Raw genomic sequence first — 72,089 nt, 5'->3', positions numbered from 1 at the left:
CTGGGCAATTGTACCTTAACCTAATCCTCATAGTTTGCATTAGATTTTTTTAAAAAATAGATTAGAGTTCCTTGTTTCTTGAAAAATATTGGTGAAAGATCCAATATTTTTTCAATAATATTCTAGATGAGAAAAAAAAAGCACAAAAGGTAAAATAGTACTTAAACATTGTTAATGGAATCACAGATAAATAGCCTGGAGACAAGGATTGAGAAGATGCAAGAAAGGTTTAACAAGGACCTAGAAGAAATAAAAAAGAGTCAATATATAATGAATAATGCAATAAATGAAATTAAAAACACTCTGGAGCCAACAAATAGTAGAATAACAGAGGCAGAAGATAGGATTAGTGAATTAGTAGATAGAATGGTAGAAATAAATGAATCAGAGAGGATAAAAGAAAAACGAATTAAAAGAAATGAGGACAATCTCAGAGACCTCTGGGACAATATTAAACGCTACAACATTCGAATCATAGGGGTTCCAGAAGAAGAAGACAAAAAGAAAGACCATGAGAAAATACTTGAGGAGATAATAGTTGAAAACTTCCCTAAAATGGGGAAGGAAATAATCACCCAAGTCCAAGAAACCCAGAGAGTCCCAAACAGGATAAACCCAAGGAGAAACACCCCAAGACACATATTAATCAAATTAACAAAGATCAAACACAAAGAACAAATATTAAAAGCAGCAAGGGAAAAACAACAAATAACACACAAGGGAATTCCCATAAGGATAACAGCTGATCTTTCAATAGAAACTCTTCAAGCCAGGAGGGAATGGCAAGACATACTTAAAATGATGAAAGAAAATAACCTACAGCCCAGATTATTGTACCCAGCAAGGATCTCATTCAAGTATGAAGGAGAAATCAAAAGCTTTTCAGACAAGCAAAAGCTGAGAGAATTCTGCACCACCAAACCAGCTCTCCAACAAATACTAAAGGATATTCTCTAGACAGGAAACACAAAAATGGTGTATAAACTCGAACCCAAAACAATAAAGTAAATGGCAAAAAAATAAAATAAAATAAAATAAAATAAAAATGAAAAAAAAAAAAAAATAGTACTTAAACATTGTTTAAGTAGCATTTGCCCCCAGTAAAAGACATTGGGAGACACAGAGCGTCTCATAGACAGACTTGGTGAACCCTTAGGAATTTTGTGCTTGAGAAAAACAAAAGTAAACTCAACAAGGATTTACAGTTTGACTAAGATCAGATCAGATCAGATCAGTCACTCAGTCGTGTCCGACTCTTTGCGACCCCATGAATCACAGCACGCCCAGGCTTCCCTGTCCATCACCAACTCCCAGAGTTTGACTAAAGCTTGATCTAATTTCCATCCTCTTCACCAGTCAACAGGAGAGGTGTATTTTCTTGGTGCTGGTTTTCTAAAAATCTTTCCAAAATATTGGAAAAGATTTTCTAAAAATCTTTCCAAAAATATTGGAAAAAATATCCAAAAATATTGGTGAAATCCAAGATTTCCAATAAAATAGTTGGTTCAATGATTCCAAAGTTATTTTCAGGCATGACCCTTTCCAAATTTTAACTTAACATTTCTAACCAACTTTCAGACATAAATATAATACAAACCAGAAAATTCTATGATAAGACCTCCCTTATGGTGGTGTAAGCTACTTGAAGGCAGGCACTGTATGCAGTTGATCTTTGCATTGCATGTAGAATCTAATACAGTACCTTAAACTGAATCACTGAGCTGGGATAAGTAGAGAATAAAACTACTGTCTTCCAAGAAGAAATTTAGGACCATAAAGTACATTGAGGTTGTGCGACAAAACACAATCTCACGAGTATAATTTTTCTTCCACATTTAAAGCAAGTGTGTGTCCCTCAGCTTCGTGATCTCTGAATAAGAAGTATGTGCCTTTAAAAGAGCCTGAGGCTTCTCATTCAACGCTGCAAACTTTTTTCTTAGTCTATTCTCCCCAGAATCAGTAAGTTTTCCATCTAACCTGCCAGAGAATCGGTGTCTCCCACTCTGCAGTGATTGTCCTGACAAGGTCAATTAGTGTGTTAAAAAATGATGCAGTCACTTGGCTGCTGCTTTTTCTTTTACTCCTGTTTCTCAGCAGAATGCTCCCGGCATCAATTCATGTGGAAGCTGCATTGCACCAGGGGGGAAAAAAATTGTCTATGTTGATGCCAAAGGGAAGTGTCCCTCAAGCAGAGAGAAAGAGAGAGAGAGAGAGCTTACAGGTGCTCCGGGAGGTAGGGCTGCTCCAGGCAGATCAGGGTGACTACACGATGTGCTCGATGCCTGGGACTTTCCCCTTTGCAGTTTAAATGCCTGAGGAGATTGCTCGGGTTCCGAGCTGCAAGTCTAGAGTCAAGAGAAATCAGTGCAAATGGGGGAAAAAAATCCTCTCAGGGAAAGACTTTTAGAAAACCAGCACCAAGAAAACACACCTCTCCTGTTGACTAGTGAAGAGGATGGAAATCAGATCAAGCTTCAGTCAAACTCTAAATCCTTGTTGAGTTTACTTTTGTTTTTCTCAAGCACAAAATTCCTAAGGGTTTACCAAGTCCGTCTATGAGATGCTCTGTGTCTCCCAATGTCTTTTACTGGGGGCAAATGCTACTTAAACAATGTTTAAGTACTATTTTACCTTTTGTGCTTTTCTTTCCTCATCTAGAATAGAAGTTGTGATTTTTAAAACCAGGTTTCAATTATGGTTAGTGGCGCATTTTTCATTCCTGTGAAATGGTCAAGGTTGCCCTTCAAGTCTGCATTTAAGGATATGAATCAAAGAGAAAAAGGATTATTCAGGACGATCAAATTTGCCATTGTAAGATGGGGGTGGGTGCTTATGAGAGAGAATTAACGAGACGGAAAATAAAATCAGATTGAGACTCTCTTTCCTAGAGCACTTCTATTCCAAGTGGTCTATTCTCATCACGTAGATCTTCTCTTCTTTAAGACATAGCTGGTCCAGAGAGAGTGTGGGGAAAGAGGATTATCAGGGAATCTTGTCTCTGCTATAGGAGTCCCACTATGGATGGCCTGTAAGCCAGCTCTGCTCTGAGCACTGCGGGCAAGCCTGCCTACTCCTTCCTGTGCGTGGAGATCCAGATGGTCAATGGACAGAAGGACAGTCAGCATCACCTGTCTCTAGGTCGGGCTTCAAGCTTAAGGGCCAATGGGGCTTTCATGCCACAGGACTTAGCCGAGGTGGAAGCAGCCATATGAAGCAGATTTCACAGGATATAGGCCTGGGACACCAGCCACATAATAACACCACATATTAGAGGCCTATGAGGAGAAAGATTAAACTTCTCTTAACTCTGGGAAACAGCACAAGGAAAAAATTAGGTCCTCCAAATAGCTTTCAATATTGATCGAAAGGCTGACCTGACAAAGAACCGCCTAAAATCTTGTTTGCTGTTGCTTCTCTCCAGGGTCCTGGGGTAATTTGTAATTCAAACTTGGAAAGAATCCTAAGCTATTTCCTTTAGATTTATTCTTTCCACATGTGAAACGAAATAATTAAAACACCTCATCAACTTTTAGAGCTTGCGTGTAAAAAAAAAAAAGACAAGGAATTGCTGATTGAATCCATATTCCACCCAATCTTCTACTAATTTAATTTAATGTCAAAAAATTATTTACTATAATGAACAATAATTTTGCATACAAATGGATATTTGTGAGTGGATTTTTAAGTTATATTTGTTAGTAAATCATAATAAACCTATCACCCCCATTCTTATTACTCAAGATCAATTTCACAATACTTGAGGGTAAGAGATCTCATGCATATTTGAGTTCACTTAAGGGATAATATTTCTGTTAGGCTGTAGGATGCTGGAAATACTGTGTACAGTACTCAAATACTTTCATGTGCACACTTGCAATGGTCATTAGGCTAAATTAACAAATTCCTTCTGATTATGGCAATTGGGGCAATTCCAGTTAACTTGTTTCTTATATGGCATATGCCACATTTATCAAAGTAAAATAGTTGAATCATATGAAATTCCATGCTAGGATGTATCTAATGGTCTATTTAAAGAATCCTGTCTCTGATATGGGCAATAGGCGATGTCTTCTAGGAGATCATGGTTGACCTGCATGATACCAATTATAAAAAGTTTTTGTTTTTTTTTAAGTGTACCAAATGTCTTTAACTTCTCTTTAAAAATCCAAGAATAGCCTCACATTCAGTTCAGTTCATTTCAGTTCAGTCACTCAGTCATGTCTGACTCTTTGTGACCCCATGAATCGCAGTATGCCAGGCCTGCCTGTCCATCACCAATTCCTGGAGTTCACCCAAACTCATGTGCATCGAGTCAGTGATGCCATCCAGCCATCTCATCCTCTGTCATCCCCTTCTCCTCCTGGCCCCAATCCCTCCCAGCATCAGGGTCTTTTCCAATGAGTCAACTCTTCACATGAGGTGGCCAAAGGATTGGAGTTTCAGCCTCAGTATCAGTCCTTCCAATGAACACCCAGGACTGATCTCCTTTAGGATGGACTGGTTGGATCTCCTTGTAGTCCAGGGGACTCTCAAGAGTCTTCTCCAACACCACAGTTCAAAAGCATCAATTCTTCGGTGCTCAGCTTTCTTCAGAGTACAACTCTCACATCCATACATGACTACTGGAAAAACCATAGCCTTGACTAGATGGACCTTTGTTGATAAAGTAATGTCTCTGCTTTTTATTTAATATCCTATCTAGGTTGGTCATAACTTTCCTTCCAAGGAGTAAGCGTCTTTTAATTTCATGGCTGCAGTCACCATCTGCAGTGATTTTGGAGCCCAAAGAAATAAAGTCTGACACAGTTTCCACTGTTTCCCCATCTATTTCCCATGAAGTGGTGGGATCGGATGCCGTGATCTTCGTTTTCTGAATGTTGAGCTTTAAGCCAACTTTTTCACTCTCCACTTTCACTTTCATCAAGAGGCTTTTGAGTTCCTCTTCACTTTCTGCCATAAGGGTGGTGTCATCTGCATATCTGAGGTTATTGATATTTCTCCCGGCAATCTTGATTCCAGCTTGTGCTTCTTCCAGACCAGTGTTTCTCATGATGTACTCTGCATATACGTTAAATAAGCAGGGTGACAATATACACTTATCCAAATCCTCTTGAGTTTATGTATATTTTCAACCTGCTTCACTTGCTAAAATTTTTCCTTCAAAAATGTCTTTAGAAAATCCACCACCTATAATCTTAACTCTAGCCAGTTAAAAAACAAGATAGCAGTGTCTGTATGTCTTATTCACCTCTGTTTCTCCAGTGCCTCACTCAATATCTGTATGTTCTCAAAAAAAAAAAAAAAAAACAAAAAACCACACACAAAAAAACACAAATGCTTGTTTTAATAAATTGCAATTTCTGGCCAGTAATCCCAAGGAAACAAACAAACAAAAGATTATGTATTATTGGGTTGGCCAAAAAGTTGGTTTGGGTTTTTCTATACAATGTTATGGAAAAACCCCAATACAAACTTTTTGGCCAACTCAAATATTTGTTTTTATCTTCGTCTTATTTAAGATCTTACCAGAAGTATGGTGAAAATCTACTCTCGGGTTTCTTTCTGTGTATCACCAGGCTCACTCACTTCAGGGACCTTCTCTGCTAACCCTCCCCCCACCTCCCCCACACACCCCACACTGCAACTGGAATTTGTGTGAAACTGTTGATGGACACTTATCACCTCTAGAGTAGAGTTTTATTTCCTCATCATGGCATGCAATCCTTTTCTCCTGATCCCTCCCTGCACCATCCCCTCCATCTGCCCACGTCAGCATTTTAACCTCATCTTTCACCAAGAGCTCTGACCCACTCAGTGTTCCAGCCACTCCCCAAGTCACCTTCCCTGTTGTGTGCTGAAGTCTGATCTGTGCTCTTCCATTTTCCCACCACACACTTCCACAACTCTGTCCTGGAATGCCTCATACCTTTCATCCATACTTCTGAATCTAACTTGGATGTTAACTCCTGAGAAGCTTTGAGATCACCTCCCCAGGATGTCCTTTTACATGCCTCAATTCCAGGGATTGTGAATCCTGGCTGTGCCTTAGAATCATTTGGAAAGCTTGTAAAAATGACTGGGTCCCCCCAAGATCAATTAAACCAATCATGGTATTTTTAGAAATTTCTCCATATGATTCTAATAGGCAGTCAGAGCCCCTACTTTCTCATAATCTTTGAATTTCTCCTCACTTCTCACAGGCAAGGACAATGCCTTATCCATCTTATCCAGTCTTCCCAGCAACTACAGTAGTTCCTGGCATATAGTGGATGTTCAAGCATTCTTTGTAGATTCAAAATGAAATACTCATGAAAGTAGAGCTACCTTGACAGAGCTTAGGGAGTCCATAAATTCAATTTATAGTGAGTCCTATAAGTAAAAACTTTTCATAGACATATTCTTCAAGGTTCCAATCTAGAGCTCAGGAAGTGTTTGATTTTATTTCTAACCTGGGTCATAATTCTAACTGAAAGCTGAAACAGTGGTGAAGGGAGCAATCGTTTCCTTTACATATGTTCTCTAAAGATAATTGTTAATTTTAAATACAAATTGGAAACCTGGTATGTCAACATGACAATGTTAAGGCTATGACTAAAGGAAAAAAAAAAAGAAACTTAGGGAAAACAGTGGTGATCAGCCCTCACAGATGTATAGAGAAGGAATCTAAGGGTAGAGCCTTTTTAATGATTCCTCCCTATTCAAGTCACAATGCAGGCCCCGCCATCTCCTTATTCCTGTCCCCATCCCATGTTTGAATCCAACTAATGCTCTCCCTACCTTGTCCCCAGTTGGTGAGGGTTACAGATGGATGGTGTGGATGTTGAGTCACTGCCTCTGTAGTATGATTCTGTAGACCCCTTAGGTGACCTCACTAAACCTCAGCTTGCTCCTTGGTTAAACATCAACAGCTTTCTTGAAGGGTTGTTAAAAGGATGAAACTGCTTTATACATACAAAGGCTTTAACTCACGCCTGAGCTGTAATCAATGCTTGCTGCTGCTAAGTCGCTTCAGTCGTGTCCGACTCTGTGCGACCCCATAGACGGCAGCCCAGCCAGGGTCCCCCGTCCCTGGGATTCTCCAGGCAAGAACACTGGAGTGGGTTGCCATTTCCTTCTCCAGTAATCAATGCTTAGATAGTAGTAACTGCTACTATTGTTTGCTTGTTCACAGCAAACACTATTTCATCACATGGCAAAATGAGCTCATGCCTCAGACTGAAGCAGAAAGAAACTACTGGCATGTCTTTTGACCAAAAAACATTTCCTTATATAAAAACACAATTTTGCTTAAGTCCAGACATTATGACCTTTTGAAATGCATTATTGACAATCTACTTAACACACAAATTTAATTTCTGATCTCCAGACATAAGAAAGGAAGCCATGTTCATTTCCATTGTAAAGATTTTAGGCATAGTATTCGAATAATTTAATCAGTTAGAAAAATAGAAATGATTTATGGGAAAAAAAAGTTTTTAAAATTGTTTTTCAAAGCAACAAATATACTTAATATTTAAACACTATTTCCTTTGTAAAATACCTGTCAAGGCCAAGGTAGCCAATGACTATTTAACCATTTTCTCCTGAGGATGGTCTCTCCTTGTGTATCTTACCAGCTTTTCCAATCAGGTTCGTCTACTCTTGGAAAAGACTGATTTGTCTTCCTTTCCTAGGCATGAAGCAAAAGTTGGTGCTCCCGCCCTTCTTGAGTCTCTGCCTCTTTACTCACTGAGGGAAAGCCTTCCTGTGGGATGCCATCATAGTGCCAGTGCATTGGCAGGCAGGTTATCTACCACTGGTGATGGCAGGTTATTCAGAGTCCTCCTGTCTAGTTTTCCATGCAGCTTCTAGTATCTCTACAAATCCCTCTTCCTGGATTGCCTTTATCTTGACTACAACATGGAGTGATGCTTTTACCTTCTGCTATCGTTCACTTGGATCCAATGTGAAGTTTCCCTGGATTGGTTTTGTGATTCTTTATGCTCATCAGTTCCTATTGAAGAACTCGCCCCCAAATGAGCACCCCAACACTGACACCATTATTTAGCCTGTGGGGTTTGCTGTCCACTGGAGTTTCTGAGGTCAGTAGGTCTGGAAAGTATGTACATGTTTTCGTTTACCCTGAACTTCCTTGGTTTAGGTATCACTTGTCCATTCACAGCTTCTTCCTCACTTTAGTATCACCAGTATTAATATACAGCAAAAGCCTTATAGTCACAGCATACTATCGATGTACCAACTATATGTCTAGGGATTTATTGTAAGAAAATAATTAAGGACATTGTCCAAGATTTCCTTTAGATGAAAGTTAGACTATCACAAAAAGTTTTATAACAACACTGGAAATAACATAAAAATCTGCCTTTTGTTAAATACTAATTATGCTAAATTAACATAATTTAACTAATTTAGCATAGTAACAGTTAAATATTGGCCCAAATACATAAGGTCTACTTTGTAGTGTACACAGTGGTATAGAATAGAATTTTATGGCTTAAAAGTTGTTTGTTAAATTAAGTGATAAACTAGGCAATAAAACAGTGTGAGTTAAAATAGCAAAACATAGATGATTGGCCACATTCAGCCTGATGTGACACAGATAGATAGGGAGATAGACAGAGAGATGCTACATCAAGGCAATAATAAACACAAAACTCAACATAGCTTTTTTCTGGGGAAAAAAGTCCAGAATTGAGAGAGTGAAGACCATAGTGGGAAAGTCAATGGAACTGGTAATGATTCTATTCTTCAGTTGCTTAATAGGTCCATTTTTCAAGTGTTTATAACCTTCATTTTTATAAGATGCATGTATTATTTTATAGGTATCAAATATCACATAATAAAACACTAAAAACTGTATATGCCATATACCTTCATTTTCAGGGCCACTGCATGCAGGTGTACCAGTTGTCCCCGGATAGGGTGGTACATCCCAGTAAGAGAATGCCTTAGGCCAAAAGAAAGGATGTCCTTTTTCTAATTTGTATAAGAGTACTCTCTACTTGCCGAAACAGGCATCTAAAGGGGCTGCACCTGCCCAGTTGGGGCCATGTTTTTAAAATTCGATTCCCAAAGAGGAATGTCTTTTTCTATTTCACACACAGGCACCACATATGTTGATGGGGACATGCACGTATGCACATGTGTGTGTTCGTTCTATATTTTTTTAAATTTGCTATCTACCGCTTTCAACATGAAAAGAAAATTTTAATACATATTTCCTGGTAAGCCATTTCCTTTCTCAAAGAGCACCTACCTTAAAAACGGACATTCAAATATGACACAAACATCAGAAAATTTCAGATCCGACCTAAACCTTTGGGTTTTGACCTTGCTGTCTCCCTCCCTCCGCCAAATCCTACTTCTGACAGAACTCCTGCATCACTGTGTTGAGACAGCAAATCTTTGCACACAAGCAGCTCATCTTTCGAAGGATGCCATGCATCACGCTTTGCACTGTGGACATTTAAGAAATGCTGCTTTTCTTAAGTGTTTGTCAGCATATTGTGGCTCTGGCACTGAAAAATGTCAGGGAAGCCAACACAAATTCTGCACATGGAAAAATGTGGAGGGAGGAAGGAGAGCACTAAGAGAAATTTTTTTTAATGAGTTGTGTGGATAATTTAATTTACAGTGTCTGGCTTATTCATATGTGAGTTTAAGTATCAAGGGGATGCAGAATCTAATAAGCCTTGTTGTTCTTTCCCCAAATAGAAATGACTTTGTTTCTTTTCCTGATTTAAAAGTAATATTTATGTGGTTAGAATTTTTATAAAATATACAAATAAATTTAAAAGCAAGTAAAACCTACCTTTGATAATTAATCCCCATAAGAAATTACTACTGTTAATATTCTGGGATGTATCCTTCCTGAACTCCTATTTATTTACATCATAATTACTGCTTATGAAGAACTTTCTATGAGTCAGCTTAAGCACTTCTTGTATGCTGTATCTTAAAATTTCTTACAATAACTCTGTAATTGTATACAAAATTTATATAAATTTTATAAATTATATAAATTTTATAAAATTTATAAAATATATAAATAACTCAATAATTGTATACAAAATTTTGTTATACAAAATCTCTTACAATAACCTACAGTATAAATAAGAATTGTATCTCATAAAAACTGAAGCCCCAAGGGTTACAGTAATGTGCTTGTGGCCATATGGTCAGACAGAGAAGAAACCAAGATCAAAAGCCCATTTGTCTGACTCCAAAATCCAATATAACTTTAATAAACTGGTATATGTGTGCATGCCTGCTAAGTTGCTTCAGTTGTGTCCAACTCTTTGTGACCTTACGAACTATAGCCTTCCAGGTTCCTCTGTCCATGGGATTCTCTAGGCAGGAATACTGGAGTGGGTTGCCATGCCCTCCTCCAGGGGATCTTCTTGGCCCAGGGATTGAATGTGTGCTCTCTCCTGCATTGGCAGGAAGGTTCTTTAGCACTAGCGTAGCTGAGAAGCCCTATACAGTATGTATTGTTGTTTAGTCACTAAGTCGTGGCCGACTCTTTGTGACCACATGGGCTATAGCCTGCCAAGCTTCTCTGTCCATGAAATTCTCCAGGCGGGTAGCCATTCCCTTCTCCAGGGGATCTTCCTGACCCAGGGATAGACCCAGGTCTCCTGCATTGCAAGTAGATTCTTTATCATCTGAGCCAGAGAAGCTCTATTACACACACACACATATATATATACTTATTTTTAAATAAAACAAAAATATAGCCGTATATAAGGTGTTGGACCGTAACTCCGAAGCTCTGTATACCTGGAGCTTCAGAATATGACCTTGTCTGGAATAAGAATCTTTGGAGATATAATTAAAGTTATCAAGATGAGATCATGCGGAAACAGGCTGGGCCCTAAACCCAATGACGAAAGGGAAAAGACACAGAGACACGGGGGAGAAGGCCATGGGAGGATGGAAGCAGACATTGGAGAGATGTATCTATAAACCAAGGAAGGCCAAGGATTGCTGGCATCCACCAGAAGCTAGGAGACAGGCATGGAACCCATCCTCCTGAGCAGCCAACCCTGATTTCAGTACTTCTGGCCTCCAAAACTATGAGAAAAGCACGTTGTTTTAGGCCACCCAGTGTGAGGTACTTCATTACAGCAGTGCTGGGAAATCAGTGCACCATACTGTCCAGATCATTTATTTGATGGTTGCTTTTTTTCACTTATCAATGCATTACAAATATCTTGAATTTACCAGCATATCACAAACATAAATGTAGATCTACCTCTCTGTTTGAAATGGCTAAGTAGAATTCTATAGTAAGGGTTTAGCAAAATACATTTAATCAATCCCATATTGATAGACTTTAGGGTATTTTCAACTTTTCACTTTTACACACAATAGTGTGACTAAATTCTTGCCTGATCCCATCATTGCATGTTTTCCCCAACCTTTTTTCCTTTGGATAAGTTTGCCAAAGTGAATTCCAGGGCCAAGTGTGTATCCCCTGTTAAGACTTTTGAGACATTATTACCAAGCCATCTTCCAGATAATTTATAATCCTACTAGCTGTGTGTACATAATGCAGCAGTGATTGAATATCTGCTCTTCAGAAACCAAGATTTTCATAAAATACTCCTCGAGAATATTGGTCAGAGTGGGCCTGGTTGGTGTCTCCCTTTCCCTCCCAGGGCTGCCATTAACCAGCACCAAAGGTGGGATTCTGAGACAGTACAAACAATAATACCACAACTTACAAGTTCAACAATTCTAAGCTGGATGAGTAGAGTCTTATATTGAAAATCTGAAGGCTCCCACTACCTGGCTAATTTATTAGTATGGCACAGCTTCTCTGTCTCTGTAGCCTTGTCCAAACTGTGGAGAATCTTATAGGAATGGTTTTAACTCTAGAATCATATTGCCTGGGCTTGACTCTTATTTTCACTGCTTCTTAGCTTTATGCCCTTAGAAAATTTATATATACTCTTTAAGCTTCTATCCCCTCACATGTAAAATGGAAATGATGACAAGCATCCTTACTGCATAAGGAATTGAGAGACACCTAGGAGATAATCCCCGTAAAGACATTTAATAAGAGTCTACACTTAGTAAGTACTCTACAGATGCAAGTATGTATCATTATTATTACTAACAGTCTTGCCATAATTTTGGCCAGTTAGTACAACTGATTTAGAGTTGATTCCCAGGAGGCCAAGGTCATGGTTTCAACCCTGGTTTACTTGGCTTGGTTCCATAGTCACAGATTGCATCCTAGCCCTAGCCAGCTGTCTCCCAGGCAGCCTGAAAAACACATAATTAAATCATCAAGCTCTATTGTCACAGCCATCCAGGAGGAGGGCTTGGAGACTCTGCTCCCACTGAGGACACTGTCTGTAAAGATGGAAGCTGGGAGTAAAAGGAGTATGAATGGAGACCAGAGTCCTCTGAACCAAGCAGAATTAGGGCAGAGCTGAGCCTATGGTTTTGTGGAAATAAGGTTGTTGTAGTTCAGTCACTAAGTCATGTCTGGCTCTTTGAAACCCATGAATTGCACCCCACCAGTCTCCCCTGTCCTTCACTATCTTCCTGAGTTTGCATAAACTCATGTCCATTAAGTCAGTGTTGTCATCCAACCATCTCATCCTCCGTCATCCCCTTCTCCTCCTTCCCTCAATCTTTCCCAGCATCAGGGTTTTTTCCAGTGAGTTATCTCTTTGCATCAGGTGGCTGAAGTATTGGAGCTTCAGCACCAACATCAGTCTTTCCAATGAATATTCAGGGTTGATTTCCTCAGGACTGACTGGTTTGATCTCCCTGCTGTCCAAGGGACTCTGAAGAGTCTTCTCTGGCACCACAAATTGAAAGCATCGATTCTTCACCACTCAGCTTCTATGTGGTCCAACTCTCACATCCATACATGACTACTGGAAAAACCTTAGCTTTGTTTATATGGACACTTGTCAGCAAAGTGATGTCTCTGCTTTTTAATATGTTGTCTAGGTTTGTCATAGCTTTTCTTCCAAGGAGCAAGCATCTTTTAATTTAATGGCTGCAACACCATCCATAGTGATTTTGGAGCCCAAGAAAATAAAATCTGTCACTGTTTCCAATTTTTCCTTGTCTATTTGCTATGAAGTGACAGGACCAGATGGCATGATCTTAGTTTTTTAAATGTTGAATTTTAAGCCAGGTTTCTCCACTCTCTTCTTTCACCCTCATCAAGAGGCTCTTTAGTTCCTCTCTGCTTTCTGCCATTAGAGTGGTATTATCTACATATCTGAGGTTATTGATATTTCTCCCAGCAATCTTGATTCCAGCTTATAACTCATCTAGCCTGACAATTCACATGATGTACTCTGCATATAAGTTAAATAAGCTGGTAGAAGGGGTCTTAGTTCTGAGAGGGAAAAGCAACAGTAATAACATGGTGGATCTTCTTCTTTTCCCTGTTATCTTCTCTGGTAGCTTTTTGAACAAGTGTAGGCTCCCTTTCTGGACAGGCCAAGACCCATCAAACTGACTTATTCCACATAAAGCTTGAGAAAAAAAAAAATTATGTATCAAATGTTGCAGCTGTAGCCAAGAGATAGTTTTGTGAAGGAAAGTTGTCTGCACTCTTTCTGACAGAACTTGCAATGGAAACTTGTCTTAATAAAACGTGTTGTCTTCATCTTTCCAGGTAAAGTGGTTAATGGCAGAGCATAGATTTCTTTGATATTGAGTTTTGCCTTATGTACACACCCCAAGAGGGAGTTAGTCAAGGCCAGCTTTGAAAGATTGAAGCCAAGTTTCCACAGATTTTTTCCGAGGAGAGAAACTTCACTGACCTCCTATATACGGACTGCAGTAGGCAGAAATTTTCCTTTTTCCAAAACAATCTTATGAGATCATTTTCTTACATATTCATCTTTGAAAAACAACATCAGCATACCTATTGCTGTAAAAAATATTGCAAATGAGCAAGATTATGAAAAACAGGGTTAGTCTTTATTTTTCATGTTCATTGAGAGCATCTATAAGAAATCACCATGCAGCCCTATTTTTGCCCTCTTGCGGGGAGTGTTTTTGAAAAATTTATAAACCATATCACTCAATATCTTCAACATGAAGGACCTACAAGATAAAGTTCTCTCTTATCTGAGTACCAAAAGAGTTTTTCTTTCTTCAAGATATAGCATGTCTTTTCCTTACAGGCAACATAAATCTTATTTTCCTTTTTGCTTAGGTGGCCTGGAAGCTAAGACCTCAATTTGTAGACTAGTTTCAGTTACTATGTAGAAATCTACAGCTATTTAGCGTTTTCACTTTTCTTATATCTCTTTTCTATTTATTCCCTTGTCTTTTGTAGTTTTTTGTTCTACTGAAAGCAATTTTAAAGGAAGCCTTAAGTCCAAAGCAGAATGAATTAGAATATAAATAAACAGTTTTATAGACAGCATTCTCTACTGTTGTGATGGTTAATTTAATGCCTCAACTTGTCTGGTCTATGGGATTCCCAGATAGCTGGTAAAACATTATTTCTGGGTGCATCTGCAAAGGTGTTTCCAGAAGAGATTAGCATTTGATTTAGTAGACTGAGTGAAGATCTGCTCTCACCAGTGAGGGTGAACCTTAGCCATTTTGTGGATTTGAGGACTGGAACATAACAAATAAGCTAGGGAAGGACTAATTTTCTCTCCTTGATTTGAGACGTGCGTCTTCTCCTCCCCTTGAACATCAGAACTCCTGGTTTTGGGGCATTCACACTCAGGCTGAAATATATCCCCAGCTTTCCTGGTTCTTCATCTTGCAGATGGCAGATCATGGCTTCCATAACCATATGAACCAATTCCTATAATAACTGTCCTGTTAAATATGTCTTTATATGTCCTATTGTTTCTGTTTCCCTGGAAAACTCTGACTAACTTATATGGCAAAACATTTAGAATTAAAAGACCTATTTTCAAGTTTCTGTTTGAAACTAGTTCTTTTACTAACCTCTAACCTTGGGACATTACTTTCTAACCTTGGGACATTACTTTGCCAACAAAAGTCTGTCTAGTCAAAGCTGTGGTTTTCCCAGTAGTCATGTATGGATGTGAGAGTTGGACTATAAAGAAAGCTGAGCACCGAAGAATTGATGCTTTTGAACTGTGGTGTTGGAGAAGACTCTTGAGAGTTCCTTGGACTGCAAGGAGATCCAACCAGTCCATCCTAAAGGAGATCAGTCCTGAATATTTATTGAAGGACTGATGCTGAAGCTGAAACTCCAATACTTTGGCCACCTGATGCGAAGAACTGACTCATTTGAAAAGACCTTGAGGCTAGGAAAGACTGAAGTCAGGAGGAGAAGGGGACAACAGAGGATGAGATGGCTGGATGGCATCACCGACTCAATGGATATGAGTTTGAGTAAATTCCAGGAGTTGGTGATGGACAAGGAGGCCTGGCGTGCTGCAGTCCCTGGTGTTGCAACGAGTCAGGCAAGACTGAGTGACTGAACTAAACTGAACCTTGGGACAGAATATTTAACTTATTTTTCTTGGTTTCTTTATCAAATGGGATAAAGCTTCCCAAGCTTATATTTCTGTCAAATGGGAGTATATAATATTAACTACTCCTAGAGTGGTATCTTTTGAACTGTGGTGTTGGAGAAGACTCTTGAGAGTCCCTTGGACTGCAAGGAGATCCAACCAGTCAATCCTAAAGGAAATCAGTCCTGAATATTCACTGGAAGGACTGATGCTGAAGCTGAAACTCCAGTACTTTGGCCACCCAATGCAAAGAACTGACTCATTGGAAAAGACCCTGATGCTGGGAAAGATTAAAGGCAGGAGGAGAAGGGGACAACAGAGGATGAGATGGTTGGATGGCATCACTGACTAGATGGACATGAGTTTGAGCAAGCTCTGGGGGTTGGTGATGGACAGGGAAGCTTGGCATGCTGCAGTCCATGGGGTCCCAGAGAGTTGGACATCACTGAGTGACTGAACTGAGAGTCGCAGCACAGTGGTACAGTAGTTACTAATATAGCATTAGCTAATATTATCACAATATAATTATAGGGATTATATTCTATTCAGATATAATAAAAATCTATGCAAATTAAAGTCATCTTGGTCTGACATCATATAGATGGACAAGGCTTTTTTGAAACTGAGAGATTCAATGGGCGTCATTTAAAGCCAATCAGAGTAAAAGGTGACTTTTAGCAATGGCTCCAACATTACTTGCATTCAGGTTATAAACAACCTACAGATCTGCTCTATGAAAAGTTGAGATATTCAGGAACAGGCATTCTTTCTTCAGGTTTGAGACTGTCAGGCTTCTACCCTTTTTCCAGCCTGACAAACTTTTCTCCCTAGGCATGCTAGGGAGACCAGGTGGTCCAAGTAGCAAAGGATTCAGCCAAAGACGATGAAGCAGAGCTGTCATTCCTGCACAGTTTTGACATATTCTTTCCCTGCTTAGAGGCCTTCAATGACCACCCAGGACCCCTAGAATAAGGTCCAAATTCCTTATCAAATCCCTTCAGGATCTTGCTCCTTTCTCTCCACATCTCCAGCTTTATCTTCCATTTCCCTTGCTTCCTGAGTTTCTACCCACACAGCTTTGTGTATCTCTGAGTCTTTACACATGATATTCTCCCAAGGATGATCTTTCTCAATTCCTCACCTAATTTTCCATATTCATCTTTCACTGGGACCTCCCATGACTCCCTTGGGCACAATGACATCATCCCTTCTCTTTACCACCTGTGCAAGCAGACCTCTGATACAGCAGATCTCTCACTAGACTGAGCTCTTGAGAGCAAGGTCGGAATTTTCTTCACCTCTATCTTTCCAGCACCTGGTTATTGCTCAATTAAAACCTGTTAAATGAAGATATTGCAAATGTGCTCATGGACAAGCAGAAGAGGCCAGTCATTAGCCAGCCAGGAGGCAGAGACAGGACTGAAGAGTTGGGGGTTGGGAGAGGGGAGCCCAGATGGCTGCAAAGCACGAAGGAAACAGGCTTCATCTGCTGGGAGAACCAGAGGATGGGATGCTCAGGCACATAGAGCAGCTTACCATGGGCACTCTGACCCTGAAAGTTCCCAGGATTCATTTCCATGTTAAGAGTCTGGGGGTTTCTATTTTCTTCCAAGCCTGACAGATCACAGGGCGCTAAGCAGGGCTGCTATGTATAGTTATGCCCTACATATCTTGGTGCAGGGGATACATAGAAGTTGAAACTGAGCCTGCCCTCTGCTTACACAAGCCATTCACCTTGTAGCTACTGTATCTGCACATTCCTCCCCCACCCCAGGGTGGGGGGTGCCTTTATCCATTTCACATGGCACAGACTGGATTATGCCCACCTGCTTCATTTGAGTTAAAGAACTAATCTACATTTCTGCTGAAGCTTTTCACTATCTAGTGTTTAAAGACCAAGGAATTTATTTTAGGAAAGATTCAGGGTGCAATGGGAGCCTAGAGAGGACATGAGATTGAGCCAAAGGCTTAGGGCTTAGCCTTGTGACTATGGGTTTGTCTCCAAAATCTGCTTTTGTGAAGGACAAACTCCTCTGTGAAGCATTCCCGCCCTCACTTGCCATTTCAGGGGCCTTGGTTTCTCCATCAGTAGACAGCCCGAGTCCTCTGGTCATTTTGATACAACATCTGCAAACTAATCACTATGTGCTCCCAATACGCTCAGAAGGCAGTAAGTGGACTGACTAGTTTACAGACAGGCTCTGCACTCAATTTCATCTAAGCCATATATCAGCTATCACATCTTGTTGCAAATCTTAACCTTGCTGTGCTTAAAAAAAGCGGTGGGGGGGCAGGGGGAGGAAAAAAACAGTGTCTCATGGCAGACTCAGACGGTAAAGCATCTGTCTAGAATGCGGGAGATCCAGGTTCAATCCCTGGGTCGGGAAGATCCCCTGGAGAAGGAAATGGCAACCCACTCCAGTACTCTTGCCTGAAAAATCCCAAGGACGGAGGAGCCTGGTAGGCTACAGTCCATGGGGTCACAAAGAGTCAGACATGACTGAGCAACTTCACTTTACTTTACTTCATGGCAGACACAAAAAATGTGCCTTTCAGATCTCAGGGACTAAAATTGACCCATGGCCCCAGCTCCACCTCTCTGAAGTCACCACCTTCAATCAAAGCCACACTTTACACGGGGTTCTCCCAACCAGTGACTGAGCAGAGCAAGACGTGGTTGTATGCTGTGCTTAGTCGCTCAGTCATGTCCGACTCTTTGTGACCCCATGGACTGTAACCCTCCAGGCTCCCCTGTCCATTGGATTCTCCAGGCAAGAATACTGGAGTTGGTTGCTATGCCCTCCTCTATGGGTTCTTCCCGACCCAGGGATTGAACCAGGGTCTTCCGCATTGAAGGTGGATGCTTTACCATTTGAGCCATCAGGGAAGCCCAAGACATGGTTGCTGCTTCTGCTGCTGCTGCTGCTGCTAAGTTGCTTCAGTCGTGTCCAACTCTGTGCGAACCCATAGATGGCAGCCCACCAGGCTCCCCCGTCCCTGGGATTCTCCAGGCAAGAACATTGGAGTGGGTTGCCATTTCCTTCTCCAATGCATGAAAGTGAGAAGTGAAAGTGAAGTCATTTAGTCGTGTCTGACTCTTAGTGACCCCATGGACTGCAGCCTACCAGGCTCCTCTGTCCATGGGATTTGCCAAGCAAGAGTACTGGAGTGGGTTGCCATTGCCTGCTCCGAGATGTGGTTGACGTAGGTCTAAAACAAGACATGGAAAACATGGATCTCCTTTGATGAGCAAATTTGATACAAGAACTCGACCAACTTTCTAAACTCCTTACAACTGTACTGCAGTTTAAAGGTGTCAACCTAACCATCTTTGCTTTCTTCTCTCCTTTGCTCAGTGTCAGATATGCTCTCTTACCCTCCCCTCTTTTCTCATTTTCTCTCAAGCACATTTCCCCTAATAAATGTCTTCCATGTTTAATTTTGTCTTGGTATCTTCTTCTTGGAGGCTCTAGGCCAACACACTATTTCATAGAGTTGCTGTGACACTTAAATGATCTGATGTACACAAAGAAACTTGCAATTGTTAGAACATAGTATAACTTCTGGTCCTCCTCATATTCACTGGCCAGACACCACCCTTTCTTAGCTGTGGGCTTCCTCATAGTTCTTTCCTCCTTATAATGGTAGTTGTCCAATACTTATCAATGGATTTTGTATCTTCTAGAACAAAGCCATCTTTAGAAGAGTCTATAGCTTCAGTATCCATTCTTCTATTTTTCATTTTTGAAGTAAAACTTTCCACCCCACTGAGTTTTTGCAGAACCCAGGGCCATCCAGTTGAGGACTACATTTTCCAGTCTTCCTTACAATGGGTGGTGATGATAGAGCTAAGTTCATAACAGTGGAATTATAAACAGAAATGATGTATGCATTTTCACCATTAATTTCTTCAGACAAAATTGCTTGCTCCCTCTTTTTCTCTTTTCCCCACATAGCTGCACTGAAATGTAGTTGCATCAGTGAGATAGGTTCAACCATGTAGGTAAGGAAAATGCCATAATAGATGTCAGAAAAATGAGATAGAAGAAATATGGGTCTCTAGATGATCTTAAGAGAAGGCAATGGCACCCCACTCCAGTACTGTTGCCTGGAAAATCCCATGGACAGAGGAGCCTGGTAGGCTGCAGTCCATGGGGTCACTAAGAGTTGGACACAACTGAGCGACTTCACTTTCACTTTTCACTTTCATGCATTGGAGAAGGAAATGGCAACCCACTCCAGTGTCCTTGCCTGGAGAATCCCAGGGATGGAGGAGCCTGGTGGGCTGCTGTCTACGGGGTTGCACAGAGTTGGACACGACTGAAGCGACTTAGCAGCAGCAGCATGTCTTAGACCACCCACCTACCTCTAACTTTTGCTTCAAAAGAAACAGATTATCTTTTTTGAGTCATTGTATTTTTAGGGATTCTTTGTTACAGCAGCTAAGCCAGTACCCTGCCTAATACACCATCTTTTTGATCTATTGCTACATTCTCTCTACTTTGGTTGACCTAGGACTGGTTGATAGTGCTTTTTCCTTAATCCATTAAAGTCTAGGCCTCAATATGGCATTTAATTACATTTGATGACTTTGAAGGACAGCAAAACTAGTTCCCTTTGGGCAAAGGATTATCTCAAGTCAGAGTTAATAGCCTTAATGGTTTAAAATGGCACTAAATGGTTCTCTACATTTGGCCAAGGCCATCTGGTCATTTGCAGATAAGCATAATAATAAGCACCCGGGCAGATCTCCACATATGGGCTGAACACAGACGTGTTCCAAATTATATACGCTATAAAATTTACTATCTTTCACTAAAACCCAAGCCACAAATGATCCCTTACTTGAATTGCAATAATGAGTCACCACTTAGACAATATGACTGAAATGAATCTGACTACAAACAAAGCTCTAAAACCACAGTGTCCAGATTCCAGTCAAGGTCAAAATACAATTTTAATTCTGGGGAGATCCTTTGAGCATGCACATCAGAAACAGCCGTGGGACTCTGCCCACACATGTCCATGGCCAATGGGTTTGTTTAAATTTGAGCCCTGACAACTGGATGAAATCATATGCTTTTGCTCTCAGAACATTTACATCCTCTCAGTGTGATCAATAAGTCATGAAAGTAAATTAAGGAAACAATGAAATAATTTTCTTTGCAATTGTAGTGTTTACTTCCATTTCCTGCCTTTCTTTCTGTCAGGGTTTCTAGCCAAACTGGATATTGACCTTAAGAAATCTTTAGCACTGAAATTATTATGATAATTCCCTATCTATATTTCTTTTCATAATTCAAAGTAGATTAATAATAAGGCTTAGACTAAGGAGTATCCAAAGTTCTGAATTTTAGCATGAAGACGATTTGAAAGTTATGCATCAATTAACTTTAAAAATTTAGTGCCTTAAGCCATGTAATTTACTTTCTCCTTGAATCATCCAATAATGCCCCTTTGAGTTGGTGGTGGTATTGATGACAACTTTCCCTTTCCATTTCAAGACTCTCAAACACTAAATTGTTTAGAAAGATCATGTCCCTGTAATGGACAAAGCACCGGACTAAGAAACCAATAACTGGCATTCTTGAATACCCTTGGCAACCATGCCTCAGTTACTGAATATGGAAAACAGGGATGGAGCATATGAGTGACTAGCCAGCCACTTACCTTTAACAGAGAGACAATAGTGGAGAATAATGAAAGAATACTAGCAGTGTATCTTGAATTACTATGAATGAAGTTACTGTATGCAAATTACCATGCTTTATTTCTTTAACTGAAAAGCACTGGCCTTGAACTTGAGATAATGGTAGAGGCTTTATAGTTCTAGTAGATGATTTTTGCTTTATCTTAGTAAAAACCAAAGCAGTGAATGGACAGAATTTTCTTTGTGAATGGCCTACAAGCATAGAAGGCTAAGGCAGAGGAGTTTTGTTTTGTTTTGTTTTTAAATCAGTTTTCTTGATCAGATGAGACAGGCCAGGACCAAATGGGTTTTGGGCTGCCATTGCAAATTTTAAACCCCCACCTCATCTGCCATCCACTATAGCACCTGGGTCTCCTTTGGCACCAGTGTGGTCCAGATTTCCTTGGCCCAGTGAATATCTGCTTTTTGAATTATCTTTCCCCAGATGTAGTTTCCATGTAGCCAAATTTAACCTTGTTTTATTATTTCCTGTCCCTCATTTCTAACCTCTTTGGGGACATTGTGATCTGCTGGGTGTTGACAAAGCTGCCTAATTCAGAAGCATCTGTGATTTGCATCAATAAGAGAATCCTTCTTTTCAATTTATTAATAAAGACACTAAGAAACAATATTTCTATCAGAGGCTATGCTTTGTATTTGGAAACACTAGTGTTTCTCACAGACTGTTGCATTTATTAAATCTTAGCCTATTTCCAAACCATATTCTTCTCTAGTCCAGTGTGATGTTGGTACCAAGAAATATATTGAGACACTGATTTTGTGGGAAATGGTTTGCTCGTCTCCAACACATGCAACTTTGTCTTCACCAGCTGGTGGTAGACAGCACAATTGCCCAAAGTGACTTTAAGTCAGTGTGGCATGGCCAGGTCCTTACATGTGGCCTGTGACTCCATTTTCCCTTTGAATTCTGCATAGATTTCCCTTATACTCTGGAACTGTTCTACCAGTAGAATATAAACCTCACAAGTGTATTGTCTTCTGGAGTTGGTCCCATTCAACACACTGCAAAAGACGCTTGCTCCTTGAAAGAAAAGCTATGACAAACCTAGACAACATATTAAAAAGCAGAGACATTACTTTGCCAACAAAGGTCCATCTAGTCAAAGCTATGGTTTTTCCAGTAGTCACATATGGATATGAGAGTTGGACTATAAAGAAAGCTGAGCACCGAAGATTTGATGCTTTTGAACTATGGGGTTGGAGAAGACTCTTGAGAGTCCCTCAGACTGCAAAGAGATCAAACCAATCAATCCTAAAGGAGCTCAGTCATGAATATTCACTGGAAAGACTGATGCTGAAGCTTAAGCTCCAACACTTTGGCCACCTAATGCAAAGAACTGACTCATTGGAAAAGACCCTGATTCTGGGAAAGATTGAAGGTAGGAGAAGAAGGGGATGACAGAGGATGAGATGGTTGGATGGCATCACCAACTTGATGGACTTGAGTTTGAGCAAGCTCTGGGAGTTGGTGATGGACAGGGAAGCCTGGAATGCTGCTGTCCATGGGGTCACAGAGTTGGACACAACTGGGTGACTGAACTGAACTAAGCCCACTGCAAAGAGCAAATGTTCATTTACATTTTTGTTAACATTTATTGGTCATCTAAGGCACGTTAAGGTCTTCCTAGAGCCCATAATAAGAAAGATGTTTTTTAGGTTCATTCTCAACGGACGCAGTTTCTTCCTAAGACTCACCTTGTTTCCCCCCTCTTCTGCACCCAGTCCCCTTGTCCACACCTGGGATCAGGCCACCTGCTAGAGGGAGAGCAGTTCTCTCCGAACTGGTCCCTACTTGCTAGTGTTGTCCTTTTCCAACCCATTCCCTACACTGTCAACCCTGCTCAGATCACTATTCTATTTAAATCCATCTGTGGCTCTGTGGTTGTCCTCAGAATTAAGTCTGAATCCTTTACAACTTCCCACAGGACCCTGATCTGACTCTCCAACCTAACACACTAAGCTCTGGTCATGTGTAGTAGCTTAGTGCCCTGATCTGTCACCTCCAGGCCTGTGTGATGATGGTCCTTCAGTCTAGAATGATCTTATTTTTCCCCACCCACTGTCTTACCTCTCTTCTATCTGCCTCTTCTATAATAAGGCAAACTCCTATCCATTTTTTCAGGTGTCAGTTCACACATCATTTCCTCCAGGAACCCTAAGAAAAAAATCACCAAGACTCAGATCAGTGACTGGGTTAGATTCCCACCTCACCCTGTGCTGAATACCTTCCTATACAATTTTGTTCCTGTAGTCTAAGGGTCTGTTCTCCCACAAGGTACAAATTATTTCAGTGCAAGATCCGTGCCTTGATCACTGTGTAACATTCAGCCCCAAGCAAGAAACTAACACTTAGGTAGGTACTTAAAAATTATTAGATTCTTTATATCTAATTTACATAGATATACTACATATGTCAGAATTAATTTGTTTTTATTAAAATTTTCTGTAATTGACTTATTTTCTGTTCTTGGTTTAATTTTGGCCATTTTTACACTTGTGGCCATTTCTTTCATCCTTAGTCAAATCTGGTTGTCTCTCCCAGAAGTCTGTACGTATCCTTTGGGACAGACAAGCAGGAAAGCCAGCATTAGTCAGAGACAGGAGAGCTACTTCTGGTTTCTTAAGACTTACATTGTTACTCTCCCTGACCCAGAATGGGCCACTAGGTTTTAAACCACTGATGAACTTTTCTACTTACTTGTTTTTGGCTTGGGTGTTTTAAAAATCTATTCCACAGGAAACGGAAGTTGCTGCAGCATCCCAGGTGACTTCCTGCTTCAAATAGGACTTGCTGAAATGAAGGGTGGGACTATGTGGACCAGTGTTTCTCCCAAACTTAGGAAGCAGAAGGAAAGGCCGTGTGATATCTCAGGCTGAGGATAGGCATATTTGATTCCTCTTGCACAGAAATGGGAGAAGGGAGCTTTTCTGACATTTTTCTGACAAATTGTCTTGCCTCATTTTACTGACCCAAACTCCCCTTAGGAATGAGTTAACTTTTTTCACTTGTTTTTCACTTCACCCTCTTCATTTTCAGGCAGAAGATTTTTCTCTCTCAAGTCTTTACCTATCCCCTGGGCTTATCTGCACCTAGCTTCCCCCATCTGCAGTGCCTCTGGATATTAGATAAATACCTTCCTATTTTTCTAATCCGTTTGGTTGGCATGCACGTGGTCATCCATTACATCTGCCTGGACTGCTTCAATCAAAGCAGCACGTTCTTGTTTGGCTCTATATCCAGGAGGTTTCTGTCTGGTTACTTTTTTTTTTCATCTTCTTCCCCTTTTCCCATAAACTTTTATTAGACCTTTGTGAAGCCAATAGAGATAGCAGGGAATAGACATTGTAATTCATTCGAAAAAGAATCAGCTGCATTTTGATGAGAGGGATCATTTCGCAAGGCTTATGGGAAGCACAGCTATTGTTGCCTTCTCCGTCTGCAGGGTTAGAAAGCCCCTGCTAGCACTTGTCTGTTCTCACCTCGCCTTAGCAGTCCAGTCACATCTCTGGCCTGGCACCAATTGCTAGCCATATCTCACCCTCAGTATGGCAGGAGGCGATCGATAGATGGATTAATCACACTTTGGGGAGCTCACACCCCGAGAAGGAGAGAAAATGAGCATTGGAAGAGGAGGCTGTTAGCCAATGTGCTCTGCCTAGAGTTTGCAGACTGGTGTACACAACGAAGGACCACAGAGAAACCCATTTTGCCCAGATGGATAACCAAGACCAATTGCATAATGAGGCCTTCTAGAAATTGACCACTAGCTTGACCTCAACTGATTAGCAATGCTTAAAAAATTGATATGGGCCAAAGTTAAAGCTTTAAAAAAAAGTGTAATGAGACATAAGTGAGCTAGTAAATAAGATGATGCTTTTTCATGCAGCCAATCTACAAATATGTGTACTTTTCAATATGAAAGAAAATTTGTGTGTGTGTATATGTGTTTTAAATGTATTTCTGCAGACTCAGAAATTGGAAAGGGTACAGGGTTTTTTGTTCATTTGTTTAATTTATTTACTTGTAACTGGGAGATTTTCAGTGAAGAGTCCTAGCCATTAAAATCAGCTCCTGAATTCTTATTTGGGGGAGGGTTGACAGGGACCCCAGTTACTCAATAAGGGGTCCAGATGGCTTGGAATACAAGAACCCAAGAGCTCCCCTAATAGAAGCTATTTATGTCCAAAAAGGACTGCATTTTGGAACCAAAGGTTTAGGTTTGCATCTTCCCTCTGCTACTGACCAGCTAAAGGAAAGCTAATAAATCTAAGTCTCAGTTTTCTGAGAATGAATTAAGCCTGGCTTTTAAGGTTGTTGGAAGGAGCAGACAAGACAATGCAGATGCTCAGTTTCATAAATCGAAGTGGGCTTTGCGAATCGAAGCACTGTTATAGTCGAATGGGCTTAGAAAGGATGGGGGGCAGTCTGCATATCTGGGTACTCATAACTTAACTGGTCCTCGACATGGTTATTCAAAGTAAAAAGACATAGAGGTATTATTGTTTTGAATGTAAAAAACGTTAACAGCAGCACAAGCCTACTACTGATTTGTTCTCTTTCTGAGTAAAGCTATTTGCTTTTACCAGCACTTATCCTCAAACTCCATTCTAGTTCAAGAGGACTCAGGGCTCAGCCCCTGACTGTTCTACCTCCCACCCTGGATGGAAATCATCATCATTTACAAAACGGTTTGATTAATGTTTGATTAAGGAGTTCTGACCTTTGGGGAATTAGCGTCATAATTACAGAGCTGTGCATTGTCCCAGCCACTAGGCTGGCTCCCCAGTTGAGGCCCCTTTTCAGCAGTGAGTGACAGGCATTGAGGAGCAAATCTCCCCTAATACTATAATCACCAGGTACCACTTAAGTACAGCTCATGATTTTTTGCTCCAGAGCGGAGAGCAAAGGAAGCTGCCTTTTTCAGGCTCTGAATCCTTTTCTGCGTGCTCCATTGCTGCTTTTAACAGCTTTGTTAATTCAATCACCACCTCCATCCAAACAATAGCTAAAGTGGGTTGGGAGGAGGGTAGGAGGCAGTTTTGAGGCCCAATTTTCATCACACTCCCCCCGAATGCTCATGTGCTGGGGATTGGGGGGTGGGTACCAGCTGGGCGAGCTGGCAGGGCTGCTGGGCCTCAGGATGGGCAGCAGGTGCTCCCTGTAAAGGTGACACGCTTCAACAAGGCATCACACGGAGAAGAGGCCTTCCTCTGCTTCGGAAGCCTGGCTCTCTTTGGCCTCCGGAGTTTTCAAAAGCATAAGGGAAATGAGTGAGAACGGGAAAATTGGCCTGTTCGGTGAGAATTGTCAAGTTTCACTGTTCTGTTTTATCCCATTGGTGAGATGTGATGAAAGAGAGAAAACATAGCCATCAGAGCCCAGCTGGCCCCCTCAGCCACTTCTAGGACCCCACTGATGAATGGTGCTTGGATCCTGCTCTCAGAGGCAAACCTACGGAGAATATTACTGCTCAGTTAGCAGAAATCCAGTCCACCATTTTCTCAAATGTGTGTGCATGCTCAGCTGTTCAGTCGTGTCTGACTCTTTGCGACCACATGGACTGTAGCCCACCAAGTTCTTCTGTCCATGGGATTTCCTAGACAAGGATATCAGAATGGGTTGCCATTTCCTCCTCCAGGGCATCTTCCTGACCCAGGAATCAAACCTGCAACTCCTGTGTCTCCTGTGTTGGCAGGCAGATTCTTTACCACTGAGCCACCGGGGAAGCCCATTCCTCAAGTGTAGGTGATGCAAATAGAGGTCACCTGAGAGAAGGGTTCTGGGCATAAATGTCTTGGAAATTTAGAATCAAATGAATTGAAACTGGTTGCTTCACTGTAGTACTACTTCTCAGACTCTTAAATTCCCTCCTTTGCCTACTCAATCTTTAAAAGAAAGATAAAAACAATAGCATGTCCTAAACTTGGCCAAGACACAACTCTTTTACTTTCACATAAAACCATTTGGGAAATGTTCGTTTCATCCAGTCAGAACTTTTTCCCCCTAAGAATTCAGATTTTCTCTTACTAGATCAGCTGGAGATTTATCAATTTCGGGGCCTATCCAGATTTGGTGTTTGGGATTTTGGTTTTGAATTTTTTGGCCATGCTGCATGGCATGCAGGATCTTATTTCCTCAACCAGGGATCAAACCCGAGCACCCTGCATTGGAAGTGTGGAGTCTTAAACACTGGACCACTAGGGGACATCAACTTTTTGTCTGCACTTCAAACTTTGTTGCTTCCTTGTACTTTTTTTTTTTTAATGTAAGTACATTTCAAAATTTGCCATTAATCATTAGCAGCAGAACATTCCAGTGGCCTGGAATTGTTTAATATACTCTAGGTAGATGGCGGAGAAGGCAATGGCACCCCACTCCAGTACTCTTGCCTGGAAAATCCCATGGATGGAAGAGCCTGAAAAGTTGTGGTCCATGGTGTTGCTGAGGGTCGGACGTGACTGAGTGACTTCACTTTCACTTTTCACTTCCATGCATTGGAGAAGGAAATGGCAACCCACTCCAGTGTTCTTGCCTGGAGAATCCCAGGGATGGGGGAGCCTGGTGGGCTGCCGTCTATGGGGTTACACAGAGTTGGACACGACTAAAGTGATTTAGCAACAGCAGCAGCAGGTAGATGAACCTGATGGTGTAATGAATGCTGATCTTCTTCTCCTGATAGCATCTGGAGTCCTGGGACCATTTGTAGCTTATTCCTCCACAGAATTGTTCTTGGAACATAAACATAGGCAGGAAAGTGATCTCTGGAATATCAGATTCTGTGGACTCTTTTTTCCTCTAGCCACAAGTTCTCATGTAGGAAGAATGTAGTGTAAGGGGTAATGGCTCTGGGTCACACAGGTTCAAATCCTGGCTCAGACTCTTAAGAGCTGTATGGCTTGGACAAGTCAGTTCATCTCTGTAGCTCTACTTCCTCAGGCATAGAGTAGGGTTAATAACACTTTGGGCATCGTGGACTGGGTGTGACGTGAAGTGAGGTGATCTCTGATAGCACTGGGAAGGCCTAGCTCCTTATTAGAAGCCAAATGGAAGAAACAAGTTGCTGTTTCATAATGATGCATAACATTCCAACACCCACCACAATGCTGAGAGCAGTTGGCAGCCGGTATTTGCTTAACTGAATTGGATACTCAAAATCTGAACCTCAAACTACAATTCTTTTGAGCTCTTTCTTTCTACGCCTAGTCCAGGAATCAGCAGATGGCAGGCATCCAGTGCTGCCAGATTTGGGGGAGAAAAAAAACTTAAACTTTTCCCAGGGTCATTCAAGATGTTTCTCTTTATACTTTTTTTTTTAAGTTTTAAAGTCATTCATGTGATTTTGATATTGGGAATATAAAGAAAAATTTGATTTTTTTTAAAAAAGTTTTTATAGGTGGCTTCCCTGAAAGTTCAGCAGTAAAGAATCTTCCTGCCAATGCAGGATATAAGGTTTTGATTCCTGGTCCAGGAAAATCCCACATGCTGTGAATCAGCTAAGCCCGTGTGCTACAACCCTTGAGCCTGTGCTCTAGAGCCAGGGAGCCGCAACTACTGACCACATGTGCTGCAGCTACTCAAGGCTGCCCTAGAGCTCCACAGCTAGAGAAGCCACGGCAATGGGAAATCTGTGCACCGCAATGAAGAGTATCCCCTGCTCGCCACAACCAGAGAAAAGCCTGCGCAGCAGTGAAGACCCAACATGGCCAAAATCAAAAATTTTAAGTTTTTATAAAGATGTTTACCATAGCATTACTTTTACTGGTGATGAAATAGAAACAAAGCAGTTCTCATAAATAAATGACCAAGTAAATGATGCTGGAGCTGTAAGATGCAACAACATGCATTGAAATTATTTTTATGTATAGTTTTACAAGGAGAAAATAATTATGATAGAATAGAAGTACAAAAAAATGAGGTACAAAATAATATGGAGGATGTGATCAGAGTTATTTAGAAATAAGGATAGAAAATTTTAGGATGAAAATAACCCAAATATGAACAGTAATTTCATTTGGGTAAAGGATTTTTAAACTCTAAATTTCCAAACTTTTTCTAATAATCATGAATTACTTTTATGTTTTAAAAAGATAATTCCATGAAAAAAAAATTAAAAAGAAACTAGGTTTAATGCTTCCAAACTTACTGCTTCTTTCTTGATTCTCAGGCAAGCACATATTTAGCCATAAGCAGCAATAATGACCCAGACCCAGATGTCTTCTGTTGGCTAGAGATGACAGCTGAGAAGGAGCAAGCAGCTGAGGGTCTGGGGCCAGTGACACAGAGAAGTCTAAGAGAGCTCTTAACATGTGCTTTATATATCCTAGAAGAACAGATTTCTTACCCATCACCTAGTAATTTCCATAAGACCTTATATGCCCAAACTTCTGTCTTTGAAAGCTGCTTGTTTAATAGGAGTATGAAGTATTTATTCTATCCCAAGGACCTTTATGTCTGACCCATTACTAGGAAAAAGTTATTTCTAGTGCTCTTTACAAGCTGGCTACAAACTATCTTGGCAGGATTTTCTCCCAGGACTCCACAAGTCTTTTGCAACAATTAAACTGGTCTATTTACCATATCGGAGAAGTACATGTAGAATCTTATATTTACAGGTCAGGCAGCAATGTAGCTGTGACATTTCTTACAGGTGAACTTAATAAATGGTGGGCACTTGAGAAAGAGACAGATAGAGATGATATTTCACCTGGGAAATATCCACAAAAGAGACTAAATGGGGCCAAACTCAGGGGAACTAGCCCACACTTGGCCTCTATCTAAAATGTTCTTTGTGTTTTCAAATATCTAAAGCAGCTTATAAAGTTAAAATCTTATTTACCCAAAAGAAATGAAAACTCACCTTCATACAAAGACTTGTATATGAATGTTTATTCATAATTGCTCAAAGCTGGAAACAACCCTAATGTACTTAACTGGTGAAAGGATAAGCAAACTGTGGTCCATACAATGAACTGCTACACAGCAATACAAAGGAACAAACCACAGTGTGAGTGAATTTCAAACGCATCACGCCGAGTGAAAGAAACCACGGTGGTGTGATCACTCACCTAGAGCCAGGCATCCTGGAATGCGAAGTCAAGTGGGCCTTAGAAAGCATCACTACGAACAAAGCTAGTGGAGGTGATGGAATTCCAGTTGAGCTATTCCAAATCCTGAAAGATGATGCTGTGAAAGTGCTGCACTCAATATGCCAGCACATTTGGAGAACTCAGCAGTGGCCACAGGACTGGAAAAGCTCAGTTTTCATTCCAATCCCAAAGAAAGGCAATGCCAAAGAATGCTCAAACTACCGCACATTGCACTCATCTCACACGCTAGTAAAGTAATGCTCAAAATTCTCCAAGCCAGGCTTCAGCAATATGTGAACCGTAAACTTCCTGATGTTCAAGCTGGTTTTAGAAAAGGCAGAGGAACCAGAGATCAAATTGCCAACATCTGCTGGATCATGGGAAAAGCAAGAGAGTTCCAGAAAAGCATCTATTTCTGCTTTATTGACTATGCCAAAGCCTTTGACTGTGTGGATCACAAGAAACTGTGGAAAATTCTGAAAGAGATGGGAATACCAGACCACCTGATCTGCCTCTTGAGAAATTTGTATGCAGGTCAGGAAGCAACAGTTAGAACTGGACATGGAACAACAGACTGGTTCCAAATAGGAAAAGGAGTTCATCAAGGCTGTATATTGTCACCCTGTTTATTTAACTTATATGCAGAGTACATCATGAGAAATGCTGGACTGGAAGAAGCACAAGCTGGAATCAAGATTGCCAGGAGAAATATCAATAACCTCAGATATGCAGATAACACCACCCTTATGGCAGAAAGTGCAGAGGAACTCAAAAGCCTCTTGATGAAAGTGAAAGTGGAGAGTAAAAATGTAGGCTTAAAGCTCAACATTCAGAAAACGAAGATCATGGCATCTGGTCCCATCACTTCATGGGAAATAGATGGGGAAACAGTGGAAACAGTGTCAGACTTTATTTTTATGGGCTCCAAAATCACCACAGATGGTGACTGCAGCCATGAAATTAAAAGACGCTTACTCCTTGGAAGGAAAGTTATGACCAACCTAGATAGCATATTCAAAAGCAGAGACATTACTTTGCCAACAAAGGTTCGTCTAGTCAGGGCTGTGGTTTTTTCTGTAGTCATGTATGCATGTGAAAGTTGGACTGTGAAGAAGGCTGAGCGCCGAAGAATTGATGCCTTTGAACTGTGGTGTTGGAGAAGACTCTTGAGAGTCCCTTGGACTGCAAGGAGATCCAACCAGTCCATTCTGAAGGAGATCAGCCCTGGGATTTCTTTGGAAGGAATGATGCTAATGAAACTCCAGTACTTTGGCCACCTCATGTAAAGAGTTGACTCATTGGAAAAGACTCTGATGCTGGGAGGGATTGGGGGCAGGAGGAGAAGGGGACGACAGAGGATGAGATGGCTGGATGGCATCACTGACTGGATGGACATGAGTCTTGGTGAACTCTGTGAGTTGGTGATGGACAGGGAGGCCTGGCGTGCTGCTATTCATGGGGTCGCAAAGAGTCGGACACGACTGAGCGACTGATCTGATCTGATCTGATGGTGATCTGTGGTCAATGATCTTTGATGTCACTACTACAACTCACTGAAGATTCAGATAATGAGCATTTTACAGCAAATAAGTATTTTTAATTAGGTAAGTACTTAGTTTTTTTAACGTAATGCTCTTGCAATCTCAGTAGATTACAATATACTGTAGGGCACAAGAGAACTTTGAGATGGTGCAAATGTTCTGTGATTTGAATATGGTGGCGAATCCATGATTCTATGCTGCATTTGTAAAGGTTCAATTGGACACAAAAATGAGTGCATTTTATTCTATGTAAGTTAAACCTGACTTTAATGAAAAGAAAGATGACATGAAACACACACACACACACATATATATATAAGCCTGTGGTTCTCAAGGAGTTTAGTTTCAGGATTCCTTTACACTCTCAAAAATTATCAAAAAGCCCAGTTCATTTTTACATGGGTTATGTCTATTAATATTTATTGTATTAGAAGCTAATGGTGAGAAAGCCATCCTTAATTGTAACCAAATAGTAACCTCATCCAAATAGTAACCTCATTATATATTAGTATGACCAGTATACTTTTCTGAAAAATAACTATTTTCAAAAACAAAAAAATTAGTGAAAGTAGTGGCACTGTTTTACACTTTCACAAATAGCTCTGATGTATGATTTCCTAGAAGATACTGGGATTCTCATGTCTGCATTCAGTCTATTGCTGTATTTTGTTTTGGTTGGAGTACATGAAGAAAATCCTACTTCGTGCTACTATATAATTAGAAAAGGAAAAAGTATTTTGATATTTCTCAGATAATTCAAGCTATTCTTCTTTGATGCTGCACCAAAATTCTTCAAGCAGTAGCTTTTTTTCCCCTAAGATAGCTGCAATATGAAATCTAAAATCATATCATGAAACTTTCCATAATCTGTTACATTAAAAACTGCTGGTTTATCTTACATATTGAATGCATTTAAAAAATAATAAGTTATGCAGATCTTTCAAATTTTGGCCCATTTCATCATTGTATTTATATATAATATATATGATATATGATGTATATATTTTGCATTCATTAATTTCATCACCTATCTCATCAGAAAACTCATCAAGTCTTGGGAAGCTGTCAAGCTTATGGTGGTGGATATGGTTTGCCAAAATTCTAATTTTTCACTTGAAATCTCATTTTATTTTTGCCAACAAATACTGTCAGTTGTTTTCCTCGAAGTGACAGGCTCACTTCCTTCAGTTTCAAGAAAATGTCTGCCAAATATCTAGGCCTGAATAGCCATACTTTATCTGTTTGTCATCCCTTCAAGAAAAAATGTTATCCTGTGAAGAAAAAGCAGCTATTTCAAGTTGCAACTCAATCATAAAGTACTTTTTTAAAAGACACTCATCCTTCAAAACACAGCAAAAGTGCTTTTTGTATACTTTCCATTTTATCACACAGCATATGAAAAAAACTTACACTCAAGAGCTGAGAGTTAAAAAATTATCTTGTTGTTTCATCGTGAATATCCTTAAGTAGAATTGGCAATCTGTTTAAATCATGAGTGTAACAGTAAGAGAGTATCTATATACTAACTACAGTTTGGTGCCGCTGCAATTTTACCAGCAATTTTTTTTTTTTTGGCATTATCAATACTACAATCAGCTCAGCAAAGAAGGCAAAGTCTTATATTGGTATAAAAACAGATTTATGCTTGCAAACTTATTGAAAGGCTGTCTGGGACCACACTTTGAGAACCACTGATCTAAACCCTTCTCGTTTTTATGTCCTCTCTTAAATTTCAGTACATCCTTGAAATTTTCCCTTCCTAAACCACTCTATAGTTGTTATCTTTGCATCTGTATTCCGATACCACTTGTCTGTTCCACTTTAAGTCTTGTATTACCCACTTTTTTTATCCGTCCTGTCTTTCTCATTACTTTCCAAACTTCTTGAGTGAGGAATGTTTCTTTGAACCCTTAACCCACCTCTAGCTCAGTAACTAGTAGAGTATCCTATGCATAACACACACTATGAAAGTTTTTGATGATTTGTAAATATTAAATATTACACCCAAGTAAACAGCTCCAGGTACATACATAGACATAATGTCAAGGTTAGTCCAGTTTGGAAAATAAGAATTACTTAAGGCATCATCACTTCTGACTATTTTCAGGATCATTTGAACTCAAATTTTTCTCCTCTGGATCTTAACACTTTATATTTTCTCCTTGGCCTGCCTTGACTCTCAGTTTAGGCTAAAGAGTAGACTGTGGTATTATAGAGATAGCCCATGCTTTGGAGGTTAAAAAAAAAATGTGAGTTCATATTCTACTTCTACTGTTGATCTGATCTTAGCAAGATACTTCAGATCTCTGAGCCTTCAGCTATCCCATCTGAAATGAAGACTGAAATAGCTGCTTCGGCAACCTCACAAGGTTGTAAGGATTAAAGAAGATAACAGCTAAGAAAGACTTAGTTTAGAGATTTTTTCAAAAATGCTGTTTCCACTGGCCCAAGTTTCATTTGACCTTCCGTACAGGGAAGGAGCAGCTGCCTTCTGCTATGAGGTCGGGGCCAGGCCAGCTCCCCTCTTGTTCAACAGACCTCACAGAACTTTTCCAATCCTTGTTTGCCTATGACTCTTCCCCTAGTCCCTTGCCATTTTATCCTTGGATTAGCTGAGATCTCTTAGTCTAACAATTTCAGCCCTTGCACTTATGCTTAAGCCATCATCTGAGGCATTTCCAGTCACTAAACAGGGAGATGAGCATGTGCATGCTCAGTCATTCAGTGGTATCTGACTTTTTGCAACCCCATGGACTGTAGCCCACCAGGCTCCTCTGTCCATGGGATTTTCCCAGCAAGGATACTGGAATGGGTTGCTGTTTCCTCTTCCAGGGGATCTTCCTGACCCAGGGTTAGAACTCACGTCTCCTGCATTGCAGGCAGATTATTTACCACTGAGCCACCTCGGAAACCCCCAGACAAGGAGACGGATGAACCCCCATAGGGCAAAGAAAGTTTTCTTAATCTAAGAAAGGGAAGATTTGTTTATTATATCTTTTTCAAGTTTTCCAAGGTTTGCAATTTTTATATGGTTTAGTGATAACTTTTCAAATCCTATTTGAGGCAAGAGCCTGATTTGTTTTGTTTTGCTTTTACTCATTGAGCTAGTATATTCAAACATTTGAAAAACAACAACAACATCTAATGTGTTCCTAGCGCCATGCTGGAATCATTAGGAATAAGAACAAACTCTCGGTTATATTGATACAAGTCTAAGCTGGTTACTAAGGGAATAAATACATTCGGCATCTCATCCACAGCACTATTTGGTATGATCCTATTACATTTAAATTCTAATCCACATCCGGTAGAATTTTGATTCACTAAAGGACTAATGTTGCTGATAGCCAAGCAGATAGCTCGGTCAGACATGACATTCTGAGCAACAGTAGAGCAAAACCCTCTCAACCTTCAGTTCCTCCAAAATGCCCATAAACACAGCTTTCTGACTGAGCTAAGAAAGATACACAAAAGGAGACAAAATCTGTAAATATATACAGAAGGATGGTGAATTTTAAAAAATAAAGGTGCATTTTATGGACATCTTTAATCTCATTATTAAAAATTTGGCTAAAATTTGTTATTATGTTTTTTCTTAAACCTAGTTTCATAAAGTTTATTCCACTCTTAGGTTAAGAGAGTATTGTCCTTAGTTGGTGAAAGGTTCTTTAGCAAACTTTATTGTAGTACTTTTACTCCCCCTCCCCCTTCTAAATTTCCATACTTCTGTTTTCCTCCTTCTGCCATACAAGTATCCAATCCAATGAATCTGATATATATCCTTGTTGCTGTTGTTGTTCAATCACTAAGTCATGTCCAAGGCTTTGTGACTCCATGGACTGCAGCATGCCAGGATTCCCTGTCCACTGTCTCCCAGAGTTGGCTCAAACTCATGTCTATTGAGTTAATGATACCATCCAACCATTTCATCCTCTGTTGCCTCCTTCTCCTGCCCTCAGTCTTTCCCAGCATAAGGGTCTTTTCCAGTGAGTCTGCTCTTCACATCAAGTGGCCAGAGTACTGGAAATTCAGCTTCAGCATCAGTCCTTCCAATGAGTATTCAGGATTGGTTTCCTTTAGGATTGACTTGTTTGATCTCCCTGCAGTCCAGGGGACTCTCAGGAGTCTATTCCATCATCACAGTTCAAAACCATCAATTCTTCAGGGCTCAGCCTTCTTTATGGCCAAACTGTTACATTCCTACATGACTACTGGAAAAACCATAGCTTTGACTATATGAACTTTGTTTGGCAAAGTGATGTCTCTGCTTTTTAATATGCTCTCTAGGTTTGTTATAGCTTTCCTTCTAAAGACTAAGTGTCTTTTAATTTTGTGGCAGCAGTCACCATCCACAGTGATTTTGGAGCCCAAGAAAATAAAATCTGTTACTGTTTCCACTTTTTCCCCATCTATTTGCAATGAAGGATGCCATGATCTTTGTTTTTTGAATTTTTTGAATTTATAAATTCATTAGGAAAGAATTAACCACAATGATAAATCTCAACCTATACATGAGATATTCCTTTTAACCAAATATTTTTAAAGGAGTTTAACAAACTTTTTATAAGGTGTTATAGATATTTTTATGTTGATTTCTGAATACCTTATAGGATAGATTGGAGATAGCGTCTTGCAGCTATGCTAGGAGAAATTTATTCACACTTTTGTGGTGCTGGAGAAGAGCTTGGACAGCAAGGAGATCAAACCAGTCAATCCTAAAGGAAATCAACTCTGAATATTCATTGAAAGGACTGATGCTGAAGCTAAGCTCCAGTACTTTGTTACCTGATGTGAAGAGCCAACTCATTGGAAAAGACCCTGATTCTGGGAAAGATTGAAGGCAGGAGGAAAAAGGGGCAACTGATGATGAGGTGGTTGGATGGCATCATTGACTCAATGGACATAGTTTGAGAAAACTCCAGGAAATAGTGAAGGACAGGGAAGGCTAGCATGCAGCAGTCCATGGGGTTGCAAACAGCTGGAAAGGACTTAGTGACTGAGCAACAACAACAATTCATATTTTTATGTTTTTCCCCATAAGATTCCAGTGACTGAATATGTGAGTATGTGTGTTTACATTAAAATGAATAATCCCCAGTTCTTGAACTCATATATAACAAATTAGCAATTATTTAAATTGTTCTTCAAGAATAAAGAGCCTCTTGATGAAAGTGAAAGAGGAGAGTGAAAAAGTTGGCTTAAAACTCAACATTCAGAAAACTAAGATCATGGCATCCAGTCCCATCACTTCATGGCAAATAGATGAGGAAACAAGGGAAACAGTGAGAGACTTTATTTTGGGGGGGAGGGGCTCAAAAATCACTGCAGATGGTGACTGCAGCCATGAAATTAAAAGACGCTTGCTCCTTGGAAGAAAAGTTATGGCCAACTTAGACAGCATATTAAAAAGCAGAGACATTACTTTGCCAACAAAGGTCCACCTAGTCCAGGCTATGGTTTTTCCTGTGGTCATGTTTGGATGTGAGAGTTGGACTATAAAGAAAGCTGAGCACCGAAGAATTGATGCTTTTGAACTGTGGTATTGGAGAAGACTCTTGAGAGTCCCAAAGAGATCCAACCAGTCCATCCTAAAGGAAATCAGTTCTGCATATTCATTGGAGGGACTGATGCTGAAGCTGAAACTCCAGTACTTTGGCCACCTGATGGGAAGAAGTGACCCATTTGAAAAGACCCTGACCCTGGGAAAGATTGAAGATGGGAGGAGGAGATGACAGAGGATGAGATGGTTGGATGGCATCACTGACTCAGTGTACATAAGTTTGAGCAAGCTCCAGGAGTTGGTGATGGACAGGGAAGCCTGGAGTGCTGTAGTCCATGGGGTCACAAATAGTCAGACACAGCTGGGCAACTGAACTGAATTTGTTTTTGTCATACAACTCACTTGAAGCTCAAAAATAAAATAAAAATATTCTGGATGAGTTCTATTTTGCTTTAGAGCAGTGACTCTGAAAACAGTGTACAAAGTTACCCATGGGGGAAGTATGATAGTCACTCAGTTGTGTCCAAGTCTTTGTGACCCAATGGACTGCAGCCAACTATAGTCCCTGGAATTCTCCAGGCAAGAATACTGGAGTGGACAGCCATTTCCTTCTCCAGGGGATCTTCTGGACCCAGGGATTGAACCCAGTTCTCCCACATTGCAAGCAGACTCTTTACCAACTGAGCCACCAGGAAAGACAGAGTTACCTATATTCTTAATTAAAATGCAGATTCTGAGAACCTAACCATAGAAATCCCAATGTGGATAATTCCAAGATTGGATTTAGGAATGTTCTGATGCCATTGATTTACGAACCAAACCTTGAGGGACATGATTCTAGGCTGTTTTATAGAAAATGGTATTTTATCCACAAAGATACTAGGAAGCAGTGAAGCATATACTTGGCTAATTTAAATGTAGGATGAAACATGAGGCTGTCAGCAAATCAGGACTGAAGCTTAAGCAATGTATTGTTTGTTGTACAGAAGGCAGGGTCTGAGAGAGGGGCTCCTACCATGTCCCAGATGCTACTTTGAGCAAGTCACTTGTTTCCTTCGAACTCCTAGGTCTCACATATAACGAGAAGAATGAATTAGATCATTTTAAATGTTGTTTTAAGTTTTACATTCTGCCATACAATTCTATGATTCTATGTTGTGGTAACACAGATCTACCAAGAAATTAGAAGGCAAGATTTGAAATTGCATTTTAAAAAATGAAATCTTAATGCTGATTCTTCCTAGGTAACATTTTCTCTTTTGATACTACAGCCTGTGACACTTTAAGGGTGGGCATCCAGCAACCAGTTTCCTGCTCCTTCAGTCTTTTACTAACAAGAGTTTTCGCATCTCACACAGAGGCCCGTGTGAAGTAACCAGCTCTATAGCTTTCTCACATCTAATAAGCTATTCCACCCCAGGGACAGAAGACTGCTGTCTACCTCCTGAACATACTAGGCCCATCTCCAACACCAAATCTTCACTCCTTACAATACTCACTCATTAGAGTTTTCATTCATTTGATAGAAGACACTCTTCTCCCTGCTTCTCTTGACTGAATTCCACTCACTAAATCAAGTTCAGTCCGAGGTCACTGTGTCCTGAATGCTCTTCCTGAGCCTGATTACTCTGACCCAGATCAATCTCTGTACTCTGACTTCCTCTAGCATATAATTCAAACAATATATCACTTAACATTCAATCATATCCTGTCTTATTCCACTAGTGCACGGGTTCCATGTAGGGATATCTAGGGCTCAAATAGTCCAAGAATTCTAGAAAAGTCTTTTAGCACAAAATACACCCAATCAATTCAAATTCGGAGTCCTCACTCTCTTCAGCCCTTGTCTCTCAAACAGGTCCAGGGGAAAACCAGATAATGTCTGGGCAACAGACCCACATAGCAATTAAGGCACCCAAACTTTTCCATGGTTCTTAAACCTGTTTTACCTCCAACTCACAGCACTATATTAGCATCCATTTCCTCCTGATTCTATTTTCAGGTTTATTTGATCTCATACTAATAGCTGGATGGAAGCAGATTGCAACTGGATAATACTTTCCACACTTAAAAAAGTCTAATGTCAAGGTTTCTGTTAACATTTTGGGCTTTTCAAAAATGTGTCATTCCAAATCCCATTGGGTCCCAAGGAAGAATTTCACTCCACTACCTAAGAACCATCTGTTTTGCATTTTTAAACTGTGACTTTTATCTATAAGTACAGTTCACCCACCAAATAATTACTATGACCACTTTCTTAATTACATACATTAGTTTCTGAACCTTTCCTTCTATGACCTATTTCTTATGTTTCCAGACTTTTCAGCCTTCAAGGGACCAGTTAAGACTTTGCAAATGTTACTTCATCAAATAAGAATTGCATCTTGACCAGGGAAAGGAGCTTTAAGTTAGAATTCCTGGGTTCCCATTCCATCTTGGTTAACAACCAACTGTTTTAGAATCATAGAATGTTAAAGGTGAAAGAAAAGTTTGAGAAAAAATAGTTCAAGTCCTTTATTTTAAAGCTATTTGGAAAATCTTTGTGCAGTTTGCTTCTCATACTCATTGTAGTATGCCATTCCTTTGAAAGTACCAACCTCCATTTGGGAGAAGGTTCAAAGAAAGTTAAATTAATTAACTTTTGTAAAGAATTCTACTTGGTTTGTCCTTGATATCAGATGAAGGAAGGTTAAAAAAATAAACCCAAAGTGTTTATATCAATAACAATAATGGGGAAGAAAGAACAATTATAGAAATAGTTCCCCAGTGCAGTTTAAATTTCTTGATCACATATTTATAGACCAAATAAAATGAAAGAGGCATCACAGTAGCTCCATAAAAAACTTGGAAACCTCAGAATTATTTTAAATTTACCTAGGGCAGAGTATACCCTAAAGAGCTATCAAACATGGTATTTGGTGGAGCTGGTCTTAGAGTGGGTCATGAGACGTGGCAAAAAATTTCATTATTATAGGCAAAGGATTTGAACAGACATTTCTCCAAAGGATGTAAGTGGCCAATAAACACATAAGATGTTCAACATTAGTCACTAAGGCAATACAACACATACATAATAAGGTACCACTTCACACCCACTGCTATGTACTAAGTTGCTTCAGCCGTGTCTGACTATTTGCAATCCTATGGGCTGTACCCTGCCAGGCTCCTCTGTCCGTGGGATTCTCTAGGCAAGAATACTGGAGTGGGTTGCCATTTCCTTCTCCATCACACCCACTAAGATGGCTATAAAATAAAAAAGCTTACAAGTGTTGGCTAACTGGAGCCTTCATACATCGCTGGTAGAAATGTAAAATGATGTAGCTACTGTGAAAAACAGTTTGGCAGTTGCTCAGATGGTTAAACATAGTTGCCATATGGTCCAGCAATTTCACTCCAAGGTATATACCCAAGGGAATTAAAACCATATGAGCAAAACTTGTACATATACAAAAACTTGTGAATAATATTGCTATGAATGTTTGTGTACAACTATAAAAAATGGGAACCCAAATTAACTGGTGAACAGATGAATAAAATGTGGTATATCCAGATGATGAAATAGTATTCAGCCATAAAAAAGAATGAAATAATATAATATGGGTAAATCTTGGAAACATTCTGCCAAGTTAAGATGCCCAATGTAAAGGGCCGCATATTATATGATTCCATTTATATGAAATGTCCTGAATAGGCAAACTGATAGAGATAGATAGTAGATTAGTGGTTGCCAGGGCTGCAGGGAAAGGGGAAAGGGAGTGACTGCTGATGAGATCCTTTCTGGTTTAGTGAAAATGTTCTGGAATTACATAATGGTGACTGTTGCACAACCTTGTGCTTATACTAGAAACAACTGAATGGTAAACATGAGGAGGGTAAATGTTATGTGTCAACTTGACTGGGCCATCGGGTGCCCAGATTAAACATTTCTGAGCGTGTCTGTGAGGACACTTCCAGAGGACATTCACATTTTAATGAGTGGACTCAGTTTACCAGATTGCCCTCCCCAATATGGGTGACATCATCCAATCCTTGAAAGGCTTGAATAGAACAAAAAGTGGTGGAAGGAAAGATTCTCTCCTTTCGTACTTGCCTGTCTGAGCTGAGACATCAGTCTTCTCCAACCCTTGGACGGAAATATACACCAGCACGTTTCTGAGTCCCCAGCTTACAGGCAACAGATGGTAGAACTTCTTAGCCTCCATGTGAGCCAATCAATCATAAGTCAATCAATCCTATTGGTTCTGTTTCATTATAGAACCCTGACTACTACAGGATGTGAATTATATGTCAATAAAAAGAATCATTTAATTATCTTAGCTTTATATGTTCAGTTTCTTTCCAAATGCAGCAGTGACCCCACACTCCTGTTTGCTGTTGCATATGAAGCACCACGGAGCCCACTGTGTACTTCAGAAGGGTTTCTTCCCTAGGATTCTGATCCCATAGCCATCACCATAGTCCAGACTTTGATCACCCTACACTGGAATTACAGTAATTGCTATTTAACTGGACTCCATTTCCATCATAAACTATCCCATATGTAACCCCCCTCCCATATTCTTCAGATAGCTTCTCCTGCACATACATGTTTTATCCATCAGCCGAAAAGTCTGTAAGGGCTCCCTGTTACCAACTCATCACATTTAAACCTTGTCTATGATTCAAGGACTCTATCTAGAATCAGATTCTTTCTTGCTTTATAACTTTCTTTTCCTTTCTGTGAAGATACACCCCCTCTAAATAGCCATGCCAATCTCCTCCATATGTCTCACATATATCTTGCCAAGTCTTGCCCCTGCACTTTGACTTTTACATATAACTTTTCCTGAAATGTTTCTCTATTGCCCTTTCTCTATTGTCCATGCCTCCAATTTTCTTTAAGACTTTCCTCAAAGCTCCCTTCCTTCAGAAAGCTTAACCCACTCTGAATAACACCTTGTCACAGTAAAAGTAATAACTACATACTAGCTATTAAGTGTCTACTGCATACTAGATACTGTGTTTGGAGATTAAACATCTATTATTGCTTTACCCTTGCAAAGGCCTATTGAAGTAAGTATTTCTCCTATTTACAGATGAGGAAACCAAAATTTAGAGAAGTTAAGGCATATACACAAGGTTAAACAGCAAGGAAGTGCCAGAGTTGAGATTTGAAATCATTGTTATTAGGCCCTACACTTCATACTCTTGACTCCTAGAATATCATATGATACATGTACGATTCTGTCCAAAAGTTTTCTTTGAGAACATTGTTTCCTCAAACTATGGAATATTTTTCAAGGGCAAAATACTGTGCCTACTGTTACCAGTTGTTAGCAAACAACCAAAACTATCTCTAAAACTAGAAAGGTGTTAGCTGGATCAATTCCAGAGTCCTCTGAAAGCCTGCAGAACCAAGCTCAGAAAACCAGAAGGACGAAAGGAAGTTTGGACAAAGGAGACATGTAGCCCAGGTCCTTGCCCCCAAAATAATCCAGTGAGAAAGCTACTGAAGACATGACTGCCCCTGGTCACTTGAGTGCACCATTGCTGAGTGGGTGATCTCTCCTCCTGTTCCTTGTCCTTTGAGTTATTCCCCCTGGATTATCTTGTGGCAGAGCCAGAGAAGGGGATGTCTTGCCTCTTTAAGCTTCTGAGATGGGAGGTGGAATGGACAGCGTCCACCAAGCCTCACCCTAGGGGGTTGTGATGGCTTGATTTTTGTTCTACAAATATTGACTTTTCTTTCCTTCCCGTGGGCTCTGCCATGCAACATTTTTGGCCAATGGGATGTTAGCAGGAGTTACATGAGCAAAAGTCCTGAAATACTCTACACCATGGGACTAACTCTCTATGATGCTGCTATCGCCATAGGAGGAACATGGCATGAGAAGCGGCCTGTATCCCAGAATGAGCAACCATGGAGCTGAGCACCCCCAGCTGACTCCCAGTCCCATAGTCAGGATGGGGCTGCACTGAGTCACAGAATGATGGCAATGATGATGACTATTAATGCATATGGCTGTATGCCACTGAATGGTTTGATGAAATGGACTTTTCCCAAATAGGAAGGGTTATAAGATGCTCCAAAAAGTCAAATATTCATTGTGTTTCATCTCCTATCTTATTGTATTACCTACTTTTCAATTCCTCGCATAAAGCCTGTGTAGCATTCAACACAAAATATTCACTCAATATATTTTTGTTAGCTAATGAGTACAGAGTTTCTGATTGCAATTTATACAAAGATAAAAAATACAAAACAAACTTTGTCATTTTCTTGAGTCAACAAGACCAGGAGCTTCCTAGATTCATGAATGTAGAACAAAAAATAATTAGTAATGCTCAAGTAAGTAATTTACTTCTTAAAGTGGCAGGCAGAATTCCATAGGATCGACAGTGAGACCCTAACTAGAGAAGTTTGATATGGAGGATTTAATTACATGCCTTTTGCTAGTGTGAATTAGGTGTCTTGTGTGGTCACCACCAATAAGCTGCACCTGTCCACCCCAGTCAGGCTCATGGAACTCAAATGTCCCCCCATGAGACTGAAGCATGGGATGTAAGGAAATGTAAAATTCTTAAACATCACTTGAGAAAAAAAGTCCTCTTGCCCTTGCTCCAATACTAGACCAATCAGTCAACAAGTATTCAGTGATCCTCATTTAGGTTTCCCACACTAGCCTTAAATTCTGGCCTTAAATCCTACAGAGCCTATGCCAAGGTTACAAATTGAGGTCCAACTAAGATATGACTTAATATTTAAAAGTTATAAATCAAGCTAACAAACTACAAAATAACATAGGCTCTTATCCTCCTCTCTTGACAAATGTACTTTCATAAAAGCAAATAGGAGAATGACAACAAAATGGGAAGATACAAATACACCTATGATTTTTATATGAATGGGTTTTAAAAGACAGAATTTAAATATTTTGCTCATGCTTATATGTTCTGTTTATGGGCTGACAGTTTGAGTAATAAGATCCATATACAATTCAAAAACAATGATACATTTATTCTACATAATTTTGTCCCCTTTTTTAGCAAAATCACCATGTTAATATAATCCAGATTTTCACATAACTTATAATCTAATAACAGTAATGATCTAAAGGATTTAAAAAGTGTATTGGATTCAAACCAAAAACAATTTAAATGTATTTTCATTAAGAGGAAACTTAAAAATGTACTTCTTCATATTTCCAAAATGTTATTTTTTCCATGGTACTTTAAATTATCTATGAAGAATAAAAGATAAATTCAAATTATAATGAGTGAATATCAAAAATTTAAGTCAAAATTATTTAAATATGGCTGATATTTTTATTTCAAGTTTTTGAAAATTTAATTAAATCTTATTAACAATTCCACTCCTATGTACATACATAAGAGAAATGAAAACATATCCACAAAAAAAACCTTGTACCTAAATATTCATAGCAGCAATAACCATAATAGCCAAAAAGTATAAGCAAATTAAATGTCCACCAATTAATGAATGGAAAAACAAAATATCATTGGTATATCAGCAATAAAAAGGAATGAAGTGCTGATTCATGCTACACCATGGGTGAACCCTGAAGCCATTATACTTAGTGAAAAAGGTCAGTCACCAATTACCATATGATGTATGATTACATTTATATAAAATGTCAAAAATAGGCAAACCTAAAGAAACAGAAAGTAGGTTTGTATTTGCCAAGGATTCAGTGGCAGGGATGAAGGGATTGAGGATGACAGCTAAGGGGAATAAGGCTTCTTTTTTTTATGTATACATATTTATTTTATTTTAATTTAATTGAATTTTTTGCCTGCAATCATTCATTTTTTCCTTTATTTTTTTAAATATAAATTTATTTATTTTAATTGGAGGCTAATTACTTTACAATATTGTATTGGAATAAGGTTTCTTTCAGTGGTGATGAAAATGTTCTAAGATTGTGGTGTTAAATACACAACTCTGTGAATATCTTAAAACCATTGAATTATACACATTAAATGAGTGAATTGCGCAGCATGTGAATTCCAGCTTCAAAAAGCTGTTACAATCTAACATTCTTACTTTTGTTCTAGCAATGTTGTCTATGGAGTTATCCAGGTAAAGAATTGACATCATTCTTTCATGCGTGATGTGTTTGGATTTACATATATGCAAATTAAGAGGAATATGAATTGTTTAACACAACAAACTATTCCTCAGAAACTACATGCACTGCCATTAACACTACCTAATATCAATAACCTCAGATATGCAGATGACACCACCCTTATGGCAGAAAGTGAAGAGGAACTCAAAAGCCTCTTGATGAAAGTGAAAGAGGAGAGTAAAAAAGCTGGCTTAAAGCTCAACATCCAGAAAACGAAGATCATGGCATCTGGTCCCATCACTTCATGGGAAATGGATGGGGAAACAGTGGACACAGTGTCAGACTTTATTTTTTGGGGGTCCAAAATCTCTGAAGATGGTGACTGCAGCCATGAAATTAAAAGATGCTTACTCCTTGGAAGGAAAGTTATGACCAACCTAGATAGCATATTCAAAGGCAGAGATATTACTTGGCCAACAAAGGTCTGTCTAGTCAAGGCTATGGTTTTTCCAGTGGTCATGTATGGATGTGAGAGTTGGACTGTGAAGAAAGCTGAGCACCGAAGAATTGATGCTTTTGAACTGTAGTGTTGGAGAAGACTCTTGAGAGTCCCTTGGACTGCAAGGAGATCCAGCCAGTCCATTCTAAAGGAGATCAGTCCTGGGTGTTCATTGGAAGGACTGATGCTAAAGCTGAAACTCCAGTACTTTGGCCACCTCATGTAAAGAGTTGACTCATTGGAAAAGACTCTGATGCTGGGAGGGATTGGGGGCAGGAGGAGAAGGGGACGACAGAGGATGAGATGGCTGGATGGCATCACCAACTCGATGGACATGAGTTTGAGTGAACCCCGGGAGATGGTGATGGACAGGGAGGTCTGGCGTGCTGCGATTCATGGGGTCACAAAGAGTCAGACACGACTGAGCGACTGAACTGAACTGAACTGAATTTGTGAGGACTTCTGAAACCACAGATTGGAACAGGAGAGGCAGATAATGTTCAAAAAAATTTAAGAAGACTACTTCACTATGTAGGATTCTATTTCAATGATCCTGAGAAGGAAAATTTGACACTTTTTTTTAACCCTTATTTAAATGTTTTCATGGATCAATTCCTCCCCAGAGTTTAAAGCAAAGTTCATCTCTGATATCAGCAGAATAACCCACAAACCTTCCCAGCATTCAGATGCTGCTGCCTTTTGATTCAAGGACACAAGGCAAGAGATTTGAAGGAATATTTCTCTGGGTCCCAAGTGATATTAATCACTAGAGCAGATGTTTAGAGGCACAGGTTGCATTTAGCTGGAACTAAACACTGAATTTTGAGTAATAGAAAGGTCCTTGTGTTCTTATGAATTAAATGGGTTTGCAAAAAGGAGACTAATTCATTTTGCTGCCTTGCAGAGCTATAGAAAGTAATTTGTAAGCCCTATGAATCCAAGTTTGGGATGAATGAAAGACAAAGAGCCGAGGGCTATGGAAGTCCCTAAACCAAACTGGATTGATCTGATCCTTGTTGGAAAGATCCATGGACTTTCGGGTTTATATCTGTGATTCTTCCTTTCTATTCCATTCCTTATTAAGCTTGAATCAGGCAAAGATGCTGATATGGATGTTCAAAATCCATTTCCTTTTCTCACTAGATACACCTGCCATGCCAAATCGTTTCAGTAGTGTCCAATTCTTTGCAACCCCATGGACTGTAGCCTTCCAGGTTCCTCAGTCCGTGGGATTCTCCAGTCAAGAATACTGGAACAGGTTGCCAGGCCCTCCTCCAGAGGATCTTCCCAACCCAGGGATCAAACCCATGACTCCCTGCAGCTCCGACATTGCAGGCAGATTCTTTACCACTGAGGCACCAAGGAAGCCCATATCCAGCTTCTCTTGCAATTAGATGGGTCCACATAACTAAGTTCTGGTCAACGGAAGCTAAGCCAAAGCGATATACATCACTTTCCTACCTCCCCTAAAGTCACTCACACAAATCTTTGTCTTTTTGCCTTGTCTGCCAGCCAGATCCACAGGAGCCAGTTGTTCAGTTGCTCAGTCGTATCCAACTCTTTACAACCCCATGGACTGCAGCATCTCCCAGAGTTTGCTCAAACTCATGTTCATTGAGTCAGCAATGCACTCCACTGCCTCCTGCTTCTCCTCTAGCCTTCGATCTTTCCCAGCATCAGGGTTTTTTCCCAGTGAGCCAATTCTTCGCATCAGGTGGCCAAAGTATTGGAGATTCAGCATCAGTCCTTCCCAGTATATTCAGGGTTGATTTCCTTTGGGACTGACTGGTTTGAGCTGGGATTGTGGCAAACTGACAGGCTTGCCTCCCGCTCCCGATGAAACAGGTACTGCCTGGGGCCAGCAGGATTTTTCCATGGGGAATGGTGAAACTGCTGCTTCTGGATCTTTAGTTTTTTTCAATAGATGCTGGACATAAAAATATGTACTAAACTATCTTTTATGTCTATGACATTATATTTTTAGAAAACATCATGTGGGCCAATATTTTGTGGGTGAAACAGAACCTGTCTGTGGATTTGATTGAACTGAAAAGCTGCCTGTTTTCAACCTTTGCTGTACAAGCTAGACCAGCTTCAATGACCTCCATTTCTTTGTAGGGGTATAGATAAGATGAAAGAGAATAAAACTGGAAATACTCCTTCTCTGCAAAGTTTCTATGGCCTGTTCAATGATCTGGAACTCATGTGTTTAGATTAGCTCGAAAAACAGAATCCAAGTCACATATTTAACTTCAGATCTTCTAGTAGTCACATTTACAAAGTAAGAAACAACAGGTAAAATTAACTTTAATAACCTATTTTACTAAGGACAACATAGTCAAAATATTATTTCAATGTACCATCAGTATAAAATATTTAAGTGAGAGGTCTTACACTCATCTGCTTTTACTATATATACTGTTTTTAATACATCTACTCTTTTTTGAAATCCAGGGTATTTTACCCTCAGAACACATCTCAGTTTGGACCAACCACATATCTAGGTCTCAGCGGTCACATGTAGTTGGTGACTTCCATATTAGATAGCACTGGTCTAGTCTGTCTCTAGTGTTGCTTTGGGAGGACCTGAGGTTCGAACTAACAACAGGTGTCATCGAATGCAGTGCTCCTCAAAGTGCAGCTGGTCACAATAAAGATTTCTGGAGCCTCCCCATCAAAGAACCTGATTTGGAATCTTAGACATTAAGGCTGAAGAATCTGCGTTTTTAAATGGGCAACCCTGTTGACGCCATAGACTAGGCGCTCTTCATTCTTTTTGTGGTTTTTAAATAATGTCTTTGTGGCCTGAATAATTTTATCAACTCAGAATAGACCAGAAGTTGATGGTTGCTATGGAATCAGAGCCGGGGTTGCTGTCAGCCAGTAATTATTAAAACTCTGCTCCACCTGTGCAGTCTGACGCCAATCACAGCCCCTCCCTCCTGGCGTAATTTCTCCATCTGAACCCAGAGCAGTGGCCCTCTTGCTCCTCTGGGGAGAAACCCTTCCTAAACAGAAGTTTTGAGGCTTCCCTTTGTTGCTTGGATTCATCCCTGTGGTTTCTCAGCTCCAAATTTTGGCCATTGTTTCATTCGGATTCAAAACGGACAGACATGGTTGCATTTTAGTTGTTGTGGCTAGATTCCCAGTGTATGTCTCCAGCTGAGCCTGTTTGACTTCACACAACACGCAGGGAGGACACTGGATGATGCTGTGAGCTCCAGAGCGCCCACACTGGGAATGCACAAAGTCACCCTGGCCCCTTCCCCACTCACGTTCCTGCCAAGAGCCGAGGGCCAGATTTTCAGCCCTGCTGACACAGCTCCCTTCCAGCGTGGAGGATTCCAGTATCTCCTTTATCCCAAGATGTTCAGAAGCTTCACAAACTATGGGTGAGGTGGGGGTCCTCACAATGTTAGAGCATTACAACACAGTATCTTAAGCAATTTTTAAAATGCCTTATTTGTGACTAATTCTCTAGGGAGACATGGCAGGTGATTATAAATATTTGAAACCCTGAGGGAAAAGAATGCTGCCGGAGCCCTCGTGGGTGGTGGAGCGGAGGGCAGAGCAGTGGTGGTTGCAAAGGGACCGTTTCCAGGGGTGCTGTTGGGCGGGCAGCCCAGGATGTTGGCCGGTTCCTTCCACTTTCCTCCTCTCTCCCCTCCCTGCTCTTCCTGTTGTTACTCCTACTTCCTGTTATTATGTATCTTCCTGTCAGTTTCCTCATGGCGCCCCACCCCCTGTCCCAATCAGGTCATGGAAATTCTAAGCTCCTGAAAGACAATTCTATGATACTAATTACATGTCTGGAAAATGAAGCCCCAGCCTGCAGGTGGTACCCACTAACAGCTATCACTATTACTATTATTATTGTTATTGTTATATTAGCACTGTAGCTTTCCAGGGCTGAATTATCTTCCTTTGGCTTTGTTGCCAGGCTTTGTGTGCCCTCATCTGCTTTTTGATAAGGCATTTTTTTTTTCTTTATTCCTCTATGCATCCTTTTCTTCTTTCCCCGTAGTTAAATGCAGGCAAAAAGAATGCTCAGTTAATCAAGATGCTAAGAAAATAAAAGGTTGCTTTCAAGCTAAGCAACACTGAGTGACAGAAATATTCACTGAAAGGTGTGACATTTTAATGATGTTCACACAAATATTTGAGGGCTTACAATGTGCCAGGCACTCCTCCAGGCTCTACAGATACACCGGTGAACAGGATTGGAAAGTTTCTGTCCTTCTACTGTAGGAGGCAAACAATAAATAGATTATAAACAAAACATGTATCTGGGCTGATAAGTGCTATGGGAAAATAAAAGCAGGAAGGGGCAAAGAAAGGTCTTGTGGGTGGCTGCAATTTTAACTAAGGTGGCCAGAAAGATCTCACTAAAAAAGTGACCTTTGAGCAAAGACCACAAGACAGGCAGCCATACAGACTACCTGGAATATTCTTTTCACAGATTGAGGGTAGAGCATGTGCAACAGCTCTGGGACAGGCGTGTGCCTGGTACACTTCCCAGAACTTCATCAATTTGGATTCCTGATGGTGTAGAGCAGAGAGGAGGGAAGTAGCATCGGAAAGAATTCATTTTGTCTGAACTGACACCTTAGGGAATATTGATACCTTGGGAATTCTAATACTTTACTTTTGCTTAGTAAAGCATATAAAAAATGATAGTAGATGAACTTACACTCTTCAAACTTCACTGATACATTAGGATAAGTTCCCCAAATATTAGCCTTCTAGAGAAGAGAAAGGAATGGAAGAAAATTAACAACTATTTAGCATTTAGTCTGCACTTGGTGTTTAAAAGCCTCCTCGGAGCCTCCCAAGCCTAGAATCTTTGGAATACTAATGAGATTCCATTAACCAGAGTGCTCTCAGCCCTATGTTCCTTGCCCCCACCAGCACATGCAGGATTACCGACTCACTTCCAAAGTCTCACCCTCTTGGTAGGTATTGGTGGGTGGTGCCCAACAGGATTAGGGGTGGAGGGATGGACAGGAGGGGTCACCTATACACTCAGGCACCAGCATGGCTGGGCTCGCAGTTTCCCTCCGCTGCCAAGTGCCCGCCCCACACTGATCTGGAGCACCCTGGCCTCTGCCTTGCCAGTCATTAGTCACCACTGCTGTTTGAGCTGGCTCACTGGCTGCTGGGCACAACCCACTGACTTCTTCCGGTGGCTTTATCTTAACTCGCTTGGGAGGATTTGCAGTGGTCCAGTGAGCTGAGAGTCCTGGGAGGAGCCCAGGATGTGTGTATAAGTTCTTGTTGCTTCACAGATGCCACTTTGTTACTCACTTGCCAATCCCAATGGACAGATGGGAAGAATTTTCCTTCTATATCAACACACACTTTGACTCAGTCTCCTTCATCTACTGTGTTTTGATCCCAAACATATGGGACATGGTACATACCTAAAGGGCTTTGGGGCCTAATGATGGCTTCCTATTCCTAGCCAGTCTATTTTTCTCCACTTGCAAGAAAACAGTCCACTTTCTTCCTCCTTCCTGATCTGCCCTCCAATATTTGGGGTAGGGGCACACTTAGGGTCTGAAAACACTCAAATCTAAGATAAAACCAAATCTATGCAGGTTGAACAGCATAGTTGGGAAAGAAGATAATAAATGCCATGAACAGGACATTGAGCTAGGAGTTAAGAGCCCTGGATTCACATGAGTCTCAGTACCTGCTCGACTCTCAAAGCTGATTGGACCCCATGAGTCTCAGTTACTCCATGACTCTCATAGCTGATTGGATCCCATGAGGCCCAGTTACTTCACGACACTCATAGCTGATTGGACCCCATGAAAAGAGGCTCTGGCTCTGCAGCTGATGAGAAAGCTCTGCAGTAATATGAAGTTCTTCCCTTGAAGGGAAAGGCCCAGCTAAAAAACAGCAACAACACGGATTCAAGGAAATGGAACTGTGACAAATTATTATGCACATATTAAGGGTATGGTGGAAAGAGTTCTGTCCAAGGAGGCTGGGAATTTGGCTAATATTCAGCAAGTTGTTTAATTTTAAAAATAGGGATAATTCTAACTTCCTTACCAAGGTATAGGGCAAGCTCATACAGATCTTAAATTATCTTGTAAGAAGCGCATGTGTGCGTCTGTGTGTGTCTGCCTATGTGAGTCTACCACTATATGTTGCTTAAAGTTTGGAGGGCTGAGATGGTAATTTCAGTTGATCATGGAGGCAGGCCCAGAATGATGTAATAGGAATTATCTGTGTCTGAATCCTCCCATTTCCAGTATAACCTTGTGTAAGTAATTTAACCTCTCTGACTCAGTTTCCTCATCTGTAAAAGGAAGTCAATTGCAACTAAACCAGAAGGTTGTTGAAAGTATTAAAGAAAATTACATGTGAAACCCTTAACAGAGAGCCTGAGACAAAGTGAGGACTCAAAAGAAAAAAAAAAGTTATTTCATTTTCCTTTGGGAGAAAATGTGCACAGATGAAGCAATTAGAGAACAAGACAATAGGTACAAAATGCTAAATCGCTGGTGGAGTCAGTAAGAGCTCAAGGAGCCAGAGGAAAGGAGAGATCAAAGAAGCTGGGATCAGCGCAGGAAGGGGGAGGATGGGTGAGCTGGGAGTCTTGGGGAGGCTGGGGCACAAGACTTTTACCTCCGGGTTTGAAATGGACATCACAACCCTTTAAGGACCGAAGTGCTTTGTCCATTTGAACTTCACAATATTTAAAAGCAGTGGGGGCTGCAAACCAAACCGCCACAATAAAAACGTGACGTATTTTAAAACGGACAATAAGACTGATGCAGAAAGTGAAACTGTGCATCCGGCTTTGCTTACAGGAATCCTGTTTTAACATGTTCCTCTTCTCGGATGTGTGGCTTTGGGGAGGGGAGGGTGGCGGGATGAAATACAAAATTCTCAGCTGCTGATATCAGCAGAAGTGATTAGGAAGGGGGTGGGGCGAGGTGGAAATCATCTTTGAGTTTAAATTGTTGTAAATCAGACCCCAAAACTAGGCTATACATTATGCTTTTGTTACTCTGAGAGTTAAATTACAAGGAAATGAACTGTGCATGATAATTCCCCTCGTCACTGATTTCTCTGCTTTTCAGCTCAATGTGCTCGCTTTAGAAACAGGGCTGCCTCTCAAAGCGATCGCTGGGTGACCGGCGCCCTCTAGTGGTGACTTCGGCAAGGACGCTGGAAGGGAGTTAGAGGTTCAAAGCTGACCACCCAAACCCACAGGAGCCTTCTAGCCCTTTCCTGGTTTTGGAGACAGCGGGACATAAAGGCCACAGGCAGTGGCTCCAGGGAATTGTTTATCTTCGGTGGACTCTCCAAGGTGTTAGTAGAGGACTGTAAGTTATCTTTTGCCTGTGTCAGTATCATCTCCATCGGAGCAGGGAAATAATGGTTAACAATCAGAAATTCCCATTTAAAGAGCGAATTGAGAGCATTTAATCAGATGTTTGATAAAAGCTGATGCGAGGATGTCTGCCTACCCTTCCCCTACCCCTCCACCCAGCCAGCCCCTCGCCCCATGGCTCTGCCCTCGCTTCTTGAGCTCGGTTTTCTAAGAGAGAACGTCCTCCTGTTATTATAGAAGCCTGTCTAGCCGAATTCCTGCGGAACAGAGTGAAAGGTTCAGATTGTTCTGGGGCCCTGCAAAGCCTTTGACTGGAATGTATTATTTTTTCTTCAGACCAAAGCAATTTAGGAAAAAAAAAAAATCAGAGTTTCAATGAGAGAACTCATAAAGAGGCTTCCAACTGACTGGGTTTAAACAACAACTAAAAAAAGGTCTCAGGGAAGCAGAGTCTCTCCCCAGGTTTGTGTTCTCTCCTCAGGTGACTTAAGGAGGCAGACCAGAAGGCATTCACCCTCTGGCCCCTGCCCTTTGATTATAACTAATGACACTGACAGTTCTCTGTACCTTGAACACTGCCTGGCACGTATCTCCCCTCTTCTGTTTTGTAAGCGGACAGAGTGAGGAGGTCACAGTGCCGCATGGCCTGAAATTGCTGTGGCCATACTCTTTTCATCCCCTTCCCATCCCCCCATCAGGTCGTCAAGACCCAGAACGCGTGGTAGCGTCACGTTTGATTCCGTCACAGTCTAAAAAACACAATGTCTTGCTGGAAACACACATACACACGCACATCCTCCGTGAGAATGGGAGGTGTCCGTTTCTGAGCACGCACAGCATCTCAGGCCCTGGGTTTTTGATTGGGTTGGGGCGTGTATACACATGCTTCGGGGCTTGGAGAGGCGGCCACAGGCTGGGTTGTTGGAGACACCAGCAGGCAGACGCAGGCGCTGTATTGACGCGTTACATATGGGCTTAGCCACTGACAGGCTCACGCAGAATTTATGGAGAGCCTTATTCGGTGTAACAGCAATAGGCTCCATTTTAATAAATCCCCTTGGTAGTAGAGTCATCACTCAGACAGGAACAACTGCTCTATGGGGCTCTGCACCCTCTCGATGACCTTTGTACCTTCCTGCTGAAACCGAATCCTTCCCATCTTTTTTTTTTTTTTTTTTTTTCCGTTGCACCAAAAATTTCATCTTTAAAATGAATCAATGTGTGCCTGGCGAGTGCAGTGGGAGGGAAAGAGCATAGCAGCATGAGCCCCTCCGCCAGCGAGGCAGGTAAGCCTGCTTACTTGAAGGCATGATTTGCCTTCATAAATGCCATGAAGTAGAATTTCGTGTTACAAATTAATGTGTGCGTGTGATTTTTTTTTTCCCCAAGCAAATGCTTTGTTTCTGAGAGTGTGTGTAGGCACCACATGCTGCGGTTGCTATGGTAATTACTAGCCTCTGTTGAATAGGGACACAAGGGGTTACTTAGAAGTGAACCAACTGGCGAAAGTGCACGTTCGAATGAATAAACCCACTTATTTGTAAAAGGTTGCAAGAGGCACTCAAACCAGAAAATAAAGAAGATGGTGGTAGGGATATATTTTAACAAAGACTCAACAAAACTACTGCAGGCATCTCTGGGTATCCATGAGTGGTTGGTTCCAAGACCCCAAAGGATAACCAAAATTTGCAGATGTCCACTCAGGTTCCTTGTATAAATTGTGTAGTATTTGCATATAATCTGCACATATCCTGCCTTTTACTTTAAACCATCTCTGTACAGTAACTAGTACAATATAAACGCTATGTAAATAGTTGTGACTACAATACAAATTCTATGTAAATACTTGCCAATATGCAGCAAATTCAAGTTTGGCTCTGTGGAACTTTCTGGAATTTTTTCCCCAAATATTTGTCATCCCTGGTTGGTTGAAAATACCCATGGATATGAAGGCGAACAGCTACAGCAGTTTTCATCACATTCCTGGAGTTTAAAATGTTAAAAACCTTTGAGACATTTGCCCATGGGTTTCTCCAGGCAAGGGACACAAAGCGGTCCAATTCCATGCAATGGCAGCATTACTGCAACAACAGTAATGACTCCTCTTTATTGAGTGCGTGTGATGTTTCCAGTGCCTTTCTTATTTTATCTCATTTAATCTACAGGTGGTGCAATGGTAGAGAATCCACCTACCAAAGCAGGACATGCAAGAGATGCGCATTCCAACCCTGGGTTGGGAAGATCCCCTAGAGAAGGAAATGACAACCCACTCCAGTATTCTTGCCTGGGAAATCCCATGGGCAGAGGAAATCGGTGGGCTACAGTCCATGGGGTTGCAAAGAGTTGTACACAACCGAGCACAGCACTGGAGAAGGAAATGGCACCCCACTCCAGTACTCTTGCCTGGAGAATCCCATGGACAGAGGAGCCTGGTGGGCTGCCATCTATGGGGTCACACAGAGTCGGACATGACTGAAGTGACTTAGCAGCAGCAGCAGCAGCAGAACACAGCACAATCTACATGATAACCTTAAAACATGTTCATTAGCTTGTTTTCATGTATTTTATATTTATGAAGTATCTTCTGTGAAGCACAGAGTTGTTGCCCTGAAGATATAAAGATGGGGAAAGAGGGTCTCTTCAATCATGGAGTTCCTGGCTAGTGAGAGAGAAGAAAATCAATTTCAAGAGGGTGCTGGGTACCTAGGAAGCTCACAGCAGGGAAGCCTTCTCCTTGGGCTTTGGGGCAGTACTGGGCGTGGAGGTGGGCAAATGGAGGGGACTTCTGCAGAAGAAAGGGATATCTAGGCAGGGGTGGGGACTAGCAAGAGGTCAGCAGGGACCAGGAAGAAGGGGTGTTCTAAGCAGAGAGAGAAATTTGTGCAAGCTTGGTTAGGAGACACAGCTTCCTATTCCAGATTCCCAGAATAGGAGCTAGTTCACTGTGGCTAGGGAGCAAGTGGGGGGATGAGTGGGTGAAGCCAGAGAGAGACAGCAGGGCCAGATTAAGAAGGGCCTTGAGATCCAAGTGAAGGGGTTTGAAACTTGTCCTGGGCAATGGCCAGACAAGTAGGTAAAGGATACTTGGTAGTAACACAGTTTGGTTTGTGTGTTAGCAAGTTTGCTTTGAGAATGCAGTGGAGGAGGGGGAGGAGAAAGGCAGGGGTAGCCGAGAGCTTGAGAGAGGGAGAGACCATGATGGGTGGAATTAAGACAGAAGCAGGAAGGAAAGTTCCAGAAAGCCAAACTTGAATTTGCTGCATACTGGAGAGTATTTACATAATATTTACATTGTACTCACAACTATTTATATAGCATTTATATTGTACTAGTTACTATAAGTACAGAGATGGGTTAAAGTGTAAGGCAGGATAAGAACAGGTTATATACATCCTCAGATCTGTGGCTCCTGATGGGGCCTGATCAATAGGACTTGGCGGGGTGGCTGAGGAATAGGAGGCAGTAAAGTATTGGGAAAGTGACTGCTACTGCTGCTAAGTCGTGTCTGACTCTTTGCAATCCTATGGACTGTAGCCTGCCAGGTTTCTCTGTCCATGCAGATTCTCCAGGCAAGAATACTGGAGTGGGTTGCCATACCCTCCCCTCCAATGGATCTTCCTGACCCAGGGATTGGACCCACATCTCCTACGGCTCCTGAATTGCAGGCAGATTCTTTACCGTGGAGCCCCCAGGGCAAGCTGGGAAGTGACATGATCGCTGTTTTATCAGAGACAGATCCTAAGCAGAGAGAAGTGAAGCAACCTGCCCAAGTTCCTGCTTCTAAATGGTGGAGCAGGTTTTGAACCCACACCATCTGATTCCAGAGCTTCCAGTCTCTCCAATAAGCCCTGTCACCCCCACGACTAAAGGGGATACCTTCTGCCCAAATGGGCCTGAGAGGTGTCTTTTACAAAGGAAGGAGAGGCACAGAATTCAGCTGAGGAACAGAAGGCCCAAAGGCAGAGCAGAGAGTTTTCCAGATGGATCACGAGCATTTAGGAACAGGAACGCAAAATGAATCCTCATGTTCAAATGTAGTAGTTGGTTCTTTCTCTTAGCCCAGCTTCCTATGGAAATATTTTCATTCAGTCGCAAAGAGAGGCACCATCTGCTTTTTAAAAAATTGTCTCAAGCAGCATCAATGTGGAAAATATCGTATGTTCTGCAAACCAGAGTTAAAAAAACTTCTTGGTTGTTTTACAATATCCCTTCTTTAAGAAGCAGTGTGATTGACCAACTAGTAAAGCAATTGCTATGTCTAATTCCAAGAATAATTTAAGATAATATACATGATTAAATCTCCTTTTAAATTTAATGACAGCTACGAGTTTAACTTTCCAGGCAAAAAAGTGTTTTTCTTTTTCAAAAAGGGAGATAGAGATAAGTGAGGAGAGAGAGACAGAGAAAGAGGCAGAAGAGGAGAAGGAGAGAAAACAAGAATAACAACGAGAATCAGGAGTACATAACCCATTAGATTTTCTTTTTGGCTTAAGCAGCAAAATTTTATACTATTTCATTTTGGATCACCATCTGATGCATCTTTAAATTATTTCTAAGCTCTCCTTATTTTTTAAACTTTTACTCCCTGTACTTTAAAAATGTAAACCACTTCCATTTGTTTGAGGAATAGGCTAAAAAATAAATATAAGCAAAAATGTGTTTTCTCTGAGTGCATCTTTAACAGAATTATTAAAAAAAAAAAAACAAAAACAAAGAAAACCCCAAGGACCAGCATGTGCTAGATACACAGAACAGCCTATCTGGACCTCAGTGTACCAGGGATCACACCACCATCAGTCAGGGTGACTTTGGAAACCAGTGCCTACTGGCTTGTGCCCTAAACACACAAAGAAACCCTGCCATCAAGGGACCAAACCATGCCAGTCTTAGGCGCCATGAATGTATTTAATGGTCTAGTTTAAGTGTTAAAAGAGTGGACTTGAGCAGGATTTGAAATGAGTGGAAGGAAACCAGAGTAGATCTTCTTCACATTCCTTTTCCCCTCTTCCTCCAATTCTTTCATTCCACTCTCACACTTAACCATCACCCGTTACACCCTGTGCTCCTAGCTTCTGGGGGAGGTGGGCTCTGAGGTAGCAGAGAAAAGCTGAGAGTGGGAGCCCAGGGGGTTCGAATCAGAGTTGTCAGGGGAGGAGCCCCGCCACAGGTCGTGACTGTGCCTTCCAGGCCACTTTGAGAGGCCCGATGAGGCTGGTTTTGTGCTCAGTGATTTGATATTTGCATCATCCTCAGAAAACTCAGCACTTTATACTTTAATCTGAGAAATTCACAGGTCTTGTGAGGTTCCTTTTAATCATCATACAACCCAACTGTGAGACCAGGAGGTGGTAAATGGCACTATTCTTTTTTGATAGAAGTGCACACTGGGGCCTGGATCCATGGGGAGCTGCCCAAGGACACGTAGCAGGGAGTGAGTCATTTGACAAAGCAACCCAGAGCAGCAGCTCTCCAATTTAGCATTTATCTACCAGGCTGTATCACTTCAATTTCATTTAGGAGGCAATGTTTTCAGTAGCTTGTGATGGTTCTTTCATATACTGTGGGGACTGGATAAAACTTAGAACCCTAACTGCATTCAGATAGCACTGGCAATGTTTTCTGAAAGAGTGGAATCCCTTCTCTCCCTCTCCTACCACCCAGAATGAGCAATGGCTGATTGCAGCCTGTCACCAAGTTTTTCCTCTTTCCCAGCAGTGGGTTTAAAGGTAGGCATCTGCCCCTATGCTAGTCACTGAGATCGGGAGGAAAGAGTTGCAGGGAAGAGTTCTTGGAGTCTCACACCCCCTTTCTCCTTGCCTGTGGAAAGGATCATGAGGACTTGAGGCTTAGAACTGTGGTTCTAAGAATTGAAAAGAAGCCAAATGAATCACAACAGTTGCAGCTAGAATATTGTCATGGCAATGCACACTGATGCCAACAAATTGTGCAGTTGACAAGTTTCTCTTTCAGCGACCGCGTTGGTGATGTAATATTTGTGACACACACCTACCTTTCTTGGAAAGAGAGCACGTTCAGGAATGTACTGAACCAAAGCCTTACTAGGAACCAAAACCTCGGTTGGGTTTTCACACTTGGGTTTTTTTTTTTTTTTCCTTTTCCTTTTTAGTCCAGATGGGACCAAGGATCATGGCAGAGCCAGGAGCCGATGTCAGGCCACCTCCCTGGCCGCGGCATGTGGCGCTCTGGCACCAGCCCCACCCGAGCTTGCTGATCCCTCGCTAATGATGGCAGGTTGTCTTTCACCCAGGCCAAGGGGGCTTCTTGGGGTCTGTACCCACATCTGTACCTTCCAATTAGCAAGGCAATGAGCTCATACTGCACCACCAGCCCAACCTGCTTTGCTGTAATGGCTTTCACATTCTCTTTTGACCTCACTGAATTCCTTTTTGTTAAACAATTATAGCCTATATGGGCTGTAATTATAATTGCTGTCTATCATTGAACTAGGAGAAATTAAGAACAAATACAGTATATTATAAGAAGGGGGGGCAGGAAACCCCAATACCCTAATTTTAGATCTTGAGAAAAAATGTTTGATAAATTAGGGCAAAGAAAAGTGCCTAAATTATGATTAAATAGAAAAAGTCTCCATATGGTGAGGCAGAGGAGGGTTCCCTTGGAATTGTTGAGAAAACATTTTAAGAAGGCAAATCCAACTGAGTTACCAGCCACTGTCAGGGATTGGCAGATGCTTGGTAACTATTTCATATGAGATTTGTGTACCCACTGAAATATTGCAGTACCATTGTACCTCCATTCACTCATTCTTGAATGAAATTTCTGTAAATCAAATCCCAATTTAAATGTCCATTGAGTGATTTCACATCTTAAAGAATCCTTTTGAAAACTGGGTAATCTGTGTATATGAAAATATTGAATTTTTTGGTAGTTTAGGTTTTGGATTTTAGGTGTGACATTGTCTCAGGCTAGGGGCAAGCAGGGGACTTCTCCACTGCCAAGTTGTTGCTCCTTTATGGCCCCCACGTGAAACAGAGCAGGATCCTAAGGTCCTTGCCCATTCCCTGTGTCCTCAGCCTGCCTTTTGTCTATGGAAGAACTTTAGCCAAAGAATAAGTTTAATCAGAGAAGTGAGAATCTGTGGAAACAAAAGGAAACTGTCAAAGGAGACCAAATAATAATGATGTATTCAGTAAGCATAGTCAAGGACCTTTGGTTCCTTCTCAAGGGCTATAGAAATATTCTGAGCCATATCCTGTGAGCTGTCTTATAGATACTGGAAACCCCACCAGGTGGAGAAGTTAACTGCATGATGACCAGACTGTAGCCACCAGAATTCTGAAAATTGGCCTCAAGAAATGGAAACAAGCCGATGCTGAAACTACAGATTAACTGTACTTAAAACAATCAAGATGATGCTGGTCAGACCACCTATGACCAATTTCAAGATGACTGTCAGCACTGACTGTGCTGTTTCTGCATGTATCCCCCTCCCTCAGCCTATAAGAGCTCTTGCCCACTGGCTGTGGGGTGGTGGGGGAGTTGGCCTTTGGACAGATGTCTGCCCTCCCCCGCTGCTTGCTGGCATCAAAAAATAAAGCAAACTTTCCCTTCCGCCAACATGACCTCTTTAATGGCTTTTGAGCAGTGAGCGGCCAGACCCTGTTTTTGGTAACGTACGTAGGTTGAGGTTATTGGACATCGTACTTTCTCTCTCGGATGGCAGCACTAGACGATAGAACACCCCACCTTGGCTTGGAGATAATCTTTTATAGTAAAAAGTGAATAGAAGGTGAAGAGGAATTCACATGGGGAGAGACATTTCTGAATGCAGGCAACAAGCTTCTGGAAAAAATTATCCAAGAAGGAAGGGCCTTGGGGCCTGGGAATCAGTGGGATAAGCATGGATGTGCTCACATCTTGAGCACAGATTCCTACTGCGCTGATCACTGTCGTGTGTGCACCAGCTCCAGCCAGGGACCAGGGTGCCTGTGTTTCAGAATCCTGACCCCTGGGCCCCAAGCACAAACATCTCCAGGGGCAGTTGGCTTCTTGAAGCTTGAATACAGCTCCCAAAGCACGATGAGGACTTTGTAAATGTCAAGAAGAACAACAAACAGACTTTTTCAAAGCAAACTGTTTTCTCCATTTTCTAAATGAACGCAAATGTGTTTGTGTGGGAAACTTGAACAAGTTTGTAAGAATTTGGTGGCTGGACAAAAGGAGCATAAAATTGGTTTCTAGACACAAAGAACTCTTTAGAAAATGGTTAACCTTTAAAGCAACTCCTAAGAAAGACAAAGATTTTGTATATTCAATGAGACCCTTGGAATAATGATTGCTTGTGTTTTCACTGCCCAGGAGTGTAAAGGAGCAAACAAACCAATTTACATTTCCCTTAGCAGTGGCTTGCTTGTTTTTATTTTCTTTAAGAGTATCAGGGTCTGGTTGGTGGCTGCAAATGGAATTTAAATATGTAGAGTAAAGAGGCAGTCAGACTAAAGTAAATGAGATTTTGAATAGCCTCTGTAATATTTATAATCTTGTACATTCTGAATTCCCATCATTTCTTAGTCATCCAAACAAACCCAAATGGGTATTTGGCCCATGAGCCTTCTTTTCCTAGACACAACCAGTGACTGGGCACACACACACACACACACACACACACACACACACACACACACCTGCAGTATGTAAACGTTCTGACCTAAGATATTGTAATGGCTACAAGAGAATGTATTTGGAAATCATAAGAATCCCTCGTGGTTGAACCTTTGAGTGACTTTCCAACCAAATGTATTGAGTCCAAGCCTGCATCCACAGGAGTCAGTCTAGAGTCAAACACATGGGTCTGGTCAGAAGTCAATGCGAAAAGAGAAAGAAATTAGTGAGTAATTACTTGGAGGGGAAAACAGAGGGAAGCAGCCCTGGGGATCAAGAGGGAATCTGCATGGGCAGGAACACAAATTCCCTAGTAATCCACTGCCCCCAGAGTGGGGCTGGAAAATGTCAGGGGCCCCCCGAGTCTGCACAATTAACTCCTGGAATGAATTCAGCACACCTGCCTCCCCCGCACACATGATCTTTCTGGGATGATGTGTCTCCTGGCCTGGCGTTCCCCTGACTTTAGCACATTGGGGGTGTAGACTCTGATCTGGGGCTTCACCTTTGTCTCATGCTTTTTAGTTGGTCAGGTTCCCTGCATTATCTCATATGACCATCCCAATAGTTCTGGGCAGAGTGCAAAGCGGGTATTACAATCTCTGTTGTATAGGCGAACCTCAAAAAGGAGAAAAAAGTTGGATCATGACATCCCAAATCAAATGGCTGGTGGGTGGCAGGGCCAGAAGCAAGCCCTAGGGTTTCTGACCCATGGGCTGGTCTTTGCAATTTCCTGCTGTGTTTCCATGCCACCAGCCATAGACCTCCAGACAGATGAAAGGCTCAAGCACACATTGTCTGCAGTATTCCCTCTATGTCATGCAAATGGCTGCTGCTGCTGCTGCTGCTAAGTCTCTTCAGTCGTGTCTGACTCTGTGCGACCCCATAGATGGCAGCCCACCAGGCTCCTCTGTCCCTGGGATTCTCCAGGCAAGAACACTGGAGTGGGTTGCCATTTCCTTCTCCAATGCATGAAAGTGAACAGTGAAACTGAAGTTGCTCAGTCGTGTCCAACTCGTAGCGACCCCATGGACTGCAGCCTACCAGGCTCCTCTGTCCATGGGAGTTTCCAGGCAAAAGTACTGGAGTTGGGTGCCATAGCCTTCTCTGATGTCATGCAAATGGAGAGCTAGTCAAAAGCCTAATAATTCCCTACCCATTTTTGCCTGAATGAGTCAAAGGTAAGTGGACTAAACAATGAAGTAGGCTGTGTTTCATGATCCTAGATTGCTTCCCTTTCTTTCTTTCTTCAACTTTCTCAGTTTTGACCTCCCCACTCCCTTGAGGAATATGGCCACCTGTCTTCTCCCAAACTAATCATTCAAAGTCTTGAAGGAAAGCTTGTTTTAACAATTAACACAAGAACGTGAGCCAGGGGCTCCCTGATGGCTCAGAGGTTAAAGCGTCTGCCTGGAATGCAGGAGACGTGGGTTCGATCCCTGGATCAGAGAAGATCCCCTGGAGAAGGCAATGGCAACCCACTCCAGTACTCTTGCCTGGAGAATCCCATGGAGGGAGGAGCCTGGTAGGCTACAGTCTATGGGGTCGCAAAGAGTCAGAAACGACTGAGCGACTTCACTTTCACTTTCACTGTGAGCCAAGCAGTGTAGCTGGATGCTGGGATACAGAAATACAAGGCAGGGTTCCTATGCCAAAAAAGGTCCCTTGTGATGGGCGAGACAAAGGTCAACACAAACAGTGATCATTGCAAAGAGGGACACAGGAGGTGTCTGGTCAGAGATCCTGGGGCCAAGAAAACCATAGATCCCACCTTCCTCTTTCCCCATCTCTATGCATCCTCTCTAGAAAGTACAAGATTGTTCTATACGCAGGTTCTAGAGGCCGAGTCCCAGGAGATGAAGGATGGAAAGGTCTGGAGTGATGACATTACTTCCTCCCCCAGACCCAGCCTGAGATCACACAGCTCCCGGCTTGATGCCTATCTTCACCCCACCCCATGCTACGATTGACTCTAGGACTTGCTGCTTGAGATGTGGAAAGGAATAGGATGAAAGGGGAAAGACCTGGAGTTGGGAAGAGAAGCTTAGGGAACTTCATTCATCTGTGTGAGCGCTCATGCAGGTGAGGTGGTGGCCAGGGAAGATGTGGGGCACCAGTCAGGTAGGATCCCAGGTATTGTAGAGCAGATCTGAGAACTCTGCATGTATGCAGCTGAGGGAGGGAGAGAGAGGACAAGCCCACGTGCAACAGGAAGAAAATCTCCATACTTCCCTGGTGGCAGGTGAAAGCCAGCAGCATTCAAATGGGAGACTTTAAGAAAGGACAATTGTAGGGGACTAGTGAAGAGTTGACTCATTGGAAAAGACCCTGATGTTAGGAAAGATTGAAGGCAGGAAGAGAAGGGGACAACAGAGGATGAGATGATTAGATGGCATCACCGACTCAAAGGACATGAGTTTGGGTAATCTCCAGGAGTTGGTGATGGACAGGGAGGCCTGGCATGCTGCGATTCATGGGGTCGCAAAGAGTCGGACACGACTGAGCGACTGAATTGAACTGAGACAGCATGGAGGGAGGAAACAAAGTTAGATGCTGGAAACAGCAAGAAGGCATTATAACATCTTCAGAGGTCCTCAGAGTAACAGGCTCTGAGAACCATCTGTGGTCCTCAGCTTTCTAAAACCCATTCTTGACACAGTCCAATTGTGCCCAGTGGATCCTCTACCACCCTAGATGCTCAGACAGCTTCTGATGCCTGCTTGCTCTCAGTCAACCAGTAGCGTGCACTGTGACCCATTTTGCACAGGTGCTTCCTGGGAGGGTAGCCTGGGGACCTGGGCAGTACTTACTGATCAGCTCCATGGTCAAGTGGCCCAGGAAAAATGTACATTGCATTTTCTAACCCTTTGGTTATTTACTTCCACGGCAATCTTCCTGGCTGTGTGTGCAAAGCACATAGGCATGTGTATTGGGCACATAAGAAGGGGTGGGATGGCTGTCTGTCAGATTAGGCAGCCTGTTGGTGAAGAAGGTGTGTACTGGGGCCCTTGGTTGGGCTGTGCCTGAGCCGTGTAAAGAAGAAGAGGAGGACAGTGGTTTGTGGTCTTGAAGCAGTTTCATACTTTATTACCTGGACTAAACATAGGCAAAGGGCAATCAGGTGGTGATTTTCTCAGTTTCTGTAACCGTAAACAGAACATTCAGGCTAGTGTACCTATAAGTCGCTATTTGCACTAAAATCAGTGGGTTACATTTTACCTCGGAAACAAAAAGTACATTTTAAACTTGGAGGGAGAGTGAAGTAAATTTCTTTTTAATAACAGCTCTTTTTTTCAAGAATCAAATAGTATTATCAGAAAGCTATTTTCAAAGCCTAATTTTGGTTACACTCTTCTCCTCATTTTAAATAAGATTCACCTTCTATTATAAGGTTGATCTTTCAGTCTGCAAGAACTGGTATTCTGTGGCAAAGTTTTTATTTGACCTGAAATTCCATTTTTCTACTTTGCACCTTCCTCCCAGGTAAGTTGCCAGCTCCTTATTAGTGTAAGTCTCCTTGAGGGAGCTGGGATAAGGCCCGCCTCTGGGGACTCCGGTGGAAATTGATTTAATTGTCACAAGCCTCTCAGACTAAGTATCTGAAAACTTTGGAGAATAAAACAAAGGAGAGCCTTTTAAGTCATCATTTGCAGTTTTCTGCTACTAAAGAGTGCAAAAAGAAATTTTTTTGAATTTGAAAGCCTGTCAGTCCTGATGGTTTTCTTTTTAAAGGTCAAGAAACATCCTGTGGGATTCTTCTTTTCACCAGGGCTTCTTATCTAGCTTAAAAACTGTTCCAGATTAACAGCCAGAAGGCAAAAGTGAGATGTCGCCCAAACAGGTATCAGGAGCTGTCACTTAGGAGGGTCGGCAGGTGTCTGTGGCATGTCCAACTGAATTCCTTGTTGGAATTTACAGGGAGTGAAGTTTTCTGGGATAGACTCTTATCCTCTGAAGATCTGGAAAAATCTTAAAGTTGACCATCCTCTCAAGCTTCCCTTTAGGCTTAACCAAAATGATGCTGGGAAAAATTGAGGACAGGAGGAGAAGAGGGCGACAGAGGATGAGATGGTTGGATGGCATCAACTCAATGGACATGAGTTTGAGCAAACTCTGGGAGGTGGTGAAGGACAGGGAAGCCTGGCGTGCTGCAGTCCATGGGGTTGCAGAGTCGGACACAACTGAGCGACTGAACAACAACAAAAATTTCCCCAAATGTTGCTGAAAGAACATTTTTCAGTCCACTTCAGCTTCTCTTCCTCAAACCAATCAGGAAAAAAGACTAAAGCTGCAAGAAGGACCTAATTTAGTGCTTGATGATTAGAAAGGCCCTAAACCTGTCGTCACAGGCATGCTATCCACACCACTCCAGGACAGAGGAACTATTCAGTGGCAATGTGGAGCGTGAACAATTTCAGGATTAGACATGAAAACATTTGCATTGATGTTTCTCAATTGCCAATTACAGCTGCTTGTACAACTCAGTTACCAAAAGCATTGTGGTATGCCTTGATGAATAAACACTTATGACTAATTGGAAAATGTATTTCTAGAGTACCATGTTGCAGTCCTACAGAGCTCCTTTATTATCGCATTCTGGCATCCTGCCCATCGCGAGGAGCCCACTTCTCTTTGAATAAGGCTGAGGTGCGATAAGCTGACACTTTCCCTCCTCTGACAGTTTCAACAACACAGCTGATTATTCAACCATTTTCTCTACCCTTTGCTGCCTTCTGTGCTTTTTTTGGTTCTTACCATTCAAAAAATCTGGCTGTTAGAAGCTCCAAAATTACTAGTTCTCCAGAAATATGCCTTCCAAGCTCACTTTGCATCCAGTTTATAAAAATGTTTCTCTTAAAGCACAGTTAAGAGAAGTAGGGGGAGAATGGCAATGTAATTTCAAGCAGTTTTCCCATTTGTTTATATTAAAGCGATCATTTAAGTAAGTTAGCATGATTGCAAAATACAGGGATGTGTATACACACATGCACACACCATTTGTCAGGCTAGATGTTGTAGTTAATGACTGACTTTATTAAAAGATACTATAATTTGAAAGTTTTTTTTCTGTACTTCCTATTTATTTTAGATTGGAATATAAGTTAATTTACAATGTGTTTCAGGTTACAGCAAAGTGATTTAGTTATACATATTCATATATCATTTTATCTTGATCATGTATCACTAATATAATCAAAAAATACAATGACATTAAATAATGTTTCATTTACATGAATCATTTTTCTAGAGAAAGATTATCATAGAAACAAGAAGTATTAATAGTGTCTTTTATTTTTGGTACAGGTAAGTGAAGTAGCAGAGAGAGTCCATGAGAATATTAGTTCTTACTTGTATTTCTAGAAGCATCTGCCATCTTGTTTTAGAGATTACCATTGATCCATTTCAAAGTCACTTTCAGGGACATAGACTGAGATGGAGAATGGAGGGGTGGCAAGTCATTTCCCTCTCATTTCTCTGTCTGCTGGTAGACTTGCACTCTAACAAGGGAGGCAAAAATCACTCCAGGGAAATGGAATTTTCTTGTGCTGGCTACATATGAGTCCCAAAATATGACAGTGTTGCACGTTCTAAGGATTCACCATTTAATTCCTTTAAGATATATATCTTCTCTATACAATGCACGCGTGTGAAATCACTTCAGTCGTGTCTGACTCTGTGCAACCCTGTGGACTGCGGCCTGCCAGGCACCTCAGTTCATGGGATTCTTTAGGCAAGAATACTGGAGTGGGTTGCCATGCCCTCCTCCAGGGGATCTTCCCGACCCAGGGATCGAACCTGTGTCTCTTACGTCTCCTGCATTGGCAGGCAGGCTCTTTACCACTAGCACCACCTGGTAAACCCTCTCTATATAGTAGTTGCTTGCAAATACAGGAAGTGAGAAGTGTAGGGCAGATTCCGAACACTGAAAACTTTTCCTCTACGAGGAAGTTAGAAGGTGAAGGACACAAGAAGAACCAGTACAGAATAATTGTACATTGACGTTTTGATAAAGTTTACCAGAGCACACACAGGTTTTAACAAAAAACAAGAAGACCCACCACATCATAGATTGGGGCACTAAAACAATTCATTTTGCAAAATTCTGAAAGCCTATGCTACTCTCAAACAAGACTTGTGCATCGGATTCTTTTTTGCCTAGGGACTGCGAGGCTTTAACAGGAAGAGAGAAGAGAGCTGTATGGGTGAAATAAATGTCCAAGTTTAACTTTCCCAAAAAGGAGCACGTAACTATGCTGGATAGAAACTTCTAAAAAGAATGAAAAGTTTCCTCTTGTCTGAGTAATTTATATTTTATCAGTTTTCACAGAGGGTTTTGCCAAGTTCACTACAGAATCCAGACAATAGGTTCATTAGTTGCCAGAAAAATAACCAAAGTGAAATCTTCTTCCTCAAAGGAATGATGCTAAGTCTCAATCAACAGCCACTGCTGTCATATCAGGCAGTGTCCGCACTGTCTACGCCTAGTCACTTCCTGGGGTTTCTATAGTGACTCCGTGTCCGGCCAGATGTGGCATGTATGCCTTGGAAATGCACTGAGATTCAGTCTACACTCTAACCCAGTGGTGAAGTTGGGTCTGATATTTATTGAGCACTAAATATATTTAAAGCATTTTAATGGATATAGGGATTCCCAGGTGGTGCTAGTGATAAAGAACTCGCTTGCCCATGCAAGAGACATCGGAGATGCGGGTTCGATCCCTAGGTCTGGACGATCCCCTGGAGGAGGGCATGGCATTCCATTCCATTATTCTTTCCTGGAGAATCCTATGGACAGAGGAGCCTGGGGGGCTATTATCTATAGGGTCACAAAGAGTCGGACACAACTGAAGTGACTTAGCATGCCTGGTACAGGGGATAGCAAAATAAGCAAAATGATTCTTTCCCTCAAAAGGTTAAAAATATGGAATAGTATAGCCTGTACCATGATTTAACAACAGTTACTACATCAGAAAATAATCCTAAGTGAGTGCAGCTATAAAAAGAAAGCATCTACAAAAGAAGAGTCTTTGTAATAAAAGGTGAACATTTCTGAAACATCACTGGCAGCAGGGGAAGAAGATAACCTTTATTGAGCAGCTATGTAGGTGCTTCATACTATGGGGCCTTCTGCTGCTATACCCACTGAACAGATGAAGCTGAGGCTCAGTGGTATAATAGAGATTTCAGAAAAAGAAAGGAAGTCAAAAATGTGTGTGACTCTCCCATTCCTCCTCTCCTCTCAGCCTGAGGGGAAAGGAGCTGCCTTCCTAGGGTATTCAGGGTCTTCTGTGTCACAGAACTGGGGGACTGGGGAGTGAGAAGCCAAGACCTTCTACCAAATAAAGAGCAGAGTGTGAAAGGAAAGAAGATAGGAGACTTGCCTATAAAAAGGTGAGTCTCAACCCAGTCTCAGCCCATGAGACTGAGACTCGGGAAGAGTTCTGAGGAGTTTGCAATGGCTAAAGAAATCTTGTGATAGAAATATCGAAAGGGAAAGAAAGGAAAAGATGTCTGGTAAACACGAAGATGATAGTCATTAAGAACATATTCTCAGGACTTCCTTGGTGGTCCAGTGGTTAGGACTTTGCCTTCCATTGCAGGGAGTGTGGGTTCCATCCCTGGTTGGGAAGCTAAGATCCCACATGCCTCATGGCCAAAAAGCAAAACAAAACAATACAAAACTATTTATATATATATATATATATGTATATATAAAACAGAAGCAATATTGTAACAAATTCAATAAAGATGTTAAAAATGGTTCACATCACACACACACAAAAAAAGTATCCTCCCCTCTACCTGTTTGAGAGTACATAGTAAAGATTTAACCCTTTGATGACTTTTACTGCTGAAATAACATTTCTGAGATTGCAGGGCTAGGAGAACGCTGCTGCTGCTGCTAAGTCGCTTCAGTCATGTCCGACTCTTTGCAACCCCATAGATGGCAGCCCACCAGGCCCCCCCTGTCCCTGGGATTCTCCAGGCAAGAACACTGGAGTGAGTTGCCATTTCCTTCTCCAATGCATGAAAGTGAAAAGTGAAAGTGAAGTCGCTCAGTCGTGTCTGACTCCTAGCGACCCTGTGGACTGCAGCCTACCAGGCTCCTCCGTCCATGGGATTTGCCAGGCAAGAGTACTGGAGTGGGGTGCCATTGCCTTCTCCAATGCATGAAAGTGAAAAGTGAAAGTGAAGTCTGTCAGTTGCGTCTGACTCCTAGCAACCCCGTGGACTGCAGCCTACCAGGCTCCTCCATCCATGGGATTTGCCAGGCAAGAGTACTGGAGTGGGGTGACGCAGGGAGGTACAAACATTCGTCATTCTCTACACACGTTGATGGTAAAGGACAGAATCTGGCTTCAAACCTTTTACAACAAGAACTTTGTGGAGGCCACCCATGGGAGGATGATTGAAATGCAGATGGGAGATAGAGTGTCTTGAAGTCTCTCTCCAGCATCTAGAACTTTCTCCTTTGTCATGGCACCATAGCTATTCCATAGACTAGAACGAAAGGAGAGAATGCTTCCATGGCACCTACTTCTCCAGCACAAAAAGATGGGGTTAAAACTGTGGTAAGGCAATTTCAGGAGACAGATAAAAAATATTTCAATCATGTGAAATGAGGAGATGTCCCCATCATGTCAGGATGTGAGAAGTGATGCCACGCTTCCGCTGTAATGGAGCTCACATATTTCAAGGATTCATTTAGCAATATTAGGTTGGAAATCCATTTACTGTTGAGGCAGTGGGACCACACAGATACAATTACAAATATCAGTTTTCATTATTGTATTTGCAGATTTAAGTGGCATATTTACATCCTGTCTGCATGGGAACTTGATAAACAGCTCCAGCAAATTGGATGGGAATGCAGAGGAAAAGAAGATCTTCACGAGGATTTCTACAATCAGCCTTGGCATCAGCACCCAGCGGCCTCATTGGCCCTGTGATTTTTGCTGCCTTCCTTCAGTTGCTCTACTTGACAGCAAAGACTGCTGACAGCCCAGCTGAATTCCCTAAACTCTGATTGTCTATCAGACCAAAAGATGACAAATGAGGTTTTCACGCTCATTGATGAGCACATCACGAAAATGACATAATGGTGTAATTTTTTTGCCCGAAGACAAGGAACAAGATGTACTGGAAATCATTGTGTTTCATGTTTTTGTTCCCTTCCCACCTTCATCTGACCACAGTTGTCACTCAGAACTCTTAGAGAGGAGCAGAAACGGCTGCCGTCCTTTGAGTGGCTGTCTGGGTGTGTGTCCAGGTCAAGGTCACACTTATCAGTGCCCAGGACATGCTTTTCGTACTGGGAGGGGTTATCCCAGGAACATTTTACAGGCTGTTAACTGACAGCCTTAAAATTGGATGTGACACCCTGAATAACACCTTTTGGGGGAGAAAACTTGACAGACACCCATCTAGAGAAATAACGACCTATTTATGTCCCACCTAAACAATACTTGAGCAGTACACGAGTTCTTGAAGAGAAGAGTTTGAAGAACTTTGTGATACTGCTCTTGAGCCACTTTTGACAATGAGCCCAAATGAACTTGTTCAGTTATTCAGGTTGGAGTTAGTATCCAGGTGAACAGTTTGGTGTAGGGTTTTGTTTTTTTTAGTCTTATGAAAAGTCATTCAGTGTCACCCACTGACCAGCTCAGCCTAGACCCACACGCAGGTTCAGCTTGAAAGTCCTGACTTCTGCCCCATGGGTGGGGCAGGGTTCCCAGAGAGCTGGTGCTTCCATCAGACAGATGGCCTGTGATGAGTCTACAGGGCTTCCAAACTACAACCAGAAAGTTTGCTGTTTTCTCTAAAGGGTGCTTTATAGAATTTTATTTTAAACAAGATTCTAAATTCAGGAGGTTAAGCCAAAAATGGGCATGATGGAAATTACCATTCAAATATGCATAGTTTTTTCCCCTTTATTAGTACAGGCCACCATTTCTTTGGTTTAGTATAAGCTAACTCAGTGAGCTTGTGTTCTGTTGGCTGCCATTTTACACTCTGAGGGACACAAAGCAACTAAGAATGTCCCATCTCATGCTCAGACGGTGCACCCATGAGTAGACGGGGCTGTATTCTGTTGAATAACTGAAATGCTTCACTTACTTTATGCTTTACATGCACATTTGATTTCTTAACACTAAATGAATGATGTGACTTCACAAGTCACATCAAGAAAATCTCCCCTGGTGGGTCA

Source organism: Bos indicus x Bos taurus, chromosome 2, assembly GCF_003369695.1.
Source record: "Bos indicus x Bos taurus breed Angus x Brahman F1 hybrid chromosome 2, Bos_hybrid_MaternalHap_v2.0, whole genome shotgun sequence".
Lineage (NCBI taxonomy): Eukaryota > Metazoa > Chordata > Mammalia > Artiodactyla > Bovidae > Bos > Bos indicus x Bos taurus.
This window is presented reverse-complemented; position numbering follows the sequence as displayed.